General features: G+C 39.0%; 3 protein-coding genes across 4 annotated transcripts; 2 read left to right on the forward strand and 1 right to left on the reverse strand.

Moving 5' to 3' along the window:
- Window positions 1-14,510: 14,510 nt before the first annotated feature.
- PDK (pyruvate dehydrogenase kinase) lies at window positions 14,511-20,885 on the forward strand. The gene is made up of 6 exons (XM_086588774.1): window positions 14,511-14,839; window positions 14,908-15,169; window positions 15,259-15,439; window positions 17,801-17,948; window positions 18,303-18,516; window positions 20,459-20,885. The coding sequence occupies exons 1-6, from the start codon at window positions 14,603-14,605 to the stop codon at window positions 20,515-20,517; spliced, it is 1,101 nt and encodes a 366-aa protein (XP_086444900.1). The 5' UTR covers window positions 14,511-14,602; the 3' UTR covers window positions 20,518-20,885.
- A 17,967-nt stretch (window positions 20,886-38,852) lies between these two features.
- On the forward strand, window positions 38,853-41,208 carry LOC147516120 (S-adenosylmethionine synthase 1). Of its 2 annotated transcripts, none has more exons than XM_086588775.1 (2): window positions 38,853-38,890; window positions 39,860-41,208. In XM_086588775.1, the coding sequence occupies exon 2, from the start codon at window positions 39,870-39,872 to the stop codon at window positions 41,043-41,045; it is 1,176 nt and encodes a 391-aa protein (XP_086444901.1). In that variant the 5' UTR covers window positions 38,853-38,890; window positions 39,860-39,869; the 3' UTR covers window positions 41,046-41,208. The 2 variants fall into 2 exon arrangements, with proteins under 2 accessions (XP_086444901.1, XP_086444902.1); XM_086588776.1 differs by lacking the exon at window positions 38,853-38,890 and adding an exon at window positions 38,941-39,054.
- A 13,572-nt stretch (window positions 41,209-54,780) lies between these two features.
- LOC147516121 (uncharacterized) lies at window positions 54,781-55,764 on the reverse strand. The gene is made up of 2 exons (XM_086593170.1): window positions 55,642-55,764; window positions 54,781-55,410 (listed from the first exon to the last, which is right to left on the reverse strand). The coding sequence occupies exons 1-2, from the start codon at window positions 55,762-55,764 to the stop codon at window positions 54,781-54,783; spliced, it is 753 nt and encodes a 250-aa protein (XP_086449296.1).
- Between the last annotated feature and the right edge of the window lie 15,838 nt (window positions 55,765-71,602).

Raw genomic sequence — 71,602 nt, forward strand, 5'->3', positions numbered from 1 at the left:
CGTAAATTAGTTTTAGTTTACTTGCGTTTTGAGTTCATCGTTCATTTTGTAGGTAAATTATCAATTTTACATTTTATCAATAGATGAATCGGGTAACTGTGTCTTTGTTTTAAAAACATTTACTTCAACAGAAAGATGGCCAAAAGACATGGACATTGAACCATAGCGGCAGTTTATGAGCGCATTGGCAGTTGCCAAGAAAGGACGCCCTAAGATGATCGGGACAAAGTCGTTAGCGACTTTTGTATCGAGGATGACGAAATCAGCCGGATAGTAGAAATCCTGAACCTTTACCAGCACGTTTTCAACCACCCCCTTAGGATACTTAATAGACCGATCAGCTAATTGCAACGTCATTTTAGTGGGTTGCATCTCCTCTAGACCTATTTGTCTATACAAATAAAACAGGAGTAAGTTAACACTAGCCCCTAGGTCTAATAATGCGGTCGTCGTATAGGAATCTCCTAAGGTGCATTGTACAGTAGGACGACCAGGGTCCTTGTACTTAACAATTCCGTTATGTTCAGATAGAGTTGGGAATTGTTCATTTAAAAAGTCTTTTGGTATATTGGTCTTACGCCTAGTAGTACACAACTCCTTAAGAAACTTAGCATGGTGTGGTAGCTTTTAATAGCTTCGAGGAAGGGAAGGTTTATAGTTAGATTCTTGAAAACGTCCCTAATCTCCTCATAATTTGTATCCATAGTTAACATGGCTAATTTTTGTGGAAACGGTGGTTTCTCTCTATATTTAGCATATGTATCACCGGATGTTTAACCTTGGCTTTCTGTTTCTTAGGTTGTGTTATGTAACCGGGTACCTCTACGATTGGTAGGCTCTTGATTTCTATTTCGGTATCTAGTAAAGTAGTAGGTGTAGGGGGCTCTCGGTGGGGTAACTATAGACATAGTTACTTTGTTATCAACCACTCTGCCGAATCCGGAGAGTGGTGATGGCATTTAGCTCACCTACATTTTCATTTTCATTACTAGTATTACCGCCACCTCAAAGGCGCGTTTGTTATTTTAGAATTAGGTATCGCGTGACCTGGAAACACACCTTTGGGTTGGGCTTTATCTTGGGCCAACTATTGGCTTAAATTATTAACGGATTGTAGAAGCTGTTGGTTAGATTGAGCCATGGTTTGGAAGAGTTGTTGGCTCACCTGTATGAAGGTGTCAAGACGATCCGGTTGGGTGGGTGTAGTGGTCACGGGTGGTGTGACTGGAACTATTTTGCGTTAATTATTTATGGGCGGATTGTGATAGTTATTATTTACCGCAATGATACCTCTATTAGCATTATAATTATTATAACTACCTTGACCTTGTGCTTGACCTTGTCGAGGTTGCGCTTGGTTGTTATAATTATTATAATTACCCTGACCCAGTCCTTGTCGTGGTGGAGCTTGGTTATAACTGTCCGTTGGCCTAACATATTGATTATTGTACCCTGGAGGTGTGACTAGCTTGTTGGATATTTCTCTAACCGAAGTTGGCATTTTGTCTCCAAGGGGCGTTAGGTTCACTATTAATGGAACAAGAATGTTCATAGGCTATAGGACAGTGAGAGTCGGGATGCTCAGGACTCCAACAGAAACTACATGGATTGGAATTTACATTCATGACGGGGATAGACTTTTGTTGTACAGAAATGACCTCTACCTTTTTAGTGAGCGATTCGATTAGAGTTTTAAGCTCGGGATCGTGTTTCATCTCAAACATACCGGCGGCCTTAACTGTATTAGAAGAACTAGCGGAGCGGTGGATATCGTCACTACCCCCCCCAGTTGTTATTTCGCTTAGTTTGATCCTCTAAAAAATTATAAGCCTTCGAGGCTCCTTTACTTAGGAAACTACCCCCATTCATTATGTCAATGACTTCTTTATGGTGGTGTAGAAGTCTTTTGAAAAAGGCACGAACTAACGTGTCTTTCGCTAGGTTATGATGTGGACACTCTATAAGGAGATCGGTGAAACGATTCCAAGCATCTGAAAATGATTCATGAGGATTTTGTCGAAAGAAATGAATCTTGGAAAGCATCTCATCCGTCTTTAGGGGTGGGTAAAATGTTCCATAAACAAATTGAACAAGTTTAGCCCACGAGTCCACGCACGAATTACGCTTGGGCGCTTAACCAAGACGCCGCCTTTATCGGCTAAAGTGAAGGGAAATACCCCGAAGTTTAATTTGTTCAAAGACTCACCGTAGGATGGTGGAATGTTGTAAGAACTTGTTCAATCCTACGATATGTCGATAAGGTTTTTCATGGTCTAAACCATGGAAAACGGGTAACAAATTAAAATATTTGGGGATTCGGAAATCCCCACCGGGTCCGCAAGAACGATGCAAGATTTGGGGCTATCGCTCAAGGCTTTATAAAAGTCCGAGAGAGGAGTCTCTCCTTCGTCAGGCATTGTGTCAGGTAGAGTATGTGGAATAGTAGCTAGAGGTGTAATGAGTGGTATACTAGATAGGCGTGCTTGTTGACGTTGCCGTGTAATTACGTTAGGTGTTTTTGTTCGACCAGACCTTAATCTCACACAAGGTTAAGACCAAACTTAACTAAACACGACAGCCTCCAAACAATCCTGATATTCTAGTATAAACCTCTAACAGAAGATGCGAGGTGTTGAAGAAAGGAATACCTGATTGCGTCCTTGCTTCGCTTATGAATAGCGTCTTGTTTACGCGTGTTCAGTGTATATAACAAGTTAGAACACTGAAAAACTTGAAAAATCGAAGTTCGAAACAAACCTGTGGAAATCCGGCAAAAATCAGCTGAGGGCGCAGGTGCGCTTACTTTGGGCGTAGGTGTGCTCAGTGTAAACTTCGAGTTACAGTGTTTTGAGCGCGGCTCGCGCTCAACTTCCAGTAACTTTAGCGCAGTCGCTTTTGAAAGAAGTGCGCCCGCAATTTTTTTTTAGGGAAGTTTAATCTTTGAAAAAGACAACCCGGTTAGAATCGAACAAGGGTGGGTGGGTGAAAATGGGACTTTAAGAAGAGTACTTATACTACGAAAACAATGCGAAAATGAAACTAAGATGGCAGCGGCGCCATTTGATAACGGTAAAAAGAGTAGTTTTACAAATGACTAAAGCTCGTGAGAACTCTAAACGCTAGTAAAACTAGAACTATTTTCGTGTATCTAATTTATCAAAGATTTCTACTCTCAATCCTATTGAGATATAGTGGAGTAGATGATTCGTTCCACTCCTAGTTCTTTCACATGTAATGTTTTCTAAGTCTAATGATAGTTTTACCTACGAAATGAACGATAAAACTCAAAACGTAAGTAAAACTAGACGAAATTACGTGCCTAGATTATCAAAGTTTTCTACTCTCAATCAATTGAACTGATATAGTAGAGTAGGAAGTTCGTTCCACTCCTAGTTCTTTCACATAGTAATGTTCTCTAAGTATAAATAATCTTAACTAACCATCTAATGAGAGATTTATGAATTATAACTACGATGCAATTACCCACAAGATACGACTAATTAACTACGGAATGCTGCGTTGATTCTATGATAAGGAATTAGGGGGGATTGATTCCACCTTAACTCAACTTAACTTACTAACGAGGAATCGTCGTAATCCGAATTGAACTGCTACGCAGAACAATTGGTTCTTCCTAATCCCTAATTACACATGTACATAACACTTCTACCAATTCATAACTAGCATGTGAAGGATTAAACCCATTCTCATGGTGAATTAATCGTTTCTAGAGTGGAATAGAAATTACGACGACTCTACAATAATCGGAATCAAGTTTTCATCAAGGCTTCTCAACCCCCTCTAATGGAGGTTTAGCCGAGAATCATTCTGCAATCATTTCCATATGAATCTAAATTAAACATAATATCAAGATTCCAACTTTACTAATTTAACAAACGATAATTGAAATCTAATTAATAATTAAGAAATGATATTAACAAGAATTTAAACTAGATCTATAAATGTAATGACAGAAAACGAATTGAATAATAATAACTATTTTATTAACCTAATCAAATGAATAACAATATTTTAAAGGTTTAATCTAAAACAAGGAATGAAATGAAACTAAACTTAATTAAAAACAATTAAAACTAGATCTAGAAGCTATTCTAATGGCTACTTTCTATCCTGAGCTACTAGATATCTTAAGAGTTAAGTCTTCTTTGTTGATATGGAGGAAATCAGGTCCAAAATCGTGCATGGGCTTGGAGCTATGTTTTGGGCCAGAGAATCAGGCCCAAAACCCAATTCCTTCAATCCACAGACCCCTTTTTAGCTGGATTCGGCTTCAATATACTTTTTGTCTACTTCTGCTCCTCTGATTGAGTCAAGGCTTGGACCATTGGAAAGCTCTTTCTGAGCCGGTCGTTTTGACATAAGGTAGGCCCAAATCCGAGGTCTGAGTCCAAATATACTGGTCTTGAAGTTCTCACGACTTTGTAATCTTTTTTACGCCCGCGTGGACTTTGACTTTTCACCTTTTGACCGGGCTTTACAATGGCTTTGTCTTCTTGAATCTTGGCCTTTAATCACAGAACTCCTTAGCAACCAACCATTGCTCCTTTATATCATCAAAGTGGCACATTTCTGCACATAATTGACTTTGAAGCCTGAAACGCATAAAAACACGTAATCAGTATTAACTCTTAATTATTACTCACATAATTGGTCTAAAAGTATGATTATTAAGGGGTTAAAACTACAGTTTTGGGCTCTTATCATCAACCGAAAGGTAGCTGCAGGAGAAAGCTTCCAACTGGAAATGAGAACTCTTCAAAGCGAGATTAAGTTGTTAAAGACCCAACAAGAAAGCTTGATTAAGGTAGCTGCAGGAGAAAGCTTCCAACTGGAATTTGGCATTCTAAGCAAGGCAATTGCAATTTATGGCATTGAACATTCCCAATCTAATATGGGAAAACGAGCCCATTAAAGACCCAACAATACATGTTATCGACTAAGTTGTTCGTATGTTGTTGATATGATATTTTGATGTAATTTGTAAATTCATTTTGACATGTTATTTTGGTGTAATTTGGAACAAGTGTAATTTGATTTTATTTCTATGTTATTTGGAAATAATGTTAGTGCTTTTATTTGATTTGATTTGAAAATCGAGTGATCGACTAAGTTGATTCGGACGGCAATCGAGTGATTTGAAAATAATGTTGTCAATATGATATTTTGATATAATTTGGAATAAGTGAAATTTGATTTGATTTGATTTTACTTGATTTTACCCCAAACGACATGGTCAAGTCGTTTCACCTTTGAACCAAACGATGTGGGCTAGTCGTTTAACCTTGACACCAAACGGTTTGAACTAGTCGTTTGAGACAGAGCTATTTGTTTTTACACCAAACGATCTGAGCTGGTCGTTTGAGACAGAGCTCTCTGTTTTTACACCAAACGGTCTGAGTTGGGTCATTTGGCCTTTATACCAAACGATGTGGCTGGGTTGTTTGGCCTTTATACCAAACGACATGGCTAGGACGTTTGGACAAATTTTTTTTCAAATTTCATTTTTTTTTACAACACTTTCATATCCAAAAAACAAACAAATTCCACTTTCAAAGCATCAAATTCATATACCAACACATCAAATTCATATACACTTTCAAATTCATTTCAAAACATCAAATTCCACTTCAAATTCAATTCGAATACGCCATCAAATTCAAATACATCAATTTCCACATCAAATTCAAATACATTAATTTCCACATCAAATTTAATTCAAATACGCCATCAAATTCAAATACATCAATTTCCACATCAAATTCAAATCGAATATATCAATTTCAACTTCAAAATACATCAAATTCAAAAATACATAAATTACATCAAAATCTGAAGCCGCACTCAAAAATCAATTATGATAACTGTACCGCCCACCACTATACTTGCACCTAGTCAAGTTATACACCTCCTCGAACGGGAACCTTGCTTCTTCGGGAATATTATTCCCACCCAATTGCAGACCTCTCTCTAGCAATTGACTCGTTTAATCGATGACGTTGTTTTGTCAAAATGAGAATACAAAATAATTATTAATTACCGTTTTAAAAGGCCTTAACCAAAACATAATTAGAAAATCACAATACTCACAATCGGTGCATAAGATGAAACTGTCTCCAAGGAGAAATGGATAGGAAGCCGCTCCCGATTTACCAATTGAATGTGAGAATGACTCACATACCAGTCCATGTACTTTGAATGACACTCCCATGGATAAGTACAGATGGGTCCTTGATTGTTGGGTTGGATCACGTGATTCTGCCACGACTCCTAATATATAGGCCCAACAGTTGTCAATGTCCATTTCACTTTATACCCGCGTCCGACTACAATCCTGGTCTTGTAATTTGGTGTTGGAGGAGCTGCAGGTATAAATTGCACATGACCCAACTGACGCATGACCCTTGCAACACAGTAAATCTCTACAACGTCAAAAAAGCAGATCACTCCCTAAAAAAAGGCAATGTCATCGACTGGGCGTATAGCTCTGACATTATCGTATGAACACCAATCAACCTTAAACAAAATAAAATGTGTCATTAATCACATACTCAAATAATCAATTACTAAAAAAAAATTGAAACAAACTGAAATACTTACATTGAACACCGTAATATCATCAATTATCGCTCGTTAATACTGCAATGCATGACATGGGTTCTCATAGTGCACAACGCTAACTGCATGTCTAAGAACACGCGACCCAGGCAACTTATACTCCAAGTTTGGGATTGGCCTAAATAACGGGAAGTACTCATAGATCCACGCCTAGATATATACATACACAGTTAACATACTAATAGAATAATATAATTAACATTAAAAAGAATCTGCAAAATATTTAAGTTTTACGTAGAAAGAGTCGAAGCCGAAAACACCTTTCACCTTCGCTGCACGCGGTCCCAAGTCCTCTATATAGAAAGGCCAAAATTGCTGCACCCCATGCATACTCGCCGATCTCTTTGAATTTCAGCAACTTGGTCAAATAATAAACAAGCGTTCCAGTCCCAGACTTGTCGATGAAGATGGTACATCCAAAGAAAAATAGTAGATAAGCTCTTACAGCCCTTTGTACCTCTGCCAAAGTTGACACCTGCCCCTTTATATTCCCATCTTTATCCTTATCGCGGACCTTCCCAGCAAACTGGCTCCGCAGGAATTCCAGCCTTACCTTTAAAATGAATCGGCTCACGTCCATCTCTGCTTTAATCGCAGGCTGCGAGACACCTAGAGCACGGTGTAGGAGACTCTCCGATTGTTCACGGGTCAACTTCGTGTTCCTTGTAACTGCTCTGCCTCTAATTGCGACACCTAGGATTTGGGAGACATCATCCAAAGTCACAGTCATCTCCCCAAATGGCATATGGAAGGTGTTGGTCTCTGGATGCCACCTCTCCACAAACGCAGAGACCAATGCCGGATCTTGATGTTTGTAACACCCAAATACCAGATCATAAAACCCAGTCCTTTTATGTCACACCCCGAATTTCGACAGAATTTGGAAAAACAATATTTGTTCCCGACTCTTCGATTTTTTAGGTGTGATGCACTCTCAACTCCCAAAAACCTATAATCAGTTTAAATACGCGGATAATAAAAACCAAAAAAAATTTAAGATAAACAAAAAGTCCTATTCGTTACAAAAATTCACAAATCTGATTAAGTTACAAATCTCCTTTCAACCCTTTTTAGTTATAATTACAACTGAAAATATAAAACAACGTTTGTCTCAACTAAAATCTATTACACTTTAAGGGAAAACAAAACATATCCTGAATGCGACGCTAATGCAAATCACAAGCAGCAACCAACCTTCTTCAACATTAAACCTGTCAAGACTTATCAACTATGTTCATTTAATGAACACACCCGATAAGCAAACATGCAAATCGGGTCAACATTATAAACAATGCTGGTGTGAGTAGCCCTAAAGTACAATATATACTTATACATATATTTACACACTAAATAAGGCAGTTAGTTCCTCCACCGAGGCGCCTTAACATCCAACGAATAATATAACATCCTTAAGTACAATAATTAAGGTAGGTAGTTCCTCCACTGAGGCACCTTAGGTTCTAACTAAACTAATAACCAGCCAAGCATATTCTATACTTACCGCATTCCATGCTCAATTACGTGACCCACCCTTCTGCAAAACTACATACAATCATATATTTAAAGATATATCATTAACCCACATATTACCATAATTATATTATTTAAGGCTTTCTTTGCGTGTCCCTAAAATCACGCCGTATTTATGTTTTACCTAGTTTCCCTGGCTACCACAATTGCTTCCCAACGCTGAACATGTACATCCACATACATCCCCTCATATAATGCACCACTCCGCGCGCAATTACCCTGAGCGGGATGCCGCACACTAGGTAACCCTCACACGGACGCCATTATGTGAGTACTGCCACTATTCGACATAAAATATCGCGTGTCTCATTCTAATTTTGCGAATAGAATAATCAAGCCACTATTCAGCTATGCCAGAAGGGCCATTCAGATTCACTAAAACGCCAGAATGGCCAATCAAATTACTTACGCCCGAAGGGCCATTCAGATTCACTGAAATACCAGAAGGGCCAATCATATCACATACGCCCATCACAAAGACAAATCACATGAGTTGTGGTAGCTAGGTTCTAGGATTTTCGTTACGTAATTTATTCAGGTGTCATACCTTAGTATCTCATAACCATTTCACTCTATCACATGCCAAATAAATTATTGCACTAAACCACCATATTTGGAAAATCTCAATAATCATTCTTGTTCTATCTCATGCTAGTATACTTAATTGTACTGAAGTTCAACGTTTCTCGTTAGAATAAAAATCCACATTATCACGTGCCAATACTATTCATTACACGATATCCAAGCATCTCTATATCAAATCTCAAAACTTATTATTTCACGTGCCAATCATATATATATTGCACTACACCGTATAGAAGGTATCAAGCCTTCATAAATATTACAATTCATGTAAGTAGCAACTCATAGTAGTAATCAATCATGTAATGTATTCGTTCAATATATTTATGTGAACTCAATTCACCATCAGAGGCACGCATTATTTCCATTTGTGCACAATATAAATAGTATATAAAATAATCAAAATATAAGTCCATTCCACCAAATATCAAAATGAAACGACTTTAAAAAGAAATAATTAACAACTTAAGTCCAAATATCACGCATAATTATTCGAGTCCAAATCACAAGTCAGGTCAAACTGATCAACCATCAGAAAGCCCAAAACTAAAGTCCATGAATCTGAGTCCATGTGTAGTTTAATTCTCATAAAAACGTATATATCTAAGTCTTATTATAAGAATTTCCCTCTTGTTACGTGCCAATATTTATATGTTTTACACACTACTTACGTCAAATCTTAATTAGATAATGACAAACAAGGTTATACAATTTTTAACAATATTTTATTACTACATTTGTCCATATACTTAAATATGTGAAAATCTGGAAAAAGTCAACATTCCACAGTCAACGGTCAATGGTCAACGATCAAAGTCAACCTGTTATTTCCATGTTCAACAGGTTCAGGGTCATAGCATGGTTCATGTCTAAGGTCAAGGTGCATGGCTCATGGGCTCATGACTAAGGTAATTGTTAAGGTCATAGTTCGGACCTAACTAGCCAAGCCTATGACTCAACCAAAGATTCAAATAATGTTAGCCGGATCCAACATAAAAGCCAAACCAAAAACCGGCCCAACAATAGATTTAGCCTAACTAGAAATATCTAGAGGGAACAGATCCACTTAAAACAATAATGAACCAGCCCACCAAAAATAAAAGAAAACCGGCCCATGTAAACAAAATTAGAACATGCCCCAACCAAAAATAGAACCGGCCCAACTCAAAAGATTAATATCGGCCCATCACTAACAAAATAGAACTGGCCCAAAGGAAAACCAACTAAGCCCAAGCCCCAAGCCCAACAGGTCGTCTTCTCCATCAGCTACCACCAGCCACCAAATCGGCCACCACAACCTCCACTCATCACCCCTTTTCAACCAAGCGGTTGGACTCCTAAAGAAAAACCTGACATCTCTAATTCACACCAACACCGGTTTTGGCAACTGTCGAGATCACTCTCCAACAGATCTCGACCGCCATTGTCGGCTGTTCAAGCTCCCCCATAGCCCTCATCCCCTTAATCAAACCTCATAACCCCATCACCAACAATCCATTCAAATACACAACCAAAACCCCAACAACAAAGTTTGAATAAAACTGGGAGATTTCTTGTCGGCCGCCATTAACGATTTCTTCGAGCTTTGATAGCCCCTCTCCAGCACCCATCCAAACAACAATAACCAAACTTCAAAACTATATACACAAGTATATACAAGTTCAATCTAGAACATACCGGACGATTCTTTCCTTTGGGGATTTAACCACCATTAACGGGACCAAACAAGGTTCGACAGTTCAATAATTAAGCAAACACTATACTAACACTTAACCCATTTAACACTTCGACATTATAGCAAAATAACTACAGAAAAAAAGAATGAAACCTTAGACTCGACATTATAGCATAATAACTACAGAAAAATGAACGAAACCTTAGACTGTAAAATTTTGTCTGTATACCAGTAAATCTCTGGATTCCGTGAAAAAGAAAAACTAACTACTCACCTGTATTAAAAGCTCTACAAATCCCTCATAGTCCAAATCGCCGCGCTCCAACACTCTAACAATCATGCTTTTATCTCCGCCTCCATTTTTATTTTATTTTTATCTAAAAACTCTATTCTCCGGAAAAATATGTATATATACCTGAGTTTGAAACCTAAGCCCAACACAGACTCGGGCCCATAAATCAGGCCCACATATCCCAAATCCAATCCAACAAATTTTAAATAAATAAATAAATAAATACATATTTTAAATACGGGCGTTACATTTTAAGCTAATTTTCAAATCTATGAGATCTTTTGAACTCATTATTGATCCCATTGGCTTAACTTGAATAGATGTGGAACACACTTCAACACTCCGCGCTCCGCCTGAAACAACAAAGACTCAATGAGAATAAGCAAAAGGTTTTGTAAAGACAAAGGAAAATCAAGATACGAAGTCTATGATAATACCTTATTTTCCCAAACATCATGAGCCACATGCACAGAATAGTCATACAGAAGCTCTGACTCAATAGGGCCACCACCATATACACCTCGTGTGTACTCCAAATCATCCTTGGATTTTCTCACATAGTCTACCACTGGAGGTGCTTCGACTTCGACCGGTGTTTCAACTTCCATCAATTCTTCTTCGTCCAAATCATCATCCTCCTCTTCATCACCCTCTTCATCACAAGACTCTTCCCCATCATCTCCATCCTCACCTGAGTTATCCCCATCATCATCCTCATCATCATCAACTATACTCTTCCCACGATCCATTGCTATATTTACATTTACATCTAAATCTTTATCTACATCATCTAAATATTTATCTATATTAATCTCACCCTCACTCTCAGTTTCACTATCACTCTCACTCTCAGTATCTACATTACTCGGAACAACCTCATTGTGGTCCCCTCTATGCACTGAGGCCGAGGTGCCCGCACTCCTTTTCCTCTTCTTCTCTCCTTCTACATCACCTACATTAGGAGGATCATCATCTGTTTTTCTATCACCTTTACGGATTGAAGCCGTTGTTTTCAACCCCCTATCTCTCTTCTTCTCAGGCTCAGGCTCAGGCGCGTCACCGCAACCCGAAGAGGAACCGCCGCCACCAAACAACTTCTTTAATTTACACCCTTGAATATAGTTTTCGCTACATTCTTGATATTCTTTGACTGAGGACCCATTGTTACAAAGAAAAATAAAACAAGTACTAGTAACTATAATAAGTTTAATCAAATCTACACCTATGTTAGAAAGTTGGTCACAAGTGACCAAGTTAACCAAATGCTAAACATAACATAACATAACTTCAACCACCCCAATTTAGTCCCCTCTATCATCAACATCCAACAAATACCCAAACAAAAACAATGAAATACAACTACCAATTGAAACCAGGTACTTAAGAACCAACAAGTGCTCGACGAGTCTTGTAGAGAAAATTTGCAACAATTAATAAGTTACATAAAAAGCAGGAAGAGTTGGATACAACACTGGGAAAAACCATAACCAAATAAACCCAATTAAACAGTAAAATACAAGAGAATAATTCATACGTACAAAGTGGTAAGTCAATTATTTGAAATCAAAAGTTGCCTGTACCAATATAACATGTGATTCTAAAAGCTCAAACCATACTAAGAAGAATGAGAAACAAAAAACAGAGACAGAACAAAAAAAAAACATACACATATAACCTCCACTGTCCCAAATTACCCAACTAATGTGCATCCAGCATGCGTGTATTGATGGATCATGATTGAAATAAAACTAACTACTCTATCTTGACGTGTTAGATGGTTGTTTTTGCAATACAAAAGGAATAAGCTTCTATGATAAGCAATCAAGTCAATATAAGTATACTCATGCCCAATTCTGAGTTCTGAGTTACAGGTTTTCATACAAAACTCAACAAGCTAGTGATAGAATTGTAAACTAAAGTAACCAAAAAGCCTCACTGAAATAGCACAATTCATACTCCACGTCGATTTGAGATTACGACATGGTATAGAGGCAGATACTTTCTTTTTAATTTCTCCTTTTGCTAAAGGGAAAACAAAACTAGTGCTGCCCACACAAGTACCATTAGCTGTACTAGTTAGAAATTTGTCAATTTAGAGTTACTTAATCTTATGAACAACCACTAAAACATATTCAATGAGTTGATTTCCAGTTTTCACTGACAAAGCCACACGTGCACCCCAGTAGTAATAATTGATTAGAGAAAAAAAAAACCCCCCAGTAGTAATAAAACACATTGTTGGGGATGGTTGCCAAGGTTATCAACTGTAGGTAAACCATGAGTGCCACAGTATCTTTTTTTTTTGGTTGGCAAGCCTGTTTTAAATGAGATCAGTAACTCTTTGATGCTGGCAGGGTTCAAGCCCCAGACCTCTGGTATCATCACCCAAAGGTTTTACTGACTTTGCTAGTCGGCACAGTATCGCACTAGTTTACCTTGAAAATGCAGATCTAAATGCGGATTAAAATCGGTGCCACAATCCAAATGCAGATCCAATATCCAAATGTTGTCCTTGAATCCAAATGAAACTCGAATTAAAACGGCCTAGCCAAAATAAAACTTGAATTAAAACAAACCAGCCAAAATAAAGGTCGAAGGTTTTGAGTTTGCTTACCAGGAGACGACATCTTGTGGGTCTTGAATTAAAACTACAAGAAAACAAAGAAAACAAAGGTTTGGTTTTGAGTTTTTGAGGTTACAAAGCTCGAAGGGTTTTTTGGACTTGCGCGAGAGAGATGATACTGGTGGAAAAAGTTTTCCCGATTTTGCGATTTAGGTGGGGGGTGTATTGGGTTTTTTTTTGGGCTTGGACTGGAGGCTGCCCAATCCAATTCTAGTGGCACCCAATACAGGACTATTAATAATAAGTAATAACAAGTGGTGGTAGCTTTTTATGTACTCTTTCCATTTTGGCAATACAAATTATTAGGCAGTGTTAGGGAGTTTGCGAATTATTTGTGTTTAAACCATAGTTAGTGATTTCGATGGAATTTTTGGAATTCCGTCGAATATTTTGGTTTTTGAGAAATTCGAAATTTCGGATCAAAAGTAAAAAAAAAACTGAGTTTCGCTAATGTATTAGTAATATAACAGAATATGGGCCGGAATTTCAAAGTTTCCGAAATCTTTAATTGCGGTTTAAACACGATTTTTTTTTTAAGTATAATTGAAATTGAATAAAATGGCAATTCGAGATCGGACATAGTTCAAGTATGAAGCGTTCTAAATGGGTAAAGTTTGAGAATAATTCAGCCCAAAATTTTGAATTTTTCTAAGAAAATAATTAAATTTCTTTCAAGAAAATTCCCTATTTGTTAAGAGGAGATGTGTGGTTCAAAATGAATTTTGAGTTTTTTCATTGTCAAAATGTTTTAGAAGTTGATTATCGTTTGTTTCAAATAGATATCTGTTTTTGTTGCACAAAATCGACCAAATCATCATCAATTTATTTCATTTCGGATTTTCATGTTGCACTTTCGGTTCGTTTTGGAAGAGTTAGAGTTTATTTTTTAGTTTTCGAATTTCTATCTATTTAGATTTCTGTTTGGAGAAGATGGGATGAAAGAGAAATTTATAATATTACCAACAAATGGACCGGATGGGCTTTTGACTTAATTAAAAAAGTGTATGTAATTAAATTGGAACGGTGGGTTTTAGCCCAATCTCAATCATTCTTATTCATTCCGATGTGTAATCATTACAAGTTAAAAAGGGGCCCGTTCCAGTTAATTTCCACTACGACCCGGATTCTTACCCCTTTGCATGGCCCACTCTCTGAGAATTAGGCGGCAGATAAGGCACGTGTCATAAAAAAAAACAAGTCGAAACACGCTACAGACCACAACAATTTTTAGTTGGTAACCTCCGTCTGAAACTAATAACTCTCTATGGCAGCAAAGAAATTATCAAAAGCACTAATCTCCGAAGTACAAAAATGGGGCTGCTTAAAACAAACCGGGGTGAGCTTAAGATACATGATGGAATTTGGTTCCACACCCACTCAAAAACACTTACTTATCTCCGCTCAGTTCCTTCACAAAGAACTCCCCATTCGTATTGCTAGACGTGCCATCGAACTCGAAAGTTTACCTTATGGCCTTTCCCAAAAACCCGCTGTCCTCAAGGTACGTAACTAATGTTTTCTTACTTCATTATTATTATGTTTTTAACTAGTCGTAATATGTTTTTGTAGGTGAGAGACTGGTATTTAGATTCCTTCCGTGATTTACGACAGTTTACCGAGATTAAGGATACTAATGATGAGCAGGGGTTTACTCAAATGATTAAGATGATTAAAGTTAGACATAATAATGTGGTTCCTATGATGGCTTTGGGTGTTCAACAGTTGAAAAAAGAATTGAATCCCAAGATTTTGTATCAGATTCATCTCGATGAGATTCATCAGTTTCTTGATAGGTTTTATATGTCAAGAATCGGAATTCGTATGCTCATTGGTATATTTAATACTAGTACTAGTGTGTTTAATATTTTCTTGTTTATGTTAGTAGCTCAAGTTTTAATCTTGGTTGGAATGAACTCTCAGGGCAGCATGTGGCATTGCATGATCCTAATCCACCACCTGATTGTGTGGGTTATATTCATACAAAAATGTCTCCTATGGAAGTCGCGAGGAATGCTAGTGAGGATGCTCGTGGTATATGTTTAAGAGAGTATGGGAGTGCGCCTGAGATTGATATTTATGGTGATCCCAAATTCACGTTCCCGTAAGTTTTCGTTAGCTTTTTGTTACATGACACAGTTTTTTTACTATCAAAATCATTTTTCAGGTTCCTATGCAATACAGAATCAACTAGAAAATAAATTCATAGAATCTTTCAAACGCAAGATGGATTAGGCTATCTTTTCATTAACATGATAATGAATGTAAATTTGATTATACCATGGTTGTTATAGGCAAAAGATTAGATAAGATCTGATTTCGCTAAATAAAGGTCGATTGACATTAAACGGTGAAATTTCACCATAAAAGTTTCATTTATGGCCTTATTCAAACACATTGAGAGTTGAATATTTGACTTACTTCGGTTTGACTTCAAGCCGTCTGGGTTCATTTTAAAATTCTTCTAGTTTGGGTTGAGAATCAATTTGACCCAATCTAAAGTGTACAGTGTGACCGGTAGAGAAATTGAATCAAGTAGATAGTGTGTTGGGGTGTGAGCTAATCATACAACTTTTAACTTATTTGGGTCTACATTTGGGAGCCAAAAGTAAGTCAAAAGGCTTTTGGACCAAGGACTCATGGTACTTTGAGAAGGTCTTTGACAAGCTTACGGGGTGGAATGCTAAATAATTATTTGAAGGGATTTTACAAGTTTCGTGATAAGGATGAAGTGGGGTTAGGGTGCAAAAATGTTCCATCAATGCGCAAGGCATTACCGTCGAAGGGGTTGTGAAGGTATGGAGAGGAGAGGGAGCGACTATGGAGAAAGGTGATTGTGGAAAAATATTGTGAGGGAGAGAGTGTGGAGACCCAAAATTCCAAGCGAACCTTATGACTTCACTTTATGGAAGGGGAATACTATTGGATGGGATCAATTTAAGAAAGGTGTAGTCTATCATTTGGGAGAAGGCGATACTATCTCTTTTTGGAATGGTGTTTGGGTGAAATGGCAATACTATCAATTCCCAATTATCTTTGGTCTATCTTGTAACAAGAATAACCAAGTTTCAGATTACTTAACTAGGAATGAGAAGGGAGTGCTTAGTGATGTGGCATTGAGAAGGTATCTTAACAATTGGGAGTTGGAATATCTTCGTTACCTTTTTGTATGTCATTTATCCAGAGGAAGAACAATTTGTAGAGTACAATAGGACAGAGTTGAACGGGACTAAAGCAGGGTATTCACAGTAAAATCTCTACATGGAGTGCTTGCTAAACAGAAGGCGTTAGAGGAGATAAAAAAACCTGTGATCATTGCTAACTTTCCTTACAAAAAGATATAGGTGTCTTTCAATCCTGTACCGAGTGCTCTCTTTTGGTCTGTTTTACTTGGTTGGCATTTCTTTGCAGTATTTAAACAGCTGGGCTGATTATTGAAAGATGTATGAAATTGGATAAAGTATGCCCACCTTGGAGAGTGATGGAGGATTGGAGAAGGAAGTGGATCATCTTCTTGTTCTTTGTCCTATATCTAAACAAGCTTAATGAGAGCGGTATAGAGTTGGACAATGTTTGCACACACATTGTAGGGTTATGGAGGAGGAAATAACTAAAAACATTCTCTAGTTGAGTTTAGAATGTTTTTATTATGCGTTGGATAGCTTCGGGGACAATTAACTTATAGGATGATTGTCAATTGAATTCTAGAAATTTCTTCTTGTTTATCCCTCTTAGTCTCTTTTAACTCAGCAATTCTTCATCTTCTTTAGTCTCTTATTCTTTTTCATTGAACTTTACATTTTTGTTCTTCTGTTCTTTCCTGATCGTTATCTCCACATCTCATTCTTCTAAATCCCTCCTTTCTTCCGTGTTACACACCAGGGACTTTTGGAATAAAGTACTAGTTAACATGGCATGGATGTGACAATCCTGAGAAATTGAGAGTCCAGGAGACCAACAGTAAGGTGTTGTTGGGTGTTAATAGCTGTATGGCATTCACTTGTCCTGCGTAAGACCTTTGTTATGCACTTGTGTCACTCTCTAATATGTTTAGCATTTGGACTAAAATATTAACAAGTTCTCTTGAGCAGTAAGATAACTATTTGGATAATTTTAATATCAAATTGTATTTTCAACCTTAACCTTACAACAATGATACGTCCTTTCATATTGCTAGCCCAATCCGTATCATACCTGGCCTTCCTCTTGCCTTTGTGGGTGTGTAACTTGCACCAAAGTGCATGCAAGCTCATGAACACAGGAAAAAAGAAAAAGAAGGGGGGCTAGAATACCTTTTTTCTTGAAGTTGAGGAATTAAATGCATAGGATAGGGAAAAAATACAACAGAAAACAAGAAAAAACAAAAATAAAAATCAACTGGTCAAAATTTTCTCGTTGTTAAAGTCAATATTAGAATCTCTTTCTTCACCTCCATATTTTGTCATCTTATTGGATTGTGTACCAGGTATGTTCCCACACACTTGCAGCTTATGGTATTTGAGTTGGTTAAGAACTCTCTGCGTGCCGTTCAAGAGCGTTATATGGATTCAGACAAAGTTGCTCCTCCTGTTAGAATTATAGTTGCTGATGGCTTAGAGGATGTCACTATAAAGGTATGCAGTTGATAGTTGTTGTTGGTAGACTTCCTTGCAGTGAATCATTTATCGCTGTCTTAATTACCCAGTATGGGATAAATGACACACCAATGCATAACACGCTAATACCAACCATCAGTTTTCTGCTAGTATTAATAAAAAAATAAAGAAAAGGAAAAAATGTACCGAGCACTGTAATTGCAAGGCTAGCATCTCAACTTCCTTGCACTGAAATCCCAAGTCATGAGAAACCCCTTAACAATGGGTTATACATACAAGAGACAGAAAAATAGGCATGCATGCCAACATTTATATTCTGACTTCAGCATTAGTTTACATGTACTATAATATTTCTTTCTTTTGGTTTCATAGATTTCAGATGAAGGCGGTGGAATAGCAAGAAGTGGTCTTCCCAAAATTTTTACCTATCTTTATAGTACAGCTAAAAATCCATTGGACGAGTTCTTAAATTCTGATTCAACTGATGCAATGACAATGGCCGGATATGGATATGGACTCCCTATAAGTCGGCTTTATGCTCGATACTTTGGAGGCGACCTGCAAATTATCTCCATGGAAGGATATGGTGAGTATAACCTCTTTTGTATGCTGAACTAAAAGTAACGTCAGGACATATTTAAGGTTTAACTGTGAACCTGGCCCCACCTCATTGATTACTTCGTTGTCATTTGCACCATGTTACTGTATTTGAACTTCATCATTAGCCTGGCGCTAGGGTGAGGGTGTGGCCACCTTGTCAGCCTGAGCATTACAACTAGTTGAGCTTGCCTGTGTTCTGCAAGTTTACCCCACATCATGAACCTTGTCAGAGTTTACCCCACCAAGTTTCTCGCCCTCAGTTGATTTGTTCCTTTTTCCACATCTCTTTCTCTGGTTTCTTGAGATCAGTTTCAAAAAAGTGAAAAAAACTTTCAGGTTTGTCAATAGCCTTCCTATCATTTGATATTTCTTCGTTCTTTTCTAGGGTTTCCTTGAAGATTCTGCAGTCAGTCCTAAGGTAGGCAAAACACTTGCAATGATTGCAAAAGTTAGCCAACTTGCTGGTTTGAACTCTTTGCCAAAATTTGACACATATTCCCTTAACTTTGACTTAAACCTTTGCTGGAATGTTTTGAGAGAGATTTGTGTCCACACAAATACTTGCATAGTATCCTAGAGTTCTTTCTGCCCTAATTCCATCAATATGCAGATGGGTTAGTAACACCTTCCCCATAAAGGTTGTGCCTTGACCTCCCAATGTTCAAGACTTTAATCAATTCAAAAGTGGAAACTTTCGTCCCAGAGTTGAATCATATCTCAGAAAGTAACTAAATGTTTAAAAGAAGTAAAAAAGAGTCTTTTCTGAAAATGCCTAAAAGTTAGAAGGCCAATAATCTATAGAGAGAAATGCAGAGATTCTCTCACCAAAATTCTGTCTGTTCTTTGTTTTTACTTATTTTGGTTTATGGAACCTTTAGTTTCTTGTGCTGTTTGCTTATTTTGCTGTTTGAGTTGTTTCTCAGTTGGATTTTAGGTTTTTGCCTTTTTGGGTACTTATGGGTGTAAGAGGGTTATGGGTTATATGGTCTTAGGTGTTTACTAGGAAATCCTAGCAGATATCAACTGGGCTTGTGCATTCGCTCCAGCCTAGCTGGATGAACTGGGACCTATGTGGTGTGTCAAACTGGACATCCTTTATTGGCCACATTTTCTATTTCCTGGGGATCCATGCAATGGTAAAAAGTGAGTTTCTCTGTTTCCCTTTGAGACGATGTTGGTTCCTTTTAAGTCCCTTTGAGATGATGTTAGTTCCTTTTTAAGTTTTAAAAGAGAATCCTCCACAAAATAACAAAAAGATGAATTGTTCATTGAGGTCCAAGATCTCAGAGAGGTTTGACTCATTATTGCATTACCCATGACAGTAAATGAATTCTCTGTAATTTATTCCGTCTGTTAAATTTTTGCTCCATAAAGAAATGTTTTTATTACATATAATTAAAGACAATGTGAGAGAGTGGTTTACACCACATGACCAATTACACTACATGGCCAACTTCGTCCTTACAAGGGTATCAGTGGTTAGGGTGTGATTTGGGCTATCACACCACACAATTTCGTGACAATTCATGAATGAAGTAACAAAAGAGTTGTTCTTAGGTGTATTCGGACGATTTTATTTTGATTAGTGGTGCTACAGTTCAATCCTACTTCCTACGAATTATAGGGGTTAATGCTGAAGGACATATCCTATTTATTCTAGTGGTAGGATCTCTAAGTAAGTTGATGTCGATTGCTAAAATTTCAACTAAATGACTTGTTTGCTTGATATTGAATCTGCAGTAAATGTTACTAATTACGTGAACATATTGTCCAAGTTCCATATTCAACATTAGCTTGGAAACAAATACCATAGCTAGTGTTATCAACTAGATTTATTTTTTCAGTGGAGTGCTTCTTTTAAATCATGCTTTGTTATGGATCTTGGTCTGCTTTACACACTTGACATACCCTTATATGCACCATGACAGGGACAGATGCGTATCTTCATTTATCTCGTCTGGGAGATTCACAAGAACCTTTGCCATAAGTCCATGCCTTGACGGACTTACCTGGGATCTGAGACTCTATACTTGGAAATAGAAGGGATGCATTCTTACTGGTAACGGAGGCATGGGTATCAAATTCTCTATATGGTGTAATTACAGACTACTGAAGATAGTATAACTGGGTCTGTCATTATCTGTAGAGAAAATTAGGTACTAGGCTCTTGTTCATTCTTTTTTTTATCAATCTTCTGGTTACATGATGATAACCATTCATCTGAATAACATTGTAAACACCTTATAAAGGATTTTCATTTAGTTCTGTACAAGCAGGTTCAATCTTCGCGCACATTATGAAAACATTTCTGTAAGCATTTTCTTGTTTAAATGATTGATACCTCGTTTTAAGACATGTGCAAGCTGTATACCCAAGGATATAATAGATCTCTGCATTTAATTAGAAACATTGCAGATGGCCAAGTAAACTTAAAGAGTGAGACTCGAGGACACTCTTCTAGAAACCAAACTTGTGTTAAATGAAATGGTATTGTGATCAGCGGAGTCTTTCTGAGGAAATCGCTCTTCTCTGAGGGATTGACACTTATCTTAAAGATGACTTATCATGGCGGTGCATAGTGGTAATTCAGTACTGCAGACATTGCCTGACTTTATCGTGGGGATGAAAGAATATGGATGCAAGTGTTACAGTATCTGGGTGGTCAAGTTCACTCACCCAAATTGTTCTCCATGCTGCATGCACTAGGAAGATACGAAAACTATAGAGCAAACAGCGTAAGTTAATGGCCAGGATATAAGCTAGTGGAGTACCTAGCTTGCTTATTGAAGGTACACACAGCCGAAAGTTTAGTCTGGAAACAAAGCATTAAAATAAAAAAGTGAATAACGAAGACCATATCTTAGAGCAAGCAGCAGTTACAAACTCAATATCTGAAACACTAGTTGTAGGGGAATGATATCTTCATAAAGTTATCATTCACGCGTGGAGCATAAGCGAACTCACGACATCGACCTCCAAGACCGACCTGTGAGCAGTTCCCTTATGAACACACATGTGCGCAGCATAAGTGAACTCAGGACATCGACCTCCAAGACCGATCTGTGAGTAGCTCCTTTTATGTAGGTGGTACGACCAAAGATGTCACGGCACGAACGCATGGCCAGAGACAGAACGCCTCGAATAGGATCACCACCAGGGGTAATCATTACCAAAATCTTACTTGTACTTCCCACCACCGGGAAATAAGGGCGACCGCGCCAACTCCCAATCAGCACATGACTAATACTATAACCAGCCTAACACTCATGCATGATCTCCACCTTACACGTGTGCAAGAGACACACGTGTCTCCCTGATTGACCTTTCCTTTAGCCTATAAATACTACCTATTTGAACTACGTCGGGCCTGATTCCTCTCCCCCCGAAAAAGAAAGAGAAAAGAAAGAGGATATAGGTAGTTAAGTTCGCTTCACGTTTAACTTCGGTCCTTCCAGAATCTTAACCTTCTTCCCCTTTCTTCACAAACCTCACGTAAAAACCAAAACGCCCTTTACATTGGCCAGCCCTGCGTGGTTTCGACATTTGGGAAATCACGCTACCCTAACTACAAACTCTCCAATTCTCAAGCCCACGGCATGGTCACCTCGAAGCTCAGGTTCAACACCTTGTAGAACAACTAGGTATAACAAATGAAAGCATTTTCTTGCTCATCAACAGCAACCAGTAGGCAATGTTGCTGAAAATGGCATCAACGAGGTTAATCAGCAGATTAACGAATTGTCACATAGGATAGGCCAAAGTCGCGAAATGAAAAGACGCAACCCAAATTGTTCAAAAATGCTCAAGACATACCGTATATCCGTTTCCACTCATCTGACGTTCTCAGCAAATCCTCTCCTCAAGATTTTATCCAGCCACGTTTCCCCATGTATGATGGCAACACCTGTCCCGGTCAACATGTGGCTCGATACATTCAGAGTTTGACCCTCTACAGTTCTTCTGAGTATGATCATCTTCACTGTCGATTATTTCCGCCCGGCTCAAGGATGGCGCTCTTGATTGGTTCTTCTCTCTCGAGCCTGACTCTATTAAAACTTTTGAGCAGCTTTTATCGACTGCTTTGCTAGCCAATACGCGCAATAACGATTGGAAAGCGATCTTGATTCGTTGTTCCAGCTTATCCTTCCGAAGATGAGACCATTCGCCAATTCTTAGGGCGGTTCAAAAGGTCGAATCGTTGTGCATGGAAAGCGGACTGAAAGAATCTTTTGCCACACTGACATTTTCAAACGCCTGTCGCGTGCGTAATACCGACCTGTCCAGATCACTGATGAAGGAACGCCCAGAAACGCTATCCGAACTGTACGCCCGGGTTGACAAGTATATCAAGTTGCAAGAAAGTTTGAAGTCCAATGGTTTAGCCGAGAACCAAGAGGTGGCAGCGATCTCTGATCATACTCCGCGTACCAAACAGCGATCTAGGTCGTTGGCACCTAAGGCTGGGACTCGCCAAGATAAACAGAGAATTCGCTGTCTTGACTCGCTCTCCTAGTTACATCCTCGACAAGATCCGGCGAGCCGCGTACTTCCGCCCAGATGTGAAGCAGCCAGCTGATCGCCCTGACAAGCCATATTGTGCCTTCCACAGAGCCAAATGTCATGAAACGAATGCATGCTGGGGGCTTAAGCACTATCTTCAAGACCTTGTCGAAGCTGGTCACATTAAACATTACACCAACATTCCTGACGGTGATTTGCGTCATAAGCTCATGGCTCACCGCGTGCGCAGCCGATCTCCACCTCGACGAGCGCACAGTCGCTCTCCCCATCGCCGTCATCATCAAGACTTTCAGCCTCGCCCTGCCCGTAGAGGACGTCCCCAAGAGCGTTCTCGTCATGAGCGCAGACAACACTCCTCAGATCGGGATAATGCTCGCACAATTCACATGATTACTTTCCCCGATGATTCAGTCACCTCATCAAGAGAGAAAAGACGTCGTGTTGGCGCTCTTCACGAAGTCTATCACTTTACTTCCCAAGCAGAGCATGCTCCGCGTCACTCAGGCCGTCATTCAGGAGATATCATTTTCACAGAGGCCGACCTCAACAAGGTCTGCCTTCCTCACAATGATGCACTTCGTCGTCCCACGCCAAGATCGCCGACCGATTGTGAAGAAGCGTCTTGATCGACCCGGGGAGCTCCTGCGACATTTTGTTTTACCACACTCTTTAAGAAATGAATTTACCCAAGTCAGTTCTGATAGACCCGATTGCCCCCCTTTATGGTTTCAATGGTTCCAGAGCCGACCCACTCGGTGATATCATTCTTCCAGTCTCAGTGGGTTCTAAAAGGACAAAGTCACCGCAATACGCCGCTTCATCTCGACATCCGTCCCTATAATGCCATATTAGGACGACGATGGATCCACCAAATGCAAGCTGTACCTTCGACGTTGCATCAAGTTCTCCGTTTTCCGGGACCCAGAGGATTGATGGAGCTGAGAAGCAATCAACTGGAAGCATATCAGTGTAACCAAATCTTGTCAGCAGGAAAGACCGACAGTACACCATTCTACACAAGAAGCGAACCCATCAGTTATACCATGGCCAAAGACCTGGTTGCGGAGGTCAGAGTCAACACATCCAAGCAGCATGCTGGGGGCTCCAGTAAGAAGAGGAAGTCGTCTACCTACACTCTAGACGCCAACCCAGCCGTTGCCGTTCCAATGGATTCGCAGACACGTGTTACACCTCCAGTCTTCCTGCCGACAGTTACTCCAGCTCCTCTGGGTATGCCCACAGAAGCCATTTCAGTTCCTGTCCTCGTCACCACAGTTGCCGATCCAGTCCAGATGAATAGATGCTCTCTCCCTCAGGACGTTGTAGTGCCTCCACATGAAGCAGCGTCGCCACCCAGGCCCGCACCCCAACAGGTCGACAGAGAGCGGGTCAACTTAGGAACTGATAATGACCCTAAGTTTGTATATGTAGGGGCTAACCTTGACCCTACACTCAAGGCCCAACTTGTAAACTTTCTGGCTATGAATAAAGATGTTTTTGCCTGGTCGTATATCGATGTGCCTGGTATAGACCCTAGTGTAGCCTGTCATCGGTTAAATGTCAATCCTAATGCTAAGCCAGTTCGCCAGCGACCTCGCCGGTTATCTCTGCGCTTTCAGAAAGCCATTAATGACGAAGTCGACAAACTCAAGCAAGTCGGTTTCATCAGAAAAGTGGAATACCCCGAATGGGTCGCTAACATTGTCGCGGTTCCCAAAAAGAATGGCACAGTTCGCCTCTGTGTCGATTTCACGAATGTCAATCAAGAAACACCGAAAGACAGTTTTCCCCTGCCACGCATTGACCGACTTGTCAACCAAACTTGCGGACATGAACTTCTTTCCTTTATGGATGCGTACAGCGGATACAATCAAATCCCACTCGCTGAGGAAGATCAAGAGAAGACTTCATTCATTACCGAACAAGGAATTTATTGTTATAACGTCCTCCCGTTCGGCCTTAAGAACGCCGGAGCGACATATCAGCGTCTAGTAACTGACATGTTTCAGGACATGTTAGGAGAGACCATGGAGGTTTACATTGACGACATGGTCGTCAAGAGCAAAAAAGCAGTCGACCATATTACTCACCTTGAGCAAGCGTTCTCCAGATTGCGCCACACTCGAATGAAGTTGAACCCAGAGAAATGCCTCTTTGGAGCGACCTCTGGTAAATTCCTCGGATATCAGGTGTCACAGCGAGGGATCGAAGCAAATCCAGACCAAATCAGAGAGTTCTTAGATATGCCTGACCCACAGACAAAGAAGCAGATACAGAAGTTGTCTGGTATGGTCGCTGCACTTAATCGATTCATATCCCGGGCGTCAGACAAGTGTCGTCCGTTCTTACAACTCCTCAAGAAAGGTGAGCAGTTCTCATGGAATGATCAATGCTATCACGCATACGCCACTCTCAAAAAGTACCTCACCACGCCTCCCGTTTTAGCCACACCGGTAGATGGAGAGACACTGGGGCTCTACCTGGCAGTATCAGATTTCGCAATCAGCTCAGTTCTCTTCAAAGAGGAGAACCACTCAGAAAAGCCGATCTACTTCATAAGTAAGACGCTCACGCTAGCTGAGAAAAATTATTCTTTCCTTGAACGGGCCGTACTTGCTTTGGTGTATTCGGCACGGAAATTTAGGCCTTACTTTCAAGCACATCCGGTCAACATACTGACCGACCTGCCACTGAAGAAACTCCTCCACAAGGAAAACAAAACTACTCAGATGGTCGTCGCGGGCGAGGAGCTCGGTGAACACCACATGGAGTTTGTACCTCGCACCTCTCAGAAAGGTCAAGTCGTTGCCGATTTCCTTGCCGATTTCCCTGTTAGCGACCCACACTGGCAGTCAGAAATGGAGCTCGCTGTTGTCAAAGAGCGTGTCAAGTCAGTCTGGTCTCTCTTTGTAGATGGCTCTAGCAATCCCGGCGGGAGTGGCATCGGGGTCGTTTTAGTGTCTCCCGCAGGAGTTATGGTAGAAAAATCAATTCGACTCGACTTCGCATCTTCCAATAACGAGGCGGAATATGAAGCACTGATCATGGGCCTTCGTATGGCGCTTCAGCTCGGTGTGCAAGAGCTCCAAGTCTTTAGTGACTCGCAACTGGTCGTTCGCCAGATTGCTAAGGAGTACACTACTCAGGAAGGTAACCTTTCGAAGTATCTTCAGGTCGTTCATCATTTGTTGCCTTCTTTTAAGAATTCTACCATAAACCATTTTTTGCGTGATGAGAACCGCCACGCAGACAAAATTTAGCTTACCTAGCCACTCAAACACCGAAGTTGTGCTCCACGACAACTCCTCATTGAGGTAGTCGATCGACCGCATACCAGCCTAACATGCCCTAGTTATAGTCGACCGTTCCCTCTCCCGACGATTAGTTGCGCTAGACTTGGATGCAACCCATCATGGATTACATCCAACAGGACACGCTCCCTGTCGAGCGTGCCAAAGCCAGGCAAATCCAATATCAAGCACGCCGTTATTGCGTGTTGCATGATAAATTGTTTAGAAAATCTGTCGGGTGGACCGCGACTTGCGATGTATTACTCCGGAGCAGGGACAAATGATATTTGCCGAAATCCATGAGGGAGAATGTGGAAATCATGCCGGAGGTCGTTCTTTAGCCCACAAGGCAATTTCCCAAGACTACTTCTGGCCCCATATGCAGACCGATGCCAAAGCATACGCTTCTCGCGCTTAAAATGTCAAACATTCGCCATTAACATCATTCAGCCCGCACGCGAACTGATCAATATAGCAAGTCCATGGCCATTTCACATGTGGGGCATGGATATTATGGGACCATTCGTCCCCCAGAAAAGCACTGGTTTTCGGTTCGTCTTAGCGGCGACTGACTATTTCACCAAGTGGGTCGAGGCAATTCCTTTAGCACATGTCAAAGAATCGCATGTCTGCAATTTCATCTGGACTCATATCATCACCAGATTTGGGCTGCCACATACACTGGTAATGGACAATGGACCCTAATTCAAAGGCCGAACCGTTAAAGAATTTCTAGCTAAGTGGAAGATAGTTCATGCATTTTCTACTCTACAGTACGCTCAGAGTAATGGTCAAGTGGAAGCCAGCAACAAAGCCATCTTAGAAAATTTGAAGAAAAAGATTGAAAAGAACAAAAGTCAATGGCCGAACCAGTTGGAGAACATCCTGTGGGCCCATCGCACCACAGCTCGATCCAGTACCGGCGAATCTCCATTCTCTTTGTGTTATGGCACAGAAGCTGTCATTCCCACCGAGCTCACAGTCACTACGACTCGGTCCGAGCTCGTTGAAACCGGACACAATGATTCTATCTTAGCACGAGAGATTGATTTGCTCGAAGAACGGCGTGATCTAGCTACCATCAGAGTCGCATCTTATCAACAAACTCTGAAGAACTCCTACAATAAACGAGTCCATCCTCGATCATTCCAGCCTGGCGATCTGGTGCTCAAGAAGACGCAAGATGATTCCAAACTAGCCCCTAATTGGGAAGGTCCCTACATAGTCGAACGTGTTGTGGGCAACGGAGCGTACTGGATAAAAACTCAAGAAGGGAAATTGTTACCTCGCCCATGGAATACTTATCTGCTGAAACGATTTTATCAATAAAACTTTTGTTGTTGTATTTTTTTTTTAAAGCACGATAAGTTTCAACTTCATTTTTTTTTTCCTGTCTCCTAGTATAAGCTATTCCATTTACTGGCATCCAAACGATTCTCCAGCTCGCATCCGGCGTACAACCAGTCTACTTCCCAGATCTCACACGCTTAACTCGCCATACGCTCTTATACACGAGAACGCTCTCCGCGAGCAAACGCTCTCTGGAGCTCACCGGTTACATAGCCTCTCCAATTCTTGTCATGTCGAGGACCTATATTTCTAGGCTCAACTACACGAGAATGCTCTCCGCGAGCAAACGCTCTCTGGAGCTCACCAGCTACATAGCCTCTCCAATTCTTGTCACGTCGAGGACCTATATTTCTAGGATCGACTACACGAGAACGCTCTCCGCGAGCAAACGCTCTCTGGAGCTCACCGGCTACATAGCCTCTCCAATTCTTGTCACGTCGAGGACCTATATTTCTAGGCTCGACTACACGAGAACGCTCTCCGCGAGCAAACGCTCTCTGGAGCTCACCGGCTACATAGCCTCTCCAATTCTTGTCACGTCGAGGACCTATATTTCTAGGATCGACTACACGAGAACGCTCTCCGCAAGCAAACGCTTTCCGGAGCTCACAGGCTACATAGCCTCTCCACTTCTTGTCACGTCGAGGACCTATATTTCTAGGATCGACTAAACGAGAACGCTCTCTGTGAGCAGACAGCTCTCTAGAGCTCACAGGCTACATAGCCTCTCCAATGCTTGTCACGTCAAAGACCTATATTCCTAGGATCGACTAAACGAGAACGCTCTCCGCGAGCCGACAGCTCTCCGGAGCTCACAGGCAACATAGCCTCTCCAATTCCTGTCACGTCCACGACCTATATTTCTAGGGTTGCCTACACGGCAGGACGCATATTTCTCGAATCCTAAGCAGAACGCTAGCTACACACAAGTACAAGGCAACATACATACGGAACATCACCAATAAAATTATATGATCATTCGTCACAACAACTACATTCACCGATCTGCTGGGATTACCCAGAAAATCCAGATCGGTGCTCATTACAAAAATTAACCAAATATCGAACTGCCACTTTCGTGGAAACCAGTTCTCTGGGGAAAAAATTTAACCGCCGGGCAAGCCCGAAAACACAAATTATTGTTAACTCTCGTGATAAGAGAGGGAAATGTAAACGTAACTTACAATTCATGGTCGACAGAGCCAAATCAAGATCACCTTATCAAATCTCACTTATGACATGCTTATCTTCGGTGTTGCGCTAGTCGAAGGCGGTATGCCGAGCCGACCTCAAAGATCATCACGCATCTCATGCCCCCATTCATCGCCGCAATCGCTTTCTTGATTGCATCATACTTCGTCCCCAGAAATGGCGAGGGCGTCTATGTGCTTCGTATACGCCTTCTTCTTTACGTTTACACCTTCGAACTTTTAGCATAAGCGAATACCACGCTAATTCCCTTTCTAACTCCGTCCACGTCGGTCCACTAACGCAAAGATTCTCGCCATCACGTTCTGGTACTTGGTAGTCATCACCTCCAGTTTTCTCTTGTCTGCCCCCCACGCAACTCGCATACACCCCAGCTCGACGTGAGGGTTGTCATCCATCACCCTGTTTTGTACAACATCTTTCAACTTATCATATCCTGCAAGAAACTGCACGAAGCAAGTTAAAGAATCAGTTTGCCTTAGTAACCGATATAACAACCTAGTGTGTCAGGAACTTACCAAACAAGCAGCCATATCCATCGTCCCCAGCAACGTATCCATGTCCCCAGTACGATCCCCTTCAGAACGCTGGTCGCTATGGGTGCCGAGTGGAAGCTACAGTCTGAGCGTTTCACCATACGCTTCTTCCCCGTCTTCCCCATGTAGTAGAATTCGCTCCTCACATCACCACACCGTGGAGACGAACTTCACCACCGACCGGGCCGACCTTTGCCTCGTGTCGCTACATTCCGCGGCGCGTGGATCGATCGTTGTCGCCTACCCGCTGCAGCGACCTAAACACAATGCCGCCAGTTGGACGTCCAACCCTCCTGGAACGTTTATGACCCTTCGCCTCTACAGTCTCAGCTTTCCTCTTTCCACGATCACCATGCACATGCGGTTCAAACTCCATCCTCTCCATTATCAGAGGCGACGTATCTCTCATGCTTTTTTCTCCCCTCATGAATGGACGACACCTTGTCATGATAAAACCTAGCACACAAAAGTACTGTCACATGAGCTACAGTTTTATTCCAAATTCTTCTCGACGAAATAACACTCTCAAAAGAGAAGGAACGTACCTGAACGAGCAGCAACGATGGTGATGCACAACAAAGGAGCAAAGCGAGAAGAAAGACTTAAGTTTGGGCAAGAAGACGAGCAAATACTTTGTTGGTATTCGATGAGCAGTTTTATGCAATAGGAAACGTCTTTTCCTAAGTGCCTCATAATTACCTTGAGACGCCAAACGCCATCTGCCCGCCATCATTATGTTCCTTGAACCGCTCGCCTCCTTCCATGTGTCACGCACGCGAGGGAACATTGCCGTTAGCGGCACTAAACACAACACAATTCGACTTCTTTCACGAACCAGGATCCAGCGACATGGTGACCTCATTACGCGCACCACCTTAACAGCTGGAAGCAATTTAACAACCAGACGCTCATGCAACTTTACCAGTCATGGGCAGAGAAGTGGTCCCTGCAGTGCACCTGCCATGCTTTGTTATACGCAGACACAACTGTGGTCAAGCAAGCGATTCGCACATAATACGGCAACAAACAACAAGCATGGCATACACGCAAACAACGACCTGTCTTAGCAAGTTGGAACCATAGTAAGTTAGCCGAGTTGTAGAGACTACTCAGGAAATCCAACCCGATTAAGCAATATTCGTCCTCACAGGAGTACCCCAAAACAGAACGAGGTACCAGATCACTCACAGTGCGGGCACATACAAATAAAAAGACGAACTGCCCAGGTTACCCCAGGAAACCAGTTCTATTGTATCACAGCTTATAAGCTGACAGCATTACATAACGAATTTACAACTCGCTATCTCTTGGCTCGACAATTAGTTCTCCAGGCATGAGCGACTCATCAATCTCAGCATCTCTCCCAGTCACCATCACAGAAACTCCATCCAAGTCTAAACTCATCAACACATCAGAAGCAGCAACATCAGTTCGCGGTAGCACAATATCCGGCATGACCTCTGAAGCAGCAGGAGCGCCACTAATCACTCCCGGTACCTGTTCTACCCCGGTGTGAGACGTACAACGTGCATGATCTGTCTTCAAAGCGTTGTAATCTGCCTCCAGTTCAACAAAATCTGCATCCGAACGTCATAGGCTTTGGTAGGCCCCGAAAGCAACCTTCTTGCGGTGTAAAGGTATACTCGTTCACCTACCAATTTCCACATATCCGCTGCTAGGGCGTTCTCTTCCGCTCCCCTCGTAGTTTTGCCTCGGATCTTCACCCGATCTTTCAAAGATCTTGGCGGACTTCGGCTTTGATGAGCTTTCTTCAGATCTTCCAGTTCCTCGCGTTCCATCTTCGAGGCTTCCTGGACATTTTTCAGCTCGTCAGACAGCTTCACCACCGCTTCTCTATCTGCCTCCGCGAACTGGGCAATCTCTTTCAATTTCAAACCCACTTTACCAAAAAAAAAACACGCATGGTTAATCTCCACGTAATAGCGGCGTGTATCAAAAACAGTTACATTAAACAAAGATAGACACGCTGCATACCAAGCATTGCGCAATCTCCATTCGCCTCTAGTTATCAGCCAACCCTTTATCATCCAGCTCCTTACGGTTGCCATCCAACGCTATTTGTTCTAACAAGCAACCCGATATCTTACTCGATCGGGTTACGGTCCACTTCGCTCCCACTTAGTTCGTTCGCTCCCATGCTCGCCCGTCCAAACACAAACGGCCCTTCTAGCTCATCGCCGAACCACAACCGCCTTCCCACTCGCCTTTGCGCTGAAGCTTTTGCTTTTGCCACCGGACTGGATTCACGCCCCCGTCGAGGCGCACTGGACCCCGCCCCAAAAGTGGCCAAGTCCATGACCTGCTCAGGTCGTGCTCCACTACGGCGAGAAACCATAGCCCCAGCCGCACCACCATCAGAACCGCCCCCTGCGCTGGAGCTTTCCCCAAGAGCGTGCCGCGCTACTTTAGTCACTCGAACAACGTCTTCCTCAGAGACATAGCGTGGCCTCTTCTCCGACCTGCTCCTAGCTCGAGGATTGAAAACCACCGTTTCCAACTCCACAGGCGCATCGATCGAACCCCTTCAGACTTCGAAGCTCGACCCTCCACCTCGCGAGGTACCACCTCGCAGCGTCGCCATCGCCCCGTTGCCTCTCTTCTCGCGTTACCAAGTCACTCGTTCGCTCCTCCATCACCTCTTCCCTTGTGTGGCCTCGAGCTCGATCTTTTTGCGCCTTCCTTTTTTCCCGGATCGCAGGCCCACCCTTCTCCACAAAGAAATGAGCCACTTCTGGCAACTTCACTTGTTTTTCTTCATGAGTCAGCCGAGCGAACCTCTCTATCTCCCCACGATCAGTTCGCTTCTTCATAGAAAACTTTGCAGCCAACGCAAGACAAGAACCTGTTAGAACAACTATCAGTCGTTAAATAAAGTAGCAACAGAAAATTTTTCCTACCCACCAGATATGTTACAAATCCTAGTTCGCAATCTACACCCGTTCACACAGTAGTTGCCAACTAGCAACAGCGGCCTCTTTGTCCAGGCCTCATTGCTTACACCATCGATCACAGTAGAACGCGTCGTCATGGTTTGCAAGCTAAAGTTCATATTCCCTGATCGTCGTACCACATAGTGCTCCACTATGTCGGATACCCCTATGTCGTACTCCCCACTCGCGTTCAACAGGTCAAACACCTTAAACAATCACCAGGTGTTACCCACGAACTGACAAGGAGACTTCCAACAATGGGCCAAGAAGTCACATACCAGTTTCGAGAACGGTATTTGCATATGCGCTCTCAACTGGCCCTCACAGATTATTATTCCACCATTCGGCGGGTTGTACTCCTCACTCTGAACATTTTCACTCAACCGTGGTTCATATATCTCTAGGTCGGGGACATATTAATCCCATACGCTACCCTCAGTTCGGGGAACGAGTTTGCAGCATGACGGTTTACACTTCTAAGGGGCACATCACTTGATGACGACATCTCCCCTCGACCTGACGTACTAGCCACGCCACCTTTTGACCTAGATCGGGTATTTCCCTCATCTACCCTAGCTTCTTCATCCAACTCAGATTCAAAGCCAGCACTTACTGCTTCTTCGTCTTCATACTCTCCGCAACTTAATGATATCTCCCGAACTTCCTCTGATCGAGTGTCATCAGAATCAGACATTCTAACAAGTGTTTTTATCAAATACTCAACCTAAAGCCCTACAACCTTACACTGACCTACGTATTTACCGAATCGCACTCGAAAGAGAGGAATGCAAAGCGAAAATGGAAAGATAAAGCAGCAGAAGCACTCACCTGAGGAACCCTCGCTTGCGTTTTTGCGGAAGAAGCAAACACAGAATACCTTTTTGGTTTTCCCAAATTTGATTTTGTATAAACCGCCCGTTCAGTTACCAAGAAGTTATGATTACAGCCTAGGCTCTAGCCCACACACGTGTTTCAAGGTACTGTCTTTTCAGCAGTTCCATATAACGCGCCGACACGTTTCTTTATCAACTACTACGATTTTGTCACGTGCACATCACGCCGTCACTTCCCTTTCCCGCCAAATTGTCAAATCACATGATTCAAACGTTGTGCCACCCCCGCCGCGTCCTCCACCATAGGTCGCTCATGTTCCACACGTTCTTACATTTTTCTCTCAGCAGAACGTTTCCCGTGGCATAAACACTCTACTAAGAGGGGGCTGTGTAGGGGAGTGATATCTTCATAAAGTTATCAGGCACGCGTGGAGCATAAGCGAACTCACGACATCGACCTCCAAGACCGACCTGTGAGCAGTTCCCTTATGAACACACATGTGCGCAGCATAAGCGAACTCAGGACATCGACCTCCAAGACCGATCTGTGAGTAGCTCCTTTCATGTAGGTGGTACGACCAAAGATGTCACGGCACGAACGCATGGCCAGAGACAGAACGCCTCGAATAGGATCACCACCAGGGGTAATCATTACCAAAATCTTACTTGTACTTCCCACCACCGGGAAATAAGGGCGACCGCGCCAACTCCCAATCAGCACATGACTAATACTATAACCAGCCTAACACTCATTCATGATCTCCACCTTACACGTGTGCAAGAGACACACGTGTCTCCCTGATTGACCTTTCCTTTAGCCTATAAATACCACCTATTTGAACTACGTCGGGCCTGATTCCTCTCTCCCAGAAAGAAAGAGAAAAGAAAGAGGATCGTGAGGCGGTTAAGCACAAGCTTAACTTCGGTCCTTCCAGAGAATCTCAACCTTCTTCCCCCTTTCTTCACAAACCTCATAGAAAACCAAAACGCTCCTTTACACTAGTGTTATTAGTAGACTAGTGGTGTGATTGATTGTGATGCTCTTACTGGCTCGACAAAACAAGATTGCACAAAATCAATATTTCATGACATATATAAAAAAAGGGTCCTGTTAAATACACGCCCCGGTTCCTAAGAGGAAACTCTCCAACCCGGAACCGGTTCTTGTTACTAGAAAATATATCTGGTTCACTAAAAAATTAGAGGGGCACGCTCCTTGTAACTGGGCGACTTCTTTCCTCGGTTACCAACAGTTCTAACTCATCTAGAGCAACGCGAGAAAAAAAAAACAGTCGTAACTCGCAAACAAACTCGCAAACAGGTAACCTCTCTCTCTAAAAAAAAGGCGCTACTTTCTTCTCTTTCACATCACCAATCACCAAACCCGTCTTCTCAAGTAATTTGTTTGCTAATGGTTCGAACTTCATTCCCATTAAAATTTCGAACTTGATATAAAAAAAAACCAATTAATTAACTTGATTAATGGTTTGGAATTTAGGGTTTCAGTTGTTTAATTTTATATTGTTGTGTTTGGAGGTTTTAAGCTTGAGATCTATGTATATAACTCTGTTTGTTTATGCGCCAAAATGCTACTCTGAGTTTTGCACTATCTGTAAGATTGCAATTATGACTTGCAAAGGCACCATCGCACCATATGGGATTCTAAATTGAAGACATTGTATTTACTATTCAAAGCTTAGTAAAGTGGTATTTAGTTGCTAACAATTACTCAAAATGTTGGTATTTAGTTGCTGAAAAATGTTGGTATCTAGTTGCTGAAGTAAAGTGGTAACTAGTTACCGAAATTAAAACTCAATTTCGGTATCCAGTTGCTAATTTGATAAATAATATCTAGTTGCTAAAAATTTCTCAAAATTTTGGTGTTCAGTTGCTGAAAATTGTATTTGTAAAACGGTAACCAATTACTAAAACTCAATTTCGGTCTCCCTAATTTGAGAAAATTACTCAAAAGTTTGGTGTTCAATTGCTGAAAATTGTAATAGTAAAATGGTAACCAGTTACTGAAATTAAAACTCAATTTCGGTATCCAGTTGCTAATTTGACAAATGGTATCTAGTTGCTGAAAATTGCTCAAAAGTTTGGTGTTCAATTGCTGAAAATTGTAATAGTAAAATGGTAACCCGATTACGAAATTAAAACTCAATTTCGGTATCCAGTTGCTAATTTGACAAATGGTATCTAGTTGCTGAAAATTGCTCAAAATTTTGGTGTTCAGTTGCTGAAAATTGTATTTGTAAAACGGTAACCAGTTACTAAAACTCAATTTCGGTATCCCTAATTTGAAAAAATTGCTCAAAATTTTGGTGTTCAATTGCTGAAACTTGTAATAGTGAAGTGGTAACCAGTTACCAAAATTAAAACTCAATTTCAGTATCGAGTTGCTAATTTGATAAATGGTATCTAGTTGCTGAAAATTACTCAAACTTTTGGTGTTCAGTTGCTGAAAATTGTATTTATAAAGTAGTAATCAGTTACCGAAATTAACATAAGATTGGGAAGATTACAACATTCTACATTCTACAATTCCTCTTTTTTTCCCTTCCCTTTAACAATAACTTTTGTCCCAAACCCATGACATATGTTGTCAACTTCCACTTCCACTTCCAATTCCAATGTAAGCTTTCAATGTGCTTAAATTAGACTTAAATTCAACAAAAAGGAAATAGTTAGACATATACCCAACTTAAATAAAATAATTGAAGTGGAGAAGAGAAGTCCTTGTAAGTGTGTGGATTGGATGAGTTTTCTCCTATAGTTTTGAATTTTTGTAAGTTTCTATATTAGGAATGAAGAAGAAGTGTTTAAAGAGAAGTAGATTTGAGGGTGGGGAAAGAAAGAGAGTAGAAAAAAGGCTAAAATTTGGGTTTGAATTTGAGGGAGAAGCAAAAAAGTTGAAAATGAGTTTTGAGTTTGATTTTGAGAGGGAAATTCAAATCAACCTAAAAAGAGAATAAATTGATTTTGAAATTTCATAAAAAACAATTGGACAAAATATTGAAATAGTATTGAATTATTGAATAATTGGTCGAAATATCAAAATTGTTTTGAAATACTGAAATAATTGGTCGAAATGAAAACTCAATTTCAGATGTTGAGATATCAAAATAATTGAAATATTAAAATATCGAGATGTCTAACCTTAAACCCTAAACCCTAAACTCTAAATTGGGAATATCGAGGAATCTCAAATTTTGATACTATTACAAATTGAAAAAATAATAATAAAATAGGTGTTAGAATAGATAATGAATATTAACTTCCAAATGTATTAGATGTTAGATACTAGATTCAAAATATAGTTAGAACTGTATTGATTTTTTTTTTTCGAAATATAGTTCTGTTATTGTTAGAACTGTATTGGCTAAACCACAAACATATGTACAGTTGCTACATATCAATTCTGAAATCATAAATAATAACCAAAATGTTTTATTATGGAATGGAAAATAGGTTTAAATTATGTCATTTAATCAAACTTTAATTTGTTGGTAAAAATTTAGATGTTAAATCGATTCAAATAAAGTCTAGTTAGAACTAGGGGTGACAGTTTTGTACACAACCTGCTAACCCGACACGAATCCGACACGAAATTAGCGGGTTTGGATTAGGAAAAAAGGCTTTTGGGTCATTTAAGGGTTGACCCGCCTAACCCGTCAAATAAATGGGTTGGGGGGTCACATATGTTAACCCGAGTTACCCGTTGGTAGACCCGATTAGTTCTCGGGTCTAATGGGTCGGGTCATCAACCCGTGATATGTATAACCTGTTTTAAGACAGTGAATTATTTTTTAAAATCTCACTATCCCAACAACTTAAAATAAACGACTAAAATGAGAAGGATTAGCTGTCATATTGATTCATTCGATAAATACATGTTTTATTATTCAATTTTCATTGATATGTAATTGAATTATGAATGATTCTTGAGAATTAATATTTTTTTTTGATATATTTTTTTGATAAATAAAATCGTGAAATACTAAATATTTTGCATATAGGTTGTCTGTGAATCCGATCCGAAAATGATTTGAAATTGAACCGTTGGCTTAGCGGGTCACCTGTTGGGTAACCCATTATATAGGCGGGTTGGGTTTGGGTTTAACAAACTCAACACGATTAATAATTGGGTGATTTGGGTTTGCTCTCCTAACACGTGACCCAGATATGACACAACACGAATCCGACCCAACACGTACGACCAATTGCCACCCCTAGTTAGAACTGTACTGTTTCAAACCTTAAATCCTAAACATAAGTAAAGTTGCTACTAATTCTGAAATAAAAAATTACAACCCAAACGTTTTATTATAGATTGGATAACGGGTTAATTTAAATAATTATATCGTTTAATCCAATTTTAATATGTAGGTAAAGTTTTAAAGTGTAGTTAGAACTGTACTAATTCAAACATTTTCCAAAATAAAAATTATAATCTAAACGCGTTTTATTATAGATTGGAGAATGGGTTTAAATTATATTATATAATTCAATTTTAATTTGTTGATAAAAATTTAGATGTTAGATTCAAAGTCTAGTTAGAACTATATTTATTCAAACCCTAGAGACACGCATTACAATTGCTACCAATTCAAAAAAAAAATTATAACCTAAATGTTTTCTACTAAGTTATCACCTAAAACAACTACAAATAAGTTAAAATATGCTAATTATTAATCAAATTATTATCAAATAGATGATGAAATATTTAAATATTAGAATTTGACAACACAATAACAAGATACCGAATGGTTTAAGAATTTTCAGTGTCTATTTGTTGTATCTTTACTTGGTAAATGGTAACCCGACACTGTAATTTATGGTTATGTTTCAGCAACCCATTACCGTGGTTTATAATATTTTACGACAATGTGTTACCGTTCATCAAAATAGCACATACATCAAGATTACACAAAATTTATTTTGAAATCTAAGATTCAAACTATTATAATTCATTTAGTTTCAATTCCATTAGGCAATTTCAATTATATTAATCTCCAATTTCTTTATTTTTCATGTTCAATTAATTCTTCTAACATCATATGATCTTCAATTTATTCGACATTGAGATGTGGGTATTTGTAGTGCGATAAATCGTTCATTTGAGAGTTGGATAATGATACATACTTCATTTTAGAGTTAAAATATAGAGGTATTGAGAGTTGAGAAGTAGAGGGAAATTGAGTTGAGTTGAGTCAAGGAAAATTGAGTTGAGTTGAGTCAAGGAAAATTGAATTGGATGTAGATAATTAGAGAAAGAGAGTGTATTTTGATAGTGTATAGAGTTGCACAATACAAATTAGTTAGTTAAGGGCTATAGGAGGTTATCACTATTTTTTATGGAGAGTGCCCTCTTAGAAAACATGGGTTTTAAGTTGGGACACAAATGTAATAATAAATTCCGGATTGGAGAGTGCCCTATTAGAAATGGAAAGTGTATTTAAGAATAGCCTAAAAAAATTCGAATGTACAATTTTTCACACAACTTGGACCCAAAAACCACAGCGGATAAACTAATGAGAATGAGAAGGTTCAGGAATATGAACCTGGTCCCATTAAACGGCTAAGTTCCTTTTAGGAAATCGTGTATAAATAAATGTAAATTTTGTTCAAGGTCACCCGAAACTCGGAACGTTTGCCCCACCATACGCAGTACTACTCTACCCTTTAATCTCCCTTTAAATATTTTATTTTCAGACTTTCATGTATATCTTTTACTTTCGCTTCGTATATATCATTAATATGCATGTATGTCTTTCGGCAAACTTGCATGGAATTGCTTGGTCTCAAACTTTATGCTGATCGATATTGTTTAGGTTGTATTCCGACGTGTATCTATATATTTAGATTGTATTGGTTTGGTATATATGTGGGTGGCCGGTTTATACTGTTTGAAAAATACCCAAGATCCTTAATTGTATGGAAAGTTGTTCAATTTCAATAATAAAAGTGATACTTATTGTTTTCCGTTGAGGCGTGATTGATGATTATACCTCAAGCGCCTATGAGGCTCACAGATTGAGGCAAGAATGCCTTGTGCCTTGAGGCTAAGATGCATTATAGCAAACCGTGGTGGTTAAGGACAGATGAATTAAATCTTCTAATCAACTAGTTTATCCTTCATCTGACGTGCCTTTGTGGAAGCGTTTAGGACACAGCTTGATTGTTCTTGGAATTGCTACGTTAGCTCACTCGACATTTGTTAGTTAGTTATATGTGAGCAATTTCTCTATCTAAATAGTGATTGAACAATTCGTTCTTTAATTAGGCTTTTAGAAATCATGCAGTATGGCTACTGTCTGATGCTTTTAAGTGTCTCTTTCACATCCTCTAGTCAATTAGTTTGTTTTCTAACACACTTAGCATGCCTTTGTGGAGGTGTTGAGGACACAAATTTTGTATTACCCTTGATTGTTCTTGGAATTGTTCCGTCAACTCATCCGTCATTTGTTACTTTTGTGTTAATTACTTTTGTTAGATTACTTTTGAATAGTTATCTCTGTTCTATGGAGGTAAATATATGTGAACAATTTTTGTATCGAACAAACCATATTATAATGTCTTTAGAAAGGTTATGGCTTCTACTGTCTGAGGGGTTTCCTTTGTTTTATACTTGCACAGATTGAGAAAAATGGAATCCTTTCTATTCACCTCTGAATCTGTGAATGAGGGCCACCCAGACAAGATGTGCGACCAGATCTCTGATGCCGTGCTTGATGCCTGTCTTGAACAGGACCCTGAAAGTAAGGTAGCATGCGAGACCTGCACCAAGACCAACATGGTTATGGTGTTTGGGGAAATCACGACCAAGGCCAATGTTGACTATGAAAAGATTATTAGAGAAACTTGCCGTTCAATTGGGTTTGTATCTGATGACGTGGGTCTTGATGCCGACAACTGCAAGGTTTTGGTTTACCTTGAGCAACAGAGCCCTGATATTGCTCAGGGTGTCCATGGTCACCTCACCAAGCGCCCCGAGGAGATTGGTGCTGGAGACCAGGGCCACATGTTTGGCTATGCCACTGATGAGACCCCTGAATTGATGCCTCTCAGCCATGTCCTCGCAACCAAGCTTGGGGCACGCCTTACTGAGGTCCGCAAGAATGGTACATGCGCATGGCTGAGACCTGATGGAAAGACCCAGGTCACTGTTGAGTATTATAATGATAATGGTGCCATGGTTCCCCTCCGTGTACACACTGTCCTCATCTCCACCCAACATGATGAAACTGTGACCAATGATGAGATTGCTGCCGATCTTAAGGAGCACGTCATCAAGCCAGTTATCCCAGAACAATATCTTGATGAGAAGACCATCTTCCACCTCAATCCATCTGGCCGTTTTGTGATTGGTGGTCCTCATGGTGATGCTGGTCTAACTGGTCGCAAGATCATCATTGACACCTATGGTGGCTGGGGAGCCCATGGTGGTGGTGCATTTTCTGGCAAGGACCCAACCAAGGTTGACAGGAGTGGTGCTTACATTCTTAGGCAGGCAGCCAAAAGCATTGTTGCCAGTGGCCTAGCACGTCGGTGCATTGTGCAGGTTTCTTATGCCATTGGTGTTCCTGAGCCATTGTCAGTATTTGTGGACACCTATGGAACAGGAAAGATCCCCGAGAAGGAAATTCTCCAGATTGTGAAGGAGAATTTTGACTTCAGGCCTGGCATGATCTCCATTAATCTTGACCTCAAGAGGGGTGGTAATGGCAGATTCCTAAAGACAGCAGCTTACGGTCACTTTGGCAGGGATGATCCCGACTTCACATGGGAGGTTGTCAAGTCCCTCAAGTGGGAGAAAGCTTAAGTTCTCATCTGCGCTGCTTTTCATTTTTTTGGTTTGTTCCCCTTGTGGTTGGGCAGAGTTTGTTTTGGTAATACCTAGGATCTATGAGAGTGATTGGTTTGTTTTTATTTGTTTGACTTGACAGTAGTTGAGAAAGATTACTAAAAGAGAAATGTTTCTCGTCTGTTTTTGTGGAAAATCTGCTAAGCGGATATCTCTATGCACTTCTACCTCCCTCTTGACTACACTATTAACGTAAACGTTCAGTGACTTAATGAATATTGATACAGGTAGGGTTCAGGACTTCAGGCACTCAGCCTCACAACTTATATCCAATAAAGAAAAAGAAAAAAGAGTGGGTCATGTAACCCTTTACATGTCTTCTTATGGTTTCAGCACCTGCCATGTATAATTTCAGTTCGAGTTGTTATATCATCCCCCTCAAGCTGATGCAAGAGTTATCTCAAGGAAAATGGCATTGGTTTATGATGTTAGTGTTCTGGAATCAGAATAAATTTGTGGACAAGCAACTGTTTGCTGTCCACAAGACCTCAGCTTCTTATCGGTGGAGTGGCTGCCCAAAAAACCTGTGCCTACTGCCCGAAAAAACTGTTAACTAATAGAATTGTACTGTTTGTGGACAAGTCTGTCCACAAATTCGGACTCTACTCTTCTGGAATCTTTGAATCTTGGAGATCATAGTGAAGAGCTAGAACTTTCTAATAGCGTTGAATTTTCAGTATGAGGATACACGGAGATCTTGCTTTACCAAAAATTGCAACTCAAAATTGCCCAGATTTGTCTTGTGGTAGCCACCATTAACAATCTACATGTTAAACTGTGTTGGGCACCATGGTTTTTGGTCCCCGGTTAAATGCCACAGATAAAGTAAAACATTTCGAAACTAAAACACGAAATAACGGTGATTTTGGCCCTGCTAAGTTAAGCAAATTATACATAAAAGGGTGTTATATGGGTTGCTAAAGAGCCATATTGCACCCCAACCACCAAAAATCTCTAAAATGTCATTCCAATGGGGCTGCTAAAAGGGTATTAAATTTGGAAAGAGTAAAAAACCAGCCAAAATTAAGATCTTCACTAGCAACTGCCATAATAAGTTTTAGGAGACGGACGACATAGTTTCTGCCGTCTGTTGGTTATTTATGTACAGACGGCTGAAATTATATCGTCTGTCTCCCGTTTTAATTAATTTAACAGACAAACGGCAGAGTTTCTGCCGTCCGTTACCCGAACTTAACAGCTGCTAAAAAGTGTGATTGGAATGTTTTTTTGAATTTTGGCTGCCAAATATGGCTGGGCATGCTAAAAGGCCCTTGTGGCACCTTTTAGCATCCCAATTTAGAAGCTCTCCATTGAATTTGCTCTAACTATTTCCCTAATATTTTATCAATCTACTGTAGTAATGTCCCTCTAAAGCTTTGGCTGCAGCCAATTCTGAATTATCATCAATCATCATAGATTTCCACTACTACGGGCCTACGCCATCGGGCTTAAAAATAGTTGTAGCCTGAATTGATTATGGCAGAGCCGAATTGCCAAGCTCTAGTCCGTCGACGGTCCCTAGAGCAGTGGCAGAGCTAGGAAATACATCCAGGGGAGCATAGTAGTTCAAGGCCTTATTGCATATGATTAATGCAATCACACTTTGCGAAACGAGAATTAGCTTAGACTACACGTTTTGGCTACTTATTTGTTTTAGTGTATCTTCTTTGTTTGAGGACAAACAAAGTGTTGTTTGGGGGTGGTGTGATAAGTACCAAAAACTGTGTTATAAACCCCATAGAGACTACATATTGGTTGATTATGTATTTAATAAATGTAAATTAATTGTATTTTCGTGCTTTCACAGGTTTCAGCAGTTAATCACAAAATTATAGCAAAACCTGCATTTCAGCATGAAAACGCTATAGGTAATAGTGTTTGAACTTGAAGTCTTCTCTCACAGCCTATTTGAAGCTCAAAAAGGCCAACGGTGTTTGAACTTGAAGTCTCCTCTCACAGCCTTTCAGCTTTAATGTAATAACATGTTCAAATTTTAGGTATGGGTATGAGTTTTTGCTCAAGCTATACGACAACATAAATTTGTGAGTGAAGTTTTAGTATTGGGAAGTATCTTCAAAGTTGTTGAAGTAAGGTTCACCATAGATTATTTAAAGTTTGAATGGTTGGGAGTTGAAGAAAGGACAAGTTTTGTTTACTCATTTATGAAGAACATTGAAGAAAAGTTTAATGGTTTTAATGATTGAAAAATATAACTTGAAAGCAATGAAAGGAAATGATTGATTGAAAGAAATAACAACTAGAAAGAAGATTGATTGATTGAATAACAAAGCAAATAACAAAATTGAAATGAAGAACAATAAAGTAAAATTACTTGAATGAAAAAAGACTAGAAAAATAAATCCTACATGACACTAGATTAAGTTTAGGTGCATTCTCTTTCCCTAGCTTTTAGTTCTTATACCCCTACTTTATGCCAATGACTGATTTGCCCTTCTCCATTACATTTGAGACATCTCACCCTTTACTTTATGCTTTTGCTTTTTGATGTCTTTTTTTTTATCAAGATAGGTTTTAGAGAATGCCATATTTTGTGCTAAGGACCTCCATCTCTGGTCTTCTGAGTTGAGGGTTTTGACCTTTGACTTTGACCTTTGAGTTTTTCAGTACTTTTTCATAGCAGCTTCTAGTCTTCATAATAAGCGTGATTAAGACTCCTTTTGGTGCTAAGACGTAGCTTTTATGATAAGTGGTCTGAATTTCTCTATAACCTGAAAAAGGCAATAAAAGTGAGTTGTCTTTTCATTAAATGTAAGAAGGGCTGTAATGAAGTAATGTAAGGGTAATAAAATGCACATTTGGGAGCTGATCGCCACCCCCAAATGGCATCTTACTTGTCCTCAAGCAAGGATGAGAGAAAAAAAACTAAGATCACAAATGAGTGATTTATTATAAGTTATACTAATCTTGTTTCGCGGAGTGCAATTGCATTGACCATATGCAACAATGCCTTAAACAATTAGTAATTCTCTAGTGGATGAGCTTTAAGCCTTGTGAGAGTTTTTCAGTGAAGGTACTCAAAAACTTCTTCTATTTAGTACAAAGGGTCTTGTTTCCTTATTTATTCTCAGAAGTCCATATATCTCATTAGATGGGATTAAGGTCCTCCATTTGAATGGAGAAGACTTAACTCTTAAAAAATAATTAGTTTAGGTAGCAAGTAGCCATTAGAGAATAGTTTAGATCTAGTTTTGAGAATCCATTAATTAGTTTTTATTATCTTGTTTTAATTTAGTATTTGAATCAATTATTATTTATTTATTAGATCAATAAAGTAGTTTGTTCTTCATAATATAGTTTCATTTCATTAATCATTGTAGTTTCAATTCCTAGATTTAGTCATTTGTCATTATTAGTTTCAATCAAATCTTACATGAGTAGTTTCCATTTGAATTCAATTAAGCAAAGTTAGAATCTTTATACCATGTCTTGTTTAATTTCATTGGGAAATGATAGCATAATTATTCTAGGCTAAACCTCCATTAGAGGGGGTTGAAGAAGCCTTGATGAAACTTGTTTTGTGTTAGCGTAGAATAGTCGGGATTTTCTATTCCATTCTAGAAAACGATTAGTTTACCATGAGAATGAGTTTGATTGTTTCACATGCTAGATGTTAGTTGGTAGAGATTACCATGAACAACTAGGGATTAGGAAGAAGCAATTGTTATGCAAAAACCGTTCAATTCGGATTGCGACGATTATTCGTTAGTAAATTAAGTCGAGTTAAGGTGGAATCAATCCCCCCTAATTCTTTATCTAGTATCAATTTAGTATTCCGTAGTCGCATAAATTCATATCTTGTTAGTATAATTTGCATTGTAGTTTTAATTTCCACCATACTCTCATTAACTTTGGATAGGACCGATAATCTTAAAAAACATTGAATACTAAAGAACTAGGAGTGGAACGAATCTTTTACTCCAACTCTATTTCGATAGAATCGAGAGTAGAAAAACTTTGATAAACATCATACTCGAAAATAGTCTTAGTTTTACTTGCGTTTAAGTTTCATCATTTATTCGTAGGTAAAACTATCAATTTTACGTTTATCACTTACCCAATTCAGATTTTAACCCTTATTGGAATGTTCTCCTCTTTCATGACAAAATCAACTTATTAAGCAAGACAGTTTACCCATAAATAGATAGATACTAAACATGCAACAACGTTCACTTATACGCATATAGATATAACCATGTAAAACATTATCATGGGCATCTATATATACATTAAGATGTAATTCATAATCACTCAAACGCATACACAAACACACACACACATACACACACACACACACACACACACACACACACACACACACACACACACACACACACATATATATATATATATATATATATATATATATATATATATATATATATATATATATATTAACATGTGTATTCACATAATTCACATGATTCATACATATTTCTAACTTAAGAAGCAAGTAATAATCCATTACCTACTCTTTTTTTTTGCACGCACGTAAGGAAATTTATTAATGAAAGGAATTGTCAAAGACAATACAAGTTACATCCTTTTTCATCTAAATCAATAGTAGGTCCTAAAGGGACATTCTATCTTAGTTACAAAGTCTGGTCTACTAGTGCTCTATACTGAAGTGTCGGGTGATAAGAGCCCAAAACTGTAGTTTTAACCCCTTAACAATATTACTTTTAGACCAATTATGTGATTAATAAGCAAGAGTTAGTACTGTTATCGTGTTCTTATGTATTTCAGGCATTGGAGTCGAATACGTGCCGTCCTTTTTGCGAGATAAAGAAACAAAGGTTGGTTGCTAAGAAGTTCTATGATTAAGGCTAAGATTCAAGGAGAAAAAGCCATTTTAAAGCCCGGTCAAAGCTGAAAAGTCAAAGTCAACGCGGGCAGAAATAGAGCACAAAAGTCAGTTGAACTTCTGAAGGCCGTATCTTTGGACTCATACCTCGGAATTGGGCCTACTTTACGTCAAAACGAATGTCTTAGAAAGAGCTTTCTAATGGTCCAAGCCTTGACCCAATCAGAGGAGTAAAAGTGGACGAAAAGGCTATTGAAGTCATTTCCAATTGAAAACCCCTTTGTGGACTGAAGTAATGAGGTTTTGGGCTCGATTTTCTGGCCCAAAACATGGCTCCTCAGCCCATGCACAAATTTGTGGATCTTGTCTCCTCTATTTGACAAGAGAAAGACTTAGCTCTTAAGATACTTAGTTTTTAGTTAGTCAATAATCCAATAGTTAGTTTTTACTTAGCTTTACTTAGTCTAGATCCAATAGTTAGTTTTAGATCTAGTTAATTAGCATCAAATTAGTGTTTAGAACAATAATTAGTTTTTAGAATCAATAATTTGTTTGTATTTCAAGTTTTAGTTTCTAATTCAATATTTGATTCATAGATTTAGTTTGTCTTAAATTGATAATTAGTTATTCACAATCTTAGTTCTAAATTAGTTTTAAATTCAGTTTTTATTCATTTTGAATCTTAGACTATTGTTCAAATTTAGATTTATGAAGTTTAAATTACTTATATCAAATGACTTGTTCTATTTGTTCTTGTGTTAGTAATTTCAGTCCAATGAATCAAAGTTAAACTCCCATTAGAGGAGGTTAATGAAGCCTTGAGAGGACTTGATTTGTTTAGCATAGATTTGTTGATTAAGGTTTAAAGTTTGGATTTTTTTTTGACTTAGAGATAAGAAGAGAAAAATCTAAACTAGAAGACTGTGAGTTTTTCCATGAGAATGGAAAACAAACCTTCATCTCATGCTAATTTGATTATGACTAGAGATGGTATAATTGAATTAGGGATCATAAAAGTCTAAGATTTATATTTAACCTTTTAGTGAGAATATAAAGATTAGGGTTTCTTAACAATCTATTCTAACGCTTCTAGGAATTGAAAAGTAGATTTAATTCTCTCTCTAACATTCTCTATCTTTGATTCACATCATTATATTATTAGTTAATTTAGTATAAATTCGTAGTATCATCATAATAGTTAATTTCTTATTCAAATCATTACTCTCATCATTGTTCCTTTTGTTTGATTAGTTGAATTCTATTTATGTTTTGATAGTTTATGAGTGGAACGAATCCGTACTATTTATATATTGCATAATGAATTGAGAGTAGGAATATTGATCTAAGTACTTATTTAGTTAATTGATTATTTGTGTTTATGCATAGATAGTTAGTTTAGGTAAATTTTGTATTATCAAATGGCGTCGCTGGCATCTTAAACTCTTTTAGGACAAGAATTCAATTGCTTGAATCCAATGGGCAATCCCCCATTCCTAATCCACCCATCCTTTTAATTTTTCATTCTTATTTCTTGTATTTTCGGTATTGTTCACTGTTTTAGGCATAGGGGCTGCGGATTCATAGAGAAAAACACTGCAGTAATGGTATTTGTAAATTTCGAAAAATTCTGAAAATTTACAGGAGTAACCCTTAAGGTGTTATTGATTTACTGTAATTGTTTCAGATTTTTCTTAGTTGTTTTACCTAGTGAACTAATACAATATTTACAGTGCTACATTTCAGTTTTCAAACTGTAAGTTCTTGAAAAACAGACGAGTAGGGTTACTTAAGAAGTTCCAAAAAGTTTAAATTTTTTACAGGAGTATGTATCATAACTCAAGAGTTTTCAGTAAATATTTGACGAGTTTTCGATTTGTTTTGACCACCTAACTAGTGGATTGTTTTCAGTGTGTTTCTGCAGTTTTGCAAACACTTAATTTCTGGAACACCAGCCGAGAAGGAGGGTTTGTACAACTCCAATTGCTCTAAATATTTTACAGGAACCCTTAGGATCTGTCAGTAGTCTCCAGTAAAATTTTGGCAATTTTTAGCTCTGTTTTGATTGGTTAACCATTCGGTTGTTTGTATTATATTCGAAAACTGTTTCACAAACTTTGAAGGGTAGTAGAAGGACTTTCATCACTCTGATTGATCTGAAATTTTACAACCTACTTGATAGACGTCTTAGCAAACGACTAGAAAATTTTCAAATTTTTTGGAGTGTGCTAAACTTACTAGACATTGCCAAAGGCAAGAGCGACCTACTAGCTTTGTCGAGCAAATTCGGAAATAGCCGGAGTGCTCACCACTAGAAATCGCCTCAGGCACGAGCGCGACCTGCGCCCTTCACAGGCAAATTTTGAGCGCACCCGAATAGCCCAATCTTCACAGGTTAGTACAAACTTCCATTTCTTCATGTTATTCAGTGTTTCTAACTTGTTAAATACACTGAGCTCGTGTATACAAGACGTTATTCATAAGCGTAGCAAGGATGCATTTAGGTACTCCTTCTTACACTCCTCGCCTCTTCTGTTAAAGGAATTTCAATTCTAGTATAATCAGGCTTGTTTTTTTGTAGACGCAATATCACACGCCTATCTAGAATTTCACACATTACACTTGTATCAATGGCTAAAGAACCAGAGACACCTCTCTCTGATTGTTATAAATCACTAAATGATGGCCCTAAGTCATGCATCGTTCTTGCAGACCTAGTGGGGGATTTTCAAATTCCCTCGAATATATTTAACTTGTTACCGATTTTCCATGATTTAGCCTACGAGAAGCCTTATCAACACATGCGTAGGATAGAACAAGTTCTCACTACATTCCATCATCCAAGCGTAAGTCTGGATCAAGTTAAACTTAGGGTGTTTCCATTCACCCTAGCCGACAAGGCGGCATCTTGGTTAACTGCCCAAATGCCAAACTCTGTGGACTCATGGGCTAATCTTGTTCAATTGTTCATAGAACAGTTTTACTTACCATTGAAGACCGATGAAATGCTTCAAAAGATTCATTTCTTCTACCAGAACCCTCATGAATCCTTTTTAGAGGCCTGAAACCGTTTCACTGATCTTCTCATAAAATGTCCGTATCATAACCTTGCAAAAGACACGATTGTTCGTGCTTTCTTCAAGGGGCTTTCATATTATCATAAAGAGGTTTTAGATATCATGACTGGGGGTAGTTTTCTTAGTAAAGGAGCCTTGGAGGCTTATAAATTCTTAGAAGATCAATCTAAGAGGAACAACAATTGGGGAGGTAACGACTCTTCCCGCTCCACTCCTTCTTCTGAGGTTAAACCTGATCCTGAGCTTAAAACTTTTATCGATGTCCTCACTAAAAGGGTAGATGCCATCTCTGTTAAACAATAACCCACTCCTGTCATGAACATTAAATCTACTCGTTGTAATGTCTGTTTAGTCTTGAGCATTTTAACTTCTATTGTCCTCTTGTTTATGCACAACCATCAAACTTCAACCAGTTAGCTCAACCTCAAGGACAAGGAAACTTAGGTGACCAGAATAGAGGTTTAGTGCCCATGACCCAGAACTATCAACATCAAGACATGATTGCTCAACAAGCCTTAATTCCAGTTCAACCTAGTAGTAGTGACCTTGTTGGAAAAACAAAATCAAATTATGCAACAAAACTCTAACTTGATGAAAGATCAGCATGATCAAAACTCTAATACGATGAAACAAACGATGCAAATGATGTAGTCTTTGTGCCAAAAGGTTATTGACATGTTTCCTAACCAAAATAATAACCCAACAGGCCTGTTTCCAGGTCAAGCAGTGCCTAATCCTAAGTCAACAAACACCGCATTCAAAATAAAAAGTATTCAGTGTAATGGTAATATAACCCCAGGGGACCTATAGGCAGTCACTACCCTTCGTTCAGGGCGAATAGTTGATAACCAAGTGACTATGCCTAAAGATCACCCGCAAACTAAAAATGATACCATACCAAATACTATAATAGAAACTGAAGTCCCTACAACTGTAGAAGTACCAGCTAAACCACAACCAAAAGGGAAAACCTTATAAGACCCAATAATAGAAATTGAAGACCTTACACCTGTAGAGGTTCCAATATGGACACCTAGATGGAAAACGGCTAAAGATAAAACAAAGACTAATAATACTATTTACCCTTATGCTAAATATAGAGATGAACCACCGTATCCCCAGAGACTAATTGTGTCTAAAAAGACGAGAATTTTGATGAGATTAGGGAAGTGTTTAAAAATCTGACTATAAACCTGCCGTTTCTAGATGCTATAAAAAGTCTACCTAGACACGCTAAGTTTCTAAAAGAGTTGTGCACCAAGAAAAGGAAAACCAACATACCCCACGAAGCCTTCTTAACTGAACAATATCCCTCTTTATCTGAACATAATGGAATTGTTAAGTACAAAGACCCTGGTCGTCCTATTATACAATGCACCTTAGGTGATACCTTCATAACAACTGTTTTATTAGACCTAGGGGCGAGTGTTAACTTACTCCCTTTTTATTTATATAAACAACTAGGTCTAACAAAACTTCAACCAACCAAAATGATTTTGCAATTAGCCGATCATTCTATTAAGTATCCCAAAGGCGTAGTTGAAAACATTCTTGTTAAAGTTCAGGATTTTTACTACCTAGCTAGTTGACTTCGTTATTCTCGACACATAAATTGCTCATGATTTTATTCCCATCATCTTAGGGCGTCCTTTCTTGGCAACCGCCAATGCCCAAATGAATTGCCGGGATGGCTCAATGACTCTTTCTTTTGGAAATCTTTCTGTGGAGGTTAACATGTTTAGACTCAAGCAGGGGCAACTAGGTTTGCCTGTAGAAGGAGAAGTGAAGTCCATTGAGAGTTTTGTATCTCACATTAGTGTGGCCGACGCTTTTGTCCCCACACTAGTAGATACCCCTCTTATGGAAGAAGACAAAGATCACAATTTCGACTCCTTGGACGAGATTGATGACTTTTTCAAATATGCAGATGAATACCATAATTATGTAGATGCGACCAAGCTAGATGAGGAATTCTATAAGTTTTTAAGAGCCTGTGATTATCCACCCTCTCAAAAACTACTTAGAGCACCACCTGAGCTAATCCCTCATAGAATCCAATCATTCTTTCCACCCTTTTCTTCTAACACTTATCCATATTCCAAGTATTTTCCACAACCATTCTTTTTTTCATGATCATTCACTTGGACACCCTTTCGTTCAAAAAAGAAGAGAGTACACGCTCGATTAGGTTCTAGGTCCATAAGATCTCGCTCTCATTCCACTAAGTTGCATCGTAGAAAGTCTTGGTGCTTGATTCTGTTTGGTGGTGCATTACGTGTTAACTATTTATGGAAAGATCTATAATTATTTAGATTATTGATATATGATAAACTACATGCTAATACATATATATCACATTAAGTCTAGGGAATCTAACTTAAAAATACCCATATAATTTTTTGTAACATACCACCTTTCTGGAGTATAGGCCAAACAAAAAATTTCAAACTTAAAAAGAGTTTTCCAATTTTGTTTGGGGGTGGCATATTTTGGTATTTCATTTCAAATCTTTTTGCTACCCTTTGCCTGTCATGTTTACTCCAGTAAAGTTTGTGTTAGTTAGTACGTAACAATTTAATTGTGCTTCATAATATCATATCATCTTTACAATATTTTTGTTACAGGTACTGCCAATTATTGTCATGTTTCTATGGTAAATTCTTTCCTTATCTCTTTACACTTTGAGGACAAAGTGTTCGATTGTTTGGGGGTGGGATAGAAACATTTGCAAATATTAGGCACTTTTAGGATGTAAATTACACACTTTTTTTTATAAAAAATTAAAAATCATAAATATTGTTAATACTAGGCACTTAGTGATAATAGTATTGTTCCCTTCTCCATGATGATATTAGTCTAGAAATCTCACGTAGTACTTGAATTAGGATTTAATTTTTGAAACATAGATTAATACATAGGTAATAGTCATTGCATCTTTTCACGAACATCTTGCATGAGCATCTTTGATTGTACTTGGCAGTATTTTTCTGAGACCTAAGTTAGAGTACTTAATACATATCCTGTGAGCATCTAGCCTAAAAGCCTCATAAGAATGAAATATCTGAGTGATGACACAAGGGAGAAGTCAAATCCGAGTAGAGAAATCACACATCCACTTGCTTGATCACCACACCATATCCTAAGCGAGAATTTAGGCCCTCTTTGGATCAATATAGCCAGAAATTCACACCTATATGAAATTTATTATTTGCTAGTCGCCCCACTGAGCTTTTCATTAGCCTTTTCACAAACCACAAATCCTTTACCCAATAAAACAAAATAAAAAAATAAAATCAGTCTACCTATTTAGATAAGTATGAGAAATAGGATGAGTGAAGAAAAGAGAAGAGAAAAACATGTGTAAATAAAAATTAGTTAGTTGCTTCATAAAAGAAAAACAAAATAAAATAAAAACTTCAAAAATAGAATAATAGGAGTCAAAAAGCCAAAATAAAAAGGCTAAGGATGGAAACAAAGTGTAGAAGCAAAAGAACAAGATTTTCTCTAGTTATATAATATGAATACCCTATTTTCTCAGACTTGTCTTTTTGAATATCCATTTCCTTCCTTTTTTAACCAATACATACGCCCCGTATCACCTAATAAAGACCTCTAGCTCAATTAGGAATAGGTTGGTGTGATAGTAAGTGGTAGATGTGTTTGATCGACCTCAGCTTCCTTTGATTGTCAATGAGATTGTAAGGAAACGTGTGCCCACTACACACTGGAGTTAGAAAACTTGAGTGGAAAAATCAGAGTGTTATGTGTTTTGACACATTCCTTGTGAGAACCTAGTTAGGCACGCTACCCAAAAGTTTTAGAAACGGACCTGTTATTGCATTTCATATCATAGTTCATTGTATAGTTGTTTATCTTAAGATGATTTAATTATTATTCATATATTAGCTTAGGTTTCGACTTGATTATTCTGTATTCATTGCTAGTGAGATGTATAGATATTCGAGAATAAATAAGGAAACAACAGTTTTATTTCTTAGTCGTTGTAGTATCGATAAAGTTTGTGAGTACCTTCACTGGAAAATTCTCATGAGGCTATAACTTGTCCACAAGGGAATTCCTAGTGGTTTAAGGCCTTGTTGCATATGGTTATCAATGCAATCGCACTCGGCGAAACGAGATTTGTTAGAACTCCATTTTTTCAAGTTATTCTAATTTCTCATATTTGCTTGAGGATAAGCAAAATGCTGTTTGGCGGTGGTTTGATAAGAGCCTAAAACTGTAGTTTTAACCCCTTAACAATATTACCTTTAGACCAATTATGTGATTAATAAGTAAGAGTTAGTATTATTATCGTGTTCTTATGTATTTTAGGCATTGGAGTCGAATATGTGTAGAAATGCATCCCTTTTGCGAGATAAAGAAGCAAAGGTTGGTTGCTAAGAAGTTCTATGATTAAAGGCCAAGATTCAAGGAGAAAAAGCCTTTTTAAAGCCCGGTCAAAGCTGAAAAGTCAAAGCCAACGCGGGCAGAAATAGCACATAAAAGTCAGCTGAACTTCCGAAGGCCGTATCTTTGGACTCATACCTCAGAATTGGGCCTACCTTACGTCAAAACGACCGTCTCGGAAAGAGCTTTCTAATGGTTCAAGTCTTGATGCAATCAGAGGAGAAGAAGTGGACGAAAAGGCTGTTGAAGTCATTTCTAACTGAAAACCCCTTTGTGGACTGAAGTAATGAGGTTTTGGGTTCGATTTTTTGGCCCAAAACATGGCTCCTCAGCCCATGCACGAATTTGTGGATCTTGTCTCCTCTATTTGAAGAGAGAAAGACTTAGCTCTTAAGATACTTAGTTTTTAGTTAGTCAATAATCCAATAGTTAGTTTTTACTTAGCTTTACTTAGTCTAGATCCAATAGTTAGTTTTAGATCTAGTTAATTAGTATCAAATTAGTGTTTAGAACAAGAATTAGTTTTTAGAATCAATAATTTGTTTGTATTTCAAGTTTTAGTTTCTAATTCAATATTTGATTCATAGATTTAGTTTGTCTTAAATTGATAATTAGTTATTCACAATCTTAGTTCTAAATTAGTTTTAAATTCAGTTTTTATTCATTTTGAATCTTAGACTATTGTTCAAATTTAGATTTATGAAGTTTAAATTACTTATATCAAATGACTTGTTCTATTTGTTCTTGTGTTAGTAATTTCAGTCCAATGAATCAAAGCTAAACTCCCATTAGAGGGTGGTTAATGAAGCCTTGAGAGGACTTGATTTGTTTAGCATAGATTTGTTGATTAAGGTTTAAAGTTTGGATTTTTCTTGACTTAGAGATAAGAAGAGAAAAATCTAAACTAGAGGATTGTGAGTTTTTCCATGAGAATGGAAAACAAACCTTCCTCTCATGCTAATTTGATTATGACTAGAGATGGTATAATTTAAGTAGGGATCATAAAAGTCTAAGATTTATATTTAACCTTTTAGTGAGAATATAAAGATTAGGGTTTCTTAACAATCTATTCTAACACTTCTAAGAATTGAAAAGTAGATTTAATTCTCTCTCTAACATTCTCTATCTTTGATTCACATCATTATATTATTAGTTAATTTAGTATAAATTCGTAGTATCATCATAATAGTTAATTCGGCTTATTCAAATCATTACTCTCATCATTGTTCCTTTTGTTTGATTAGTTGAATTCTATTTATGTTTTGATAGTTTATGAGTGGAACAAATCCGTACTCTTTATATATTGCATAATGAATTGAGAGTAGGAATATTGATCTCTAAGTACTTATTTAGTTAATTGATTATTTGTGTTTACACATAGATAGTTAGTTTACGTAAATTTTGTATTATCATCGGGCAATAAGGTGGATCCCTTCCTGGCTGCTGCAATCGCACTAAAGTTGCCTTCTCTCCAAACATGGGATAGCTTCCAATGTTGTAAAAATGCAATTGCTCGCTTCCATCTCGCTCTAAACGTCCATGGAATAACATCGCCATTGAAGGCCTTTACAGTAGCTTTTGAGTCGGCTTCAATCCAGATACAACTCCAATTCATCTCCACAACTTTCTCGGCTGCCATGACTATGGCTGTGCATTCGGCATGATAACTATCTACCTGACCGAGACCCACAACAAGAACCCCAACCACCTCTAAATCCTTGTTCCGGCATACTATACTAGCCCCGCCATTACCGGGTACTCCTTGGGCTGATCCATCAGTGTTACATTTGATAACATTGCCCACTGGAGCGACCCAGTGCACTTCTTGGATCAACTGTGCTGGGGCACTTTTCACCTGTACATGAAGCCTATCAAGAATGCGAAATTCTTTCATGTCATTGTGTTTTCTTCCTTGTGACAGCCAGCCCGAGATCTTGATCCCTTTAAGAAATTCTTTCTTAATGTTACTCAAGTGAATAGGGATGTCTTCAAAGTGTTCTCCATTCTGAGTTTTCCAAACCTGCACCATTATGTGAACTATGACAACATTCCACAAGTCTTGAATAATAGTGTTTATGTCTTTTGCAACTCTCTGTAACGCTTTGAAATTATGCTCCAAGAGAGTTAATTAGAACAGGGATGCTGCCTATGCCCAAATTTCTCAGACCTTGCAGCAATCCCATAACATGTGTTACACGTTTTCCTCTTCTTGATGGCAGAAGTGGCATCGTGATGCGAGCTTTACCCCTACCTTTTTCACCCTATCATCTTTCATTTCTGGGACTAGTAGACCAGCTACATTTAGTTGTTGGGGTTGAGTACCTCTAACTTTGTCTGCAAAAGAAGCCTTGGTAGCCCCGGTCCCATCTTTCATTGTATTTGGAACTTTATGTACTTGACTAGTGCCTATCTCACCAATACTAATGAATGGATTCCCAAGAGCATATAGATCTGTGCTTGTTTGTTTCCCTTTCTAAACTCACACTGTCAACAATGGAGGATTTTACCAGAAAAGGAAAGAAACAAGTAGCTAGAAATGGATAAGAAAATTTTACCTAATATTTTTTAACTATTCTAGGAAAAAAGGAGGCACTGGATCACTAGAGTAGCTTAAGTTATATCACAACTATTCGCCACTAAGATAGTCCCCATTAACATATTTGCCAATTACCTACGACATAATAGATAAACACATGTGAATCATGCAAAATTTTATTAAAATTAGAACCTGTAAGTGTCCCGCAAGTCCGCATTAGAATTTAAATCGTCGTTTCACCACGTGAACGTGTCGAACTCCGAAAGGTACTGGACTAATCCAATACAGATGGCCTGCACTCAAATCAATACTGGATTTCTACAGAATAGGAGTTTCTGTTGTTGCAAAATCACTGGAAACCAGATAAAACCACCAGTGCATGCGACCCAAATAGCCTGAAATTGAGCTAGAGCACGCGAGCCAAAAATTTCATAAACGGCTGAAATTTTCCCAGTAATCTTAGATATTGGTGAAACTACTGTTCCAGGTTTGAGTTTGTGGTACCTGTCAGCAGAAAAATATCCAAGAGATGGATCAGTAGCGAAACTTGAAGAAAATAAAAACGAAAACAACCTAAAAATGAAAAATAAAATATATGGAAGGGTAGGAGAGGGGTGGGTTCCCCTTGGAGCTATTCCGGCTTGTAACATGTGGTCCTTGCGTCTTTAGGATGGCAGCGGCGCCATTTGATGTATGCACTTTTATAGATTTATTGTATGAAATCCAAATGAACTATAAACGTACACATTTTCAAGATTTCTTTTCCTTACTCACGTGTCTTTTGCGTAAGCTTAGAGTAAGAATTTCGTCCAATCTAAATACTAGGCTAAGCTCACAACCGAAATAGATTTAAAGGAAACTAGTGAGAAGGATTTTTGTTTTGAACTTTTTGTTTTGACTTCCTATGATAACTTAACATGCAAGACAGGGTAAAAAAAAACTAAACTTTAGTTGTTTTAAACAAGAAACTAGAGAGAGAGAAAGGAGAGGATAAATCTACTCATACAAGAATAGTTACATAGTTTTTAGGCAACAAGATCACTACATCTCTAATCCGTTTTGGGTTCATAGACGAACCCGAAAACAGATTGAAGTATCGATCCCTAGAAAGATGTACTCATCTTTGAGTCAATCTTACTAGCATGAGAAGTTGAACTAATATTTCATCTCTGAAATACCATCTCAACTCCTGGTCTCATCCTACATCAAACTAGCAAATAGAGAAGTCTAAATTCTCCAGGAGCATGGGTGGCGCACGCGAGTTCATCTCGAGCTCTAGAATTTAAATTTGGTCGGACACTACCATTTTAGGGTTTGAGGTCAAATGAGTCCTAATTTCCTAAGTAGTGATACTGGAATCCTAATTCGTAACCTGATCCTCACATGAACATCATTAACCCTCCCCTTGGAGGGTTTTAGTTCATGATCATGGGAATTGAAATTATATGTTAATTGTGCTAGGATGATATAAGAATGGAAGAAGAAGAAAAATAGAAAAGACCTGATTTTACTTAAGGAAATGAGAATTATTCTTCTTAAAACACAAGTGTTGCCACCATTAAAGATAATACAAGAACTTACAAAAGCTAAAAATATGAAACATGCATGAATGTGAGAATGAATGAGAGTGGTTACAAAGATGTCTAGAGGAATTTGGCAAAGCTTCATGTCTTCTCATAAATGCACATAAAACTTCTCTTTTTACAGGTGCTTTGGATGATCATGAAGCCAATGCTTTGGCTAACATTCTGGGTGTCTCTTTAGCTAAACCTCCAGTCATATATCTTGGGCGCTTCCCCTCATAGCTGCAAGAATGGGAATCAAAGAATGTCAACCATTGATTGAGAGGGTCACGTCTAAAATTACAAACTGGAAAACTAGATTCCTTTCTCATGCTAGGAGATTGCAATTGATACAATCTTTTTATATGTTTTTCCATACTTATTGGGCAAGGACATTCATTCTACCCAAAACAGTTCTTGAAAGGGTTGAGAAAATCTGTGCACATTTTTTGTGGAGTGGTCCAACAATGAAGAAGACTGTATGTGCATCAAGCTAGCTTCAGTACAATTAGCAAACTCAAGGAGGAAGGTGGTAGTATAATATCTTGAATTGACAATGTTGGAATATAGGTGCATATTGTGGACTGGTTTTCAAGATAGTCGCAAAAGAGAATAGCTTATGGGTACACTGGATTTGGATACAACACATTAAAGGGAAATATTTCTAGACTATGCAAGTACCACGTGATTGCTCATGGTTTTTAAGATGAGTGCTATGATAAGAGCCCAAAACTGTAGTTTTAACCCCTTAATAATCATACTGTTAGACCAATTATGTGAATAATAAGTAAGAGTTAATACTGATTACGTGTTTCTATGCATTTTAGGCTTCAAAGTCCATTATGTGCAGAAATGTGCCACTTTAGCGAGATAAAGGAGCAACAGTCAGCAGAACTTCCGAATGCCATATCTTTGGACTCAGACATCGGATTGAGGCCTACCTTATGTCAAAACGACCGGCTCGGAAAGAGCTTTCCAATGGTTTAAGCCTTGACCTAATCAGAGGAGCAGAAGTGGACGAAAAGTCTGTGGAAGCCAACTGCAGCTGAAGAGGCCTTTTTGGACTGAAAGAATTGGGTTTTGGGCCGATTCTCTGCCCAAACCATGGCTCCAAGCCCATGCACGAATTTTGGATCTGATGTATAAAACAAAAGCTTAGCTCTTTGTTAATGGTAGCTAGTTAGACCTAAATTAAGATATAGAATTATAGATCTAGTTTTATTAATTAAATTAAGTTTTAGTTCCATTTAAATTCTTGTTTTAGATTAAATCTCCAATCATTGTTCTTGATTGATTAGATAAATAAAATAGATAGTTTGTCAATTTCGAATTTGTCATTTCCATTCTAGATCTAATTTCAATTCTTGTTCTTGTTTCATTCCAGCCATTAAATTAGATTCATTATTGTTCAAATTAAGTAAATCTAAATTTCTTACATTACGTTTAGTTTAGATTCAATGGGAAATGTTAGATTGATGATTCAAGGCTAAACCTCCATTAGAGGGGTTGATGAAGCCTTGATGAAAACTTAGTTGTTTGGTATAGAAAACGTTGTAGCATCTATTCCACTCTAGAAGGTCGTTTTCGCCATGAGAATGGGTGGGCTTAATTCACATGCTAGTTAGTACTTGGTAGAAATGCCATGAACACTAGGGATTAGACTCGAATTCTTGCCGGAAAACGTAAGAATCGAGATACCACAATCTGTACTAGGTCATTAAGTTGGATTCGAGGTGGATTCGATTCCCCTCTAATTCCTTTATCTAGAGTCAAACAATAGTATTTCCATAGCATTTGTAGTTAATTTCTAGTAATCATCTTAATTAAGTATCGTAGTATAATAATTCGTAAAGCTCTCATTGACTTAAGAGCGACTAGTTAGACTTAGAAAACAATCCATGCTAGGGAACTAGGAGTGGAACGAACTTCGTACTCCATTTAGTGCAATTCGCATTGAGAGTAGAAGATTTGATAATTGAGTATAAAAGAATAGTTTTAGTTTACTTACGTTTTGAATTCATAGTTCATTTCGTAGGTAAACTATTCATTTTACAGTTATCAAATGGCCACGCCATCTTAGTTGCACTTTAGCATCGTTTTTCTTTGTAGAAGTAGTTATTTTAAGTCCCATTAAACCCACCCACCCTTGTTTGATTCATACCGGGTGCCGGTTGCAGTTTTGGAAAAATGGAAAAATTCGAGAAAATTCAATTCGCTATCTTATCGAATTCGCTTCAAAGAAGAGAAAGAGAGCGACCGCTAAGTTCTTGAAATCCCGACATTGTACCGACATTGACCGAAGCGCCAGCGCAACTAGCGTAAATTTCAGGATTTCCACGGTTTGATTCAAACTTCGAAGTTGTCAAGTTTTTCAGTGTTCTAACCTCTTATATACACCGAACACGCCAGCATACACAAGACGCTTATTCATAAGCGAAGCAAGGACGCTTATCGGTATTCCTTTCTTCCATACCTCGATTTCTAGTTAGAGGTTTTCTACTAGTATATCAGAATTGTTTGGAGTGTTGCATGTTTAGTTAAGCTCAACTTAGTCTTGCATGAGATTAAGGTCTGGTCGAACAAAAACAACAAACGTAATTACACCGCAACAAACAAGTCTATCTAGTACACCACCCACGACACCTCTAGCTACTATCACACACACCATACCTGACGTAATGGCTGAAGAAAGAGAGACTCCTCTCTCCGACTTTTACAAAGCCTTGAGCGATAGCCCTAAATCTTGCATCGTTCTAGCAGACCCAGTGGGGGATTTTCGAATCCCCCCAAACATATTTAATTTGTTACCCGTTTTTCATGGGTTAGACCATGAAAAACCTTATCAGCACATGCGTAGGATTGAACAAGTCCTTATAACATTCCACCATCCTACGGTTGGTGCGGAACAGATTAAATTAAGGGGTATTCCCTTTCACATTAGTTTATATAAGGCGTCTTTGGTTAACTGCCAAGCCCTAATTCAATGGACTCGTAATAAACTTGTTCACTATTTATGGAACATTTTACCCACCCCTAAAGACGGATGAAATGCTTTCCAAGATTCATTTTTTCCGACGTAACCCTCATGAATCATTTTCTCGAGGCATGGAATCGCTTCACCGATCTCCTTATAGAGTGTCCACACCATAACCTAGCAAAAGACACGTTAGTTCGTGCCTTTTCAAAAAGGACTTCAACATCACCATAAAGAAGTCCTTGACATAATGAATGGGGTAGTTTCCTAAGTAAAGGAGCCCTCGGAGGCTTACAAATTTTTAGAAGACCAAACTAAACGGAATAATAATTGGGGGTAGTGAAGATATCCCCCCATTTCGCTTCTTCTTCAACATTAAAGGCCGCACGGTATGTTTGAGAATAAAACCGATCCGAACTTAAAAATTTACTTTCGAATCCCTAACAAAAAGTAGAGGCTATTTCGCTCAACAAAAGCCTATCCCCGTCATGAATGTAAACTCCAACCCATGTAATTTCTGTTTGAGCCTAGAGCACCACGACAATTATTGTCCTCTAGCTTATGAACAACAACCACCGAGCAAGATAATGTTTACTCTATTAATAACTATCCTATTCCTAACGCCCTTTGAGACAACATCCCAACTTCAGGTTGGAGAAATAATCAACAAGTAACACCTCCGTGGTACAATAATCAAAACGCGTTAGGCAAGCAAACAATTATAACCAAGCTCCACTTAGGCAAGGACAAGGACAAAGTCAAGGGAATTATAATAATTATAACAACCAAGCGCAACCTAAGTAAGGTCAAGCACAAGGTCAGAATAATTATAATAATTGTAATACCAATAGAGGTATCGTTCCGGTTAATAATACTAACTATCACAACCCACCCATAAATAATCAACGAGGGATAGTTCCAAATGCACCACCACCCGTGACTACTACACCTACACAACCGGATCGATCGACGCTTTATACAAGTTACCCAACAACTTTTCCGCACAATGACTCAATCAAACCAACAGATTTTACAATCCATAAATCGGGCATACAACAAGTTAGCCCAAGAGAAAGCCCAACCAAAAGGCGGTTTCCAAGTCAAGCGATACAAAACCCTAAAACAAAGAAACACGGCCTTTGAGGTAAACGGTAATTCTAGTAATGAAACTACAATCGTAGGTGACCTAAATGCCATCACCACTCTCCGCTCGAAGAGTGGTTGATAACAAAGTAACTACGCCTATAGTTACCCCATCGATTAGATCCCTACACCGATATCGAATTAGATACCGCAATAGAAATCGAGGAGCCTACCACGGTAGAGGTACCCGCTTAAATCACAACCAAAGAAACAAAAGCCAAGGTTACACAAGTAGAGCCATATGCGAAATATAGAGCTTAAACCACCGCTCCTCAAAAATTAGCCATGCTAACTAGGGATACAAACTTTGAGGAAATTAGGAACGTTTTCAAGAATCTAACGATAAACCTCCCTTTTCTCGAGCTATTAAAAAGCTTCCTAACCACGCTAAGTTTCTTAAAGAGTTGTGCACTACTAGGCGAAGACTAACATACCCAAAGACGCTTTTAACCGAACAGGTTCCAACTTTATCCGAAAATAATGGAATTGTTAAGTACAAGGACCCCGGTCGCCCCATCAGAAAATGCACCTTAGAGATTCCCACACGACGAATCGCTTTATTAGACCTGGGCGAAGTGTTAACTTACTCCCCGTGATACTTGTATAAACAAATAGGTCTCACAGAAATGCAACCTACAAAAAATAACGCTGCAATTAGCGGACAGTCAATTAAGTATCCTAAAGGTGTAGTGGAAAACGTTTGTTAAGGTTCGTGGATTTCTACTATCCCGCTGATTTTGTTATCCTCGATACGTAAGTCGCTAATGACTCCGCACCGATCATCTTAGGGCGCCCCTTCTTGGCAACCGCCAATGCGCTTTATAAATTGTCGCGATGGAAAGATGTCCTTATCTTTTGGCCATCTTTCCGTCGAGGTAAATGTTTTAAAATGATGAAACAGCTTACCAGATTCGCCTCATAGATGGGGAGGTTAGCATGATCGAGAGTTTAGCTCAAGATTATTTTAACAACACGCTTCCACGAAAACAATATGTACAAATTCCTTTCTTTTGAAACTTCGATTTTGTGAATGACTCCTACTTAGAGGAGGTCAACACCATCCCGAATCCACACCAATTGTAGACCGCCGGTTGCTCCATATATCGAGTATGAAGACTTGCTACCTAAGCAAGTATTCATTACGCAAGATAAGGACACTTATGAAACATCAACGGACAATCTGTCCACACCCGCTTAAAACCTCTTCCCCGAGTTAAAATATATTCAACTTGATCCGATGGTAGTCACCGATAATTATATCTTCTCTGTTAACTAAAGATGAAGAGACATCGTTAATAAGGGTGATTAGGGAACATCGGTCTGCGATTGGTTGGTCCTTAGCGACATTAAGGGCATTGACCCTAATGTCCGCACTCATCGTATACATTTGAGGATAACGCCAAGACTTCTCGCGAACCTCGGCCGCTTGAACCCCGCCATGAAAGAGGTGGTTAGGGAAGAAGTTTTATGACATCGGATGCGGGTATTATATACCCAATCTCCGATAGCGAATGGGTAAGTCCCATTCATGTAGTTCCTAAGAAATCGGAATTACCATGGTACGTAACGGGAAGGGTGACTATGTTGTCACTCAAGGTCCTATGAAATGGAGAATCAGTATTGATTACGACGCTTAAATGCTATGACACGAAAAGGATCACTTTCCCTTACCATTTATAGATCGATGCTAGAACGCCTAGCTAGTCATGCCTTTTATTGTTTCCTGATGGCTACTCCGCTATTTTCAGATTATTATTGATATTGATGACCAAGAAAAGACAACATTCACATGTCCCTTCTAACATATGCCTATAAACGAATGCCTTTTGCCTTTGTAATGCTCCCCGTACCTTCCAAATGTATGCTTCATATATTTAGTGACATGGTAGAGCTTTATGGAAGTTTTCATGGATGATTTTTCTATCTATGGAGACTCCTTCACAGATCGTTTGTCTAACCTCGTCTAAGGTTTTGACACGGTGTGAAGAAAAGAGCCTCGCTTTTAAATTGGGAAAAGTGTCATTTCATGGTCAAAAAGGGCATAGTATTAGGTCATATTGTATCTAGTGATGGCATCAAGCAGATAAAGCCAAACTAGATAAGATAGCTTACCTACCTAAACCACGGATCGTCCGCGAGATTAGAGCCTTTCTAGGCCATGCGTTTTATAGGCGGTTCATTAAAGATTTTTCAAAATAGCTAGGCCTTTAACTAACTTGCTTTTGAAGGATGCAATCTTTGATTTTAATTTTAATCAGAAACAGGCTTTTGACACCTTAAAAGCCGCCCTAACCATCGCACCTATTATACAGCCTCCGATTGGTCAAAACCTTCAACTCATGTGTGATGCTAGTGACTATGCAGTTGGTGCCGCCTTTGGGACGTAAAAATAGATAATAAGTCCACTGTTATTTATTATGCTAGTAAAACATTAAACGACGCCAACGGAATTACACAACTACTGAAAAGAATTTTAGTCATCCATTTATGCTTTAGATAAGTTTCGGCCCTTATTTGGTTGGTTCTAAAACTTTAGTTTACACGACCATGCAGCCTTTTTAGGTACCTTCTTGCAAAGAAGGATGCTAAGCGAGATTAATCCGATGGATTCTTCTCCGCAAGAGTTCACATTAGAAATAAAGGACAAAAAGAGGGTCGAAAACGTGGTTGCCGACCACTTATCTAGACTTACAAATGACGATAGTAGTGATTCCGAGTCCATACCGACTCTTTTCCCCGATGAGCATCTCAGTATGCTATTTTTTCATCACCATGGTATGGACATCGTAAATTATTTAGCGGGCGGATGTTATGCCTTATAATTGGTCAAGAAATGAACGTAAGAAGTTTTGGCCGAGTCAAGTTATACTATTGGGATGAGCCCTACCTTTTAAGTATTGTGGATCGATCATTCGTCGCTTGCATTCCCCAAAGGGGGAATATAATGAAGTTCTATCGCTCTGCCATGACAAAGAGTGTGGTGGCCACTTTAGTGGAATGAAAACAGCCGCTAAGGTTCTTCAATGTGGATTTTATTGGCCTACCCTTTTAAGGATGCCCAAGTGCATTGCAAGACGGTATTCGCTGCCAACAACTTGGGCTTAATCACGGCCGCAATATGATGCCATTAAATCCAATCTTAATAGTAGAAATTTTTGATGTTTGGGGTATTGATTTCATGGGCCCTTTCCCTGCTTTCCCACGGTTATATTTATATTCTAGTTGCCGCCGGACTATGTGTCTAAATGGATAGAGGCCCTAGCTTGCCGTGAAAGCAATGACCATAAGACCGTTGTATTTTTATTAAAGAATACATTTTCTGTCGGTTTGGCATTCCTAAAGCCATCATTAGTGATGGTGGAACACATTTTGCAAATGTGAGTTGTTGCATCCCTAGTTAAAAAGTACGGAGTTACACACAAAATAGCAACTCCTTATCATCCACAAACTAGCGGACAAGTAGAAGTTTCTAATAGGGAAATCAAAAAGATTTTAGAAACAACAAGAAACCCCGATAGGAAAGACCGGGTCAAGCGCCTATCGGATGCCTTATGGGCATATAGAACTGCTTTCAAAACTCCTATAGGTATGTCTCCCTTTAGACTTGTATTCGAAACCATGTCATTTGCCCGCTGAATTAGAGCACCGCGGCTCGTGGGCTATAAAAAGCCTTAACTTCAATATTGATGAGGCGGGCGCCAAACGCAGTTACAATTAAATGAGCTTGAAGAAATCCGTGGCGATTCTTACGATCTCGCCAAGGATTATAAAGCCAACATGAAACGGTTCATGATAAGCATATCATGCGAAAGAGTTTGTCGGACAAAAGGTTTTGCTTTTACAACTCCCGCCTACATATTTTCCTGTGGAAACTAAAACCCGCTGGTCCGGTCCTTTTCTCGTTATCAAGTCACCCCTTACGGGCAATTACCTTGGTAAATCCCAAGGACAACAAGTATCTTTCAAGTTAATGGTCAACGGTTAAAACATTTTCACTAACTTTTGTCCCCCTCGATGTGGAGGAAGTCCTTTTACAGACCCCTCGCCTATGAGGATCGACCTTGTCATTGGTGTACTTACTTTCATTTCCATATACCGATAAGTACACCATTCAGGTAACCGGCCCTCCCTATGGAGTGTGTGGCTGTAAGTACCGGATCCTAAGTCCACAGTTCACACAATTCACGCTTTCCACTTTCGCGATGTTTTCTCGATCTTTGAGTCATGTTCCTCTATGGAGTGAATTGTGTATTTATTGTTTTTCGTGTTTCTTAACAAATAAAATTAAAATTAAAATTCTTAAAATCATAGACATAGCAATCCAACAAGTCGGGAATCGACTTTAAACGACCCGACGCTTGTAAAACAAATTTTGTGTTTAAAAATTTGTTTGGGGTGGGCAATCGATCCTTGCATCCGGATTGCTCGAACCTTCCTTTGGCGTTGCTTAGGTCCATTAGTATAGTTCATTGGGTTTGACGTCATCTAATTTAGTGTTCATTCGTTCGCGATAACTTACGCCACACACGCACTTCGAGGCGTCCTTCCACCCTCTCATACGTCACCCATGGTCGGAATCGAGTGTTGTATGGATCATTGATTGGAAATTCTCTCCCCGATCATTTCCATATCTCATTCGAAGAATCGGACCGATAACGGCTGGAAATCTAGTTTGAAATTGCTGCTAAAATCGACAAAAGTCGAAAAATACGAATTGGGCTTGGGCCGACTCGCGCTCACCTACAGCGCGCCCGCGCCCCCCTTTCCAAAAAAAAGAAGATCGCGACTTCATCTTCTCCAACAGCTTGTCCAAATTTAAAGTCAAACCCTAGCAACCCAAAAAAAAAAAAAGAATAAATAAAAGAATAAATAAAAATAGAATACATTCAAATAGAAGACCACCAACCCCCCCCATTGTCAAACACCAACACCAATCTCCAACCGCTTCCACCAAGAAACTACCCACCAATTCGAAGTTTTCAACCTGCACCGAACCTACCATAACCACCACTGTTGGTTTGGTTAGTTTTCATCAAACTCGATCCACCACCATCTACAAACCCCAAATCAGTTCAAACTTCAATGGCGCTTACGACGAGAATTCTCACGAAAAACGCTTTGCACTCGATAGCCATTTTTATGACCCGGAGATGTTTAAGAGAAATTGAACGGACTGTGGTATTCGATGAGGATTTCTATCACTATGATTTGGTAGAACAGTTTTATAAGAAACGAAGTGGAGGGAAATAGGATTTTCATTAGGATAGCAGAACGCCGAGGGAAGTTACGAGACAAATTGTTGATCGAGCTATTAGGAATCACCCCCGTAACCAACCTAGATATTTACCAAACAGAATCCCAAAGATAATCGCAGCCCTCGCTTTGATGAAAGATACGGTCATAGAGGGTGAATACAATACGATATCTCATTTGCGTCGCCAGACGACCACGAGAACCAATCAACCGGGTCAGAGCTCGTGGATTGGTAAGAACGCCCCTCGAAAGACAAAGTCACGACATCGACTTCGTTCCGCGACGCTCTGAATTTGCAAACGCGAAGGAGTATAATTTCTGCATCCTTGATTTAATTTTGAATGTGATTAGAGGAGTGGGAAAGAGCCCGGGCCTCTTCCCGTGATTGATCACTAAGATTATGCTCTCATTTAGAGCCGCCGCTAGATCTGCTCCTATTAAGATCAAATTGCCTTCTAATGCAAGTATTTATAAGGAATGCATTCAAAAGACTTGGCCGTTGTCCGCAGAGAAGGAAGTTGAGTCGGATAATGTAGGGAAGATATGACATGGTTGGTTGAGGATAATTTTGATAGTCATACTTCTAATTTAGAACGATGATAATGCCGCAAACCGGTTTATGATGCAGCTTATCGTGATCCGTGAAGATATACGACATAGACAAATTGTAATTCGAATAAGCAAACGAACTTTCGACGAGAGTTGAAATGCTCGAAAAGGGGTCGAAGATATATCTTGTCCGACTTGGAGGTTATCCACAAGAATCACCAAGCCCAAGAGATGCGACTCAAGACCGAGATGGAAGCACAAATATTGTTCAGATAGAGATGCTACGACGCATGCCACTCGTGGATGAGTCCGTCTCACCGATTCGAGAGGCATGAGCGTCGTCGCCAAGAGCCAGATGGCTCAAGCCATTCGGCCACCACAGAGCCAGTCCATCCATCTCGTGGACCATCTTCTTCACACGCCTAGGTGTTCACCATCATTGTGTCCTTTTATTTCATTGTTTTATTGTTTTGTTAGTGGAATTTTATTTCAAGTAGTTAGATTTGAGTATTAAGTTGTTTGTTTTAGATTGCTTGGATTTCATATTATTTTAATATAATTTATTTTTATCATCTTTCGTGATAGTTGTCTTGGAAGTAAAAGTTGAAAATTAGGCCGATACCGCATACCTATGATTTTTGTAGTGGTAGCATGATATGTAGGAGAGTTTAGAAGTTACCGCTCTAAACCAAGTAAAAGATACCGTGGTTGTTAGGAAATCAAAACAATGGTTAGTTTCCGGTTTCGGTTTGGCGTTTTCTATTTCCTGAAATTGCCTTAAAACAATTTGGCAATTTGCCGATTCGCTTTGGAAACCCGTAACCTATTTAAACTTCCATCATACTACACTCACAACCCACACTACACACCACAATCATCTTTCACTTTTCACTCCAACCTTTTTCTTGTTTTTCTTAGAAACTCACTTTCAAGACCTACGAAGGCCCACTTCGCCAAGCAGAGCGACTTCTATTATAATCAGAATCGAAAAATCCCTAGAAGCGCCACGCTTCAAGTAGAGACCACCAAACACCGAAATCGAAAAAATCACCGAAGCACTACGCTTCAAGTAGAAGCCGACCGCTTAAAACATCGTAATTTCAAAACCAAAGAGCGACTCGCGGCTATAATGAGAAGCGCCGCCTCTCCAAAGAATCACAGAAATTTTCGATTTTCCGAGGTTCTTCCGTGTTTTTTTGCAGCTATTCTACAAGTAGTGTTGAGATGACACCACCTATAGTGATTCCCCGAAACGCCTTTTGAAGACTTGATGGGAACCTATACCTATGGAGCATCGTTCACGAAATGATCGTGGCAATTAGGATGGCGGCATCTTCCGTGAGTGAGTGATGATTCTTTTTCACCTAAGCTAACCGAATTCTTCTATAATAATATTACTTTTTTTTACCCAAGAAGGAGAACAAAAATTTTCCCTTTACTATTGATGGTACGACTATGGAATTCAATAAACACTTGATAGCTTTGGTTTCGGATTGTCATTACCCCCACCCTATGCACACGCGGGGATATATGACGATAACTCATACCTATATGAATATGCCTATTTCCATGAGTATTATGGGGAGGGGTATTTCAGATCATGGACCAAGACCAATATAACATCGCCTCGAAAGTAGCCTATCACCGAATGTAGGCACAACCATGTTGTTCATCATGATGAACATTCTAGGGGAACGGCAGTTTATACGCCAATAATACCGGTGACGCGTTTTCCTTTGCTTTAGCTTAGGGACGCCGTAGGTATGACATTCCCCGAAGTTTTAGTTGCTACTCGGCGAGCCCATACCTTGAGGCATAAGTACCTTCTTATGCCTGTCTTGGTTTGTCGCCTTTACGCGCCGCTTGCCTACCCGTGATTCTCAGACACGCATTACCGATTGGAAAAGGGTCGAAATCATGAGACCCACCAATCGTGGTGGTAAGATCATTCCGAGCCATGACTTGGCGGGATGGCAGGTGCAACCACATTTGGTTGCTCCTTACACCCCATCGCACCAAATAACACTAGAGAGGTTAGCATTAGTTGATGATACACGACGTAGGCGGGCAAGTTGTTATGGCATGGCAGATGATCGCGAAAAGAACCTCATATAGAAGAGGAGGATGACGAAGTAGATGTTGGGGTGCGGTAAGTTTTAGTTAAGTTAGTGTCCGCTTATGTCCCAAGCAATTTAATTCGGTTAACCCCATAATGGGTGGAACTCTTATAGTTTGCGTCGCTTTTATTTCCTATATTAGTACGCTCTAACATTGTTTTGCGATGTTTCAATTTCCCGCTTCAATGGTATTTTTCCTACCCTCTTTATTTAAACGCTTTGAGGACAAAGCATGCTTTTGTTGGGGGGGCATAGAAACACGGTAATTAATACATCCGTTAGGATAGAGATATGTATAATGTGCACTTGTTTTCTAGTTAAAATTTCAAAAATTCAAAAATATAAATAAAAAAAAAAAAAATGCTATACACTTAGGAATATTGGTATTGTTTTCTTCCTCCATGCTCTTAATAATCTAGAAGTCTCAATGAGTCATTGTTGATCGTAATAATTGTTAGAAACTTAGGTTAATATGTATGTAATAATCTTTGCATCTATCTATAAATTTATTACATGAGTATCTATGATTGCTAGCAAAGTTTTTCAAATCTAGGCTAGAGTACTTATTCTACACAAATCCTGTGAGAATATAGCCTAAAGCCTTATATGAGCTAAAACATTTGAGAAATGACACAAGGGAGAAGTAAAATCCGGATAGAGAAATCACACGCCCACTTGCTTGATCACTAAACCATATCCTAAGCGAATTTAGGCCGCTCTTTGGATCGATATAGCCAAATTCAAACCTATGAATTATGTTCCACTAGTCGCCTCCGAGCCTTTCTTTAGCCTTCCATAAACCACAAGTCCTTTACCCTGTTACAAAACAAAACAAAATAAAAAAAAATCAACCTACCCAATTTAGAATAAGTCCGAGAATAGAATGAGGAAGAAAGAAGAAGAGAAAAACCTGTGTAAACAAAAATTAGTTAGTTACTTCAGAAAATAAAGAAAAGAAGTTTCCATCCAAAGAGAAAAGAAAAAAAAAAAAAAAAAAAAAAAAAAAAAAAAAATAGAAATAAATAAAAACTCCAAAAAAATAGAATAAAAGGGAGTTAAAGGCCAAAGAAAAAAAAAAAAAAAAAAAGAAAAATATGGCTAAGGATGGAAACAAAGTGTAGAAGCAAAAGTAATTAACAAGGTTTTCTCTAAGTTACATAATATGAAGACTCTATTATCTCAGACTTGTCCTTTTGAATATCCATTTCCTTCCTTCTTAAACCATCTCCTAATCCCCGCAACACCTAATAAAGACCTCTAGCTCAATTAGGAATAGGTTAGTGTGATAGTAAGTGGCAGATGTGTTTGATCGACCCCGACTTCCTTGATGTCATTGAGATTGTAAGGTAAAGTGTGCCCACTGCACACTGGAGTAGCGAAACTTGAGTGGAAAAATCAGAGAGGTTTTTGTCTTGACATTTATGTGAGGACCTACTTAAGGACGCTATTCCGAGTTCTCAGAAACAAACCTGCTTTGAACATTTCATAGATTACTCATTGTTATATGTTTATTGTAGATGATTGTTTATTATGCATATATTAACTTAGGTTTTTGACTGTTATTCTTATGTAATTGCTAGAGAGATGTATAGATAGTTGAGCATGAATAAGGAAACAATAGTTTTATTTTCTTAGTCGTCAGAGTAGTATAGATGAAGTTTGTGAGTACCTTCACCGAAAACTCTCACACGGAGGCTATAACTCGTCCACTAGGGAATTCCTAGTGGTTTAAGGCCTTGTTGCATATGGTCAATGCAATCGCACTCAAATAAACGAGTAGTTAGAACTCCATTTTTGGTCACTTATTCTAATTTCTCATCTTTGCTTGAGACAAGCAAAATGTTTGGGTGGTTTGATAAGAGCCCAAAACTGTAGTTTTAACCCCTTAATAATCATACTGTTAGACCAATTATGTGAATAATAAGTAAGAGTTAATACTGACACGTGTTTCTATGCATTTCAGCTTCAAAGTCCATTATGTGCGTAAATGTGCCACTTTAGCGAGATAAAGGAGCAAACAAATGGCCAGAACTTCCGAATGCCATATCTTTGGACTCGGACATCGGATTGAGGCTTAC

The sequence above is a fragment of the Coptis chinensis genome, chromosome 2 (genome assembly GCF_015680905.1).
Source record: "Coptis chinensis isolate HL-2020 chromosome 2, ASM1568090v1, whole genome shotgun sequence".
NCBI classification, from domain to species: domain Eukaryota; kingdom Viridiplantae; phylum Streptophyta; class Magnoliopsida; order Ranunculales; family Ranunculaceae; genus Coptis; species Coptis chinensis.

Bases quoted from the DNA above. Each gene is read 5' to 3' on its own strand.
- PDK (XM_086588774.1), top strand. From the start codon at position 14,603: ATGGCAGCAAAGAAATTATCAAAAGCACTAATCTCCGAAGTACAAAAA. The intron at 14,840-14,907 runs GTACGTAACTAA...ATGTTTTTGTAG, and splicing joins AAAAACCCGCTGTCCTCAAG to GTGAGAGACTGGTATTTAGA. The intron at 17,949-18,302 runs GTATGCAGTTGA...TTGGTTTCATAG, and splicing joins TAGAGGATGTCACTATAAAG to ATTTCAGATGAAGGCGGTGG.
- LOC147516120 (XM_086588775.1), top strand. From the start codon at position 39,870: ATGGAATCCTTTCTATTCACCTCTGAATCTGTGAATGAGGGCCACCCA.
- LOC147516121 (XM_086593170.1), bottom strand. From the start codon at position 55,764: ATGAAAGATGGGACCGGGGCTACCAAGGCTTCTTTTGCAGACAAAGTT. The intron at 55,411-55,641 runs GTAGGGGTAAAG...ATAATGGTGCAG, and splicing joins AAGATGATAGGGTGAAAAAG to GTTTGGAAAACTCAGAATGG.